Below are 72,089 nucleotides of genomic sequence, written 5' to 3' on the forward strand. Positions count from 1 at the left end.
GACCCCTTTTCGTACGCCTCACTTGCACTGCTGGCAGACACTGTGGGCTGTCACATGGGCTAAGGAGAAACAGGGAGGTTTTAAGTGCTAAGATTTATAGCAGTGTTGCCGTCTGAAAAAAAGGTGGGCTGAATATGTTGCACTGTTTTCATTGGGGTTTTGTTGCACCTAGGCAGTCAAAGTCTTTAACGTCTCTTTATGACAGCAGCTGTGCAAATGAAAAAGATTTGAAGTTGACAGCGAGGTTAAACGTCAGCTGCATACATGCATTGTATCAATGTGTAGACAGGCAGTGTACACTTAGCTGCGTCTCCGGGGTCCTCAGCATCACTCTCTTTCATTTCCTGTATGCCTCTCTGTCTGCCTGCCTATCTGTCCTTCACCACCGATTATCTCTGTACCTATTCTTCCTTTTTCGCTCCCCTTCTTCCACAAGCCTTCCTCACTCCTCTCTTCACCTCTCTGTTGTCTTCTTTTTTAAGTGCCTCCACCAGGGAGCGGACAACCCGTTTCACTTGGAGTTTATCATAAATTAAATATTGCATTGTTACCAACCAATCCTCTTACTGTAAGCAGTTTGGGAAGGCGGGCAAGCTGTCTTGAACCCTGAAAGGAGTCAGACAAGGAAAAAAAATATTGTCCTCATTTTTATTTTATTTTATTTTTTTCCACTTTGCAGGCGTCAATTTAGCCCCTTATATATCTTTAAACAGCTCCTCCTATGCCCAGAGTCAGTTAACCGTACTTTAACTCTTTGTGAGGACAGGGGAAAATGAACTGCGGCTGAATACAATTTAGATACTTGAATAATGCATGAGGACGGGTTGATTTATCTTATCAAGTGCAAGTGATGTGTCCACTTTTCAGACTGTTTAAGTGTGGCAATTTAAATGAAGTGCACCTCAACTAGTTCCCATAGTTGTGGCCTGGGGCATGGCGGTGATTCAAAAGGCTCAGTACAGAATCATGAACTTGCAGCGTTCAGAAATTTCTCATAACCTTTGTCACATTTCATTTCCTTCCTCATTTTTTACTGTTACTCAACTGTGCATATTTCCAATCAGTGGAGAGCTTATTTGAAAAACATCTGCATAATAATTAATATGCAAGAAAAAATATTTGTACGCCTATTCCAATTGACTGGCTCCATATTAGTATAAAGAAAACTAACTTAAAGGAAATACTACATTCTCTACTATACATTAACTTAACTTAATCTTTTTTTGTGGTTCTTCACACCTGTGCTTTTCTACTTTGATATGTCAAAATGTTTTCTGTGAAAAAGGCCTATTGCTGGTGAATAACTGGAAGCATGGATTAATTTTGTGTCTCCATCCTTGTTTTCAGTCCTCTGTTCTCTACTTTCAGGCATCAACTCCTTACAGCCTGGAGTCAGAGTCTCTGAGAATGGACTGCATTATGTCAGGAGGGGCGTCCCCCACTCTGGCCATCAATGCTGTAACCAACAAGGTACGACACCACCTACTCAGTTATGAAAGTTTGGTTTGATACGTCTTTAATTCACTAGCCATTAGTAAAAACAAAATACAGCAACAGAGCGGGTATAAAAGATTTATTCCACCAGACGGGTATCTCAGAGAGCAGTGCATGCTGTTTCCTTCCTTAACTAATACTCCATTCAGTTGTAGTCAGAGAAGAGACGTAACATGTGACCTGCTTGCATTGGAACTGCTAAGTTGGGAAAAAACACAGATTGCTGTTAAGTGTTTGTCTGCTTACGAGCACCAGAAACTTTTAGTTGTACATGCTTAACAACTGTTACTGTGTTGGCATGCTGATTGATTTAAAAACATGCCATGCTGAAAGCATCCAACCTAAAAGTATTACCAAAGAAGTATTTGTTTACTGTTGACTGCAGAACTGCAATGATGGAGTCGGTTATTGGTGAGTTGATTGACAAAACATTAATCGGCAGTCATTTTTCAAGCAATAATGGCAAATTTCCTGTTTCCAGCCTTTCAGATGTGAATATGTGATGCTTTATGATTGGGGTTTAAAGGCAATTGGAATACATCCCTTCCTAGAAGAAGGTAAAAATAATAAGAATTTCATCATTGGAAAAACTGCTATTTAGTGGCCGTCTAATGAATATTAATTTCTTAATGATGTGTAATGATGGTTTTTGACTTAGTCAAGAAGATGTTGCCATTTCAACTTGCTGCTGAGAAGAATGTGTCAGTTTTTTGAGGCTGTAATTAATACTTACTGGGAATAAGACGTACTTGACTGAAAGCTGTAGCAGAAGGAGTCTCTGTTTTTCTCTTTCACCATCAGTGGCTGTTTCACAGGTCCTCACTTTCACACAAAACCTTATGCAATGACACATACACACACACACACACACACACACACACACACGCTGACTAAAAAGCTGAACTGGGTGTCTGTATGAGGGTCAGAGATCAAGCGGCGACTGGGACCTCTGACTCCTGTCTGATCTGCCACACACACACACACACACTGACACACACACACACAGAATGATGATGTGTGGTACGTGACCTCTTCGTCTGACCCCGACCAAAGAGAAAATTTGTCCCACAGCAGCACCTCACATAACTCTTGATTGTTTGGTCTGGAAGTGATGTGAAGGTCTGGACTTGGGAGCTTATTCCAGTTTTCCATTCTGCTCTTTTCACACATCGTGACTCCCCATAATTTGCCAATATTAAACACTTTTGACAGTTTTATTAGATCCACAGACATAACGAGTCTTAAAAATGTGACAACAGAAAGCATGAGGTGAGCATCATTAAGAGCCAAGGAAGTCAAGTGTTTTACTGTTTCCCAGGACAGTTTGGTGTGTCATGCAGGAAGTGGGCAACAAAAAAACTGTTAATTTACCTTATGAGTGTCAGTTTGCATTAATTCTGTTTCATTAAGGGAAGACTTGACTCCTCTTAAAGGAACACGCCGACTTATTGGGACTTATTCACCGTATCCCCCAGAGTTAGAGAAGTCCATACATACCCTTCTCATCTCCATGTGTGTCGTAACTCTGTCTGACGCCCCCACCGCTAGCCTAGCTTAGTACAGATCCTGGAGGTAACCGGCTCCATCTAGCCTACTGCTCCCAATAATTGACAGAATAACACCAACATTTTCCTATTTACATGTTTGCGGGGGATACAATGAATAAGCTAAAGTCCCAATAAGTCGGCGTGTTCCTTTAAACATCACTATACATTTTTAAAACAATGAGTCAGAGCAGGGAGAGGAAGACCTTGATGGTAATGATGCTGATGTCAGTCTCAATGATATCCACCCACATCTAGACAGGTGGCGTCCTGCAGGCACAGCAGTGCTTCAGAGCTTCTTCAATAACACATTTGCTCACTAATATTCTGTTTGTATTGGAGAGAGCATGCGCTTCTGAAAAGGACATTCCTATAATATGATACTCGGAGATTAGGATAATAGAAAATATTTTCCTTGAGAGAGATCTTTATAGTCATCATTACATTCAGATATTTCTAATGTTTTTACTTGAATTCCTAAATTGAAGCTCTGCTAAGTCTAACAAAACAAAAAGTTAAACCCTTACTAGATACATCATGGGGTGTTTGGTCATTATAAGTTTTTTTTTTTTTTTTTTTTTTTTTTTGAATGCATAGATGTAAACTTCCACTGTTTTTTGTAAACCACACAATTATTTCCTTGTTACTATAGCAACACAGCAAGGAGAATTACAGGTTCACTCACATGTCGCCAAATACACCAAAACAGAAAAACGTTCTACTGAACAAAACAAGAGAAACATGATTCAACATAATCCTGAGGCATTTTTTTAAAAACACTTTGTGATCCGTCACCACAAGACGATAAACAGTGCACTTCCTCTGAAGCGCAACTTTTGTCTTCATCGCTGCCAAACTCTCAGACAATAAAGTCATTTCCGAAGTTACCCGGTGGTTTCTGGGTCACGGCATTTAATCCAAATCACATTAATCATTGTTTAAGGAAGAAAAAAAAAAAATCTTGTGCTGTTATGCCGCAGCAGGACCAATTTGCATATACCAGGACATTAATTTCAATATTTCCTCATGAGTTGTCTCCTAAGTTAATGGTGCATGGGTAACTTCTTAAGGTGGACAGTGTTCACTCTAGGATATTAGTCGGCAAAGGACAAAATGAGGGAGAGTAACAAAGTGGGCAACAAGTAACAACAAAATTATGAATCACTACTTTTGAAGTTTATATGGTGCATTGCCTCAACATTTGGCCCTGTGTAGTCTCACTTTGCCACATCTTCCTCCACAGTGCTGCCGCGGAGGGTCTGGCTAGTCCACACAGCATTACGGGATGGGAGAAAAACATGCTCTGGTTTCTTGTGCTCTGGTTTATTGGCATTTCTTTAAACCAATCACAATCGTCTTGGGCTAAGCACCGCACGAAGCAACGGCGCCTCTGCAAAATAGCCTTGGGAAGAAAGTTGTTTAGGTGGAATGTGTCCGTTCAAAAGTTGTTATAGTCGTGCAAAAGAAAACTCCGATTGGACAGATAGTCTAGCTAGCTGTCTTGATTTACCCTGCAGAGATCTGAGGAGCAGTTAACCATAGTCCTCATGAATTTAAAGAGAAAGCTGAAGGTATCTGACATCTGGCCGAAAAAAAAGACATCCGGCGGAATTTCCGGCGACACCTGAACAATCTCGGAAGTGGAACACCGTCGATATAGACTAGGCCCTGTGTGACTGCCTTTATTGTCACATTAAAATGGATCCTGTGTGTGTGTGTGTGTGTGTGTGTGTGTGTGTGTGTGTGTGTGTGTGTGTGTGTGTGTGTGTGTGTGTGTGTGTGTGTGTGTGTGTGTGTGTGTGTGTGTGTGTGTGTGTGTGTGTAGGTAGCACTGTATAACCCCGAGGCAGAAGGCAGTGAGAGTCCTAGGAGTCTGGGCAGCCTGAGCAACAGTCTTTCAGAGCAGAGTTTGGCATCCGTCAACCTTAACAACCTGAACACCGCCGTCAGCAGCGGCAGCAACGTACACAGCTACACACCAGTAAGACCTTTTCGTTATTTGTGGTGACAGTCTAATGATTGCTGCAGGATAATTTCTCTTTTCGTATGTCTGTCTGCTGCACAAGGACAACGACAACAGCTGACCTGACAAACAATTGTTTAGAGACACTTCAGCAGGGTCGGCACTTTCTCCCACTTTTCTTCTGCTTGTTTTTTTTTTTTTTTTTTTTTTTTATCTCCAACTGGCACATTTTAAACCAAACTACAAAAGATTTTTATTATATGCCTCTGTGTTCACTTGCTTCTCACATAATCTGGATGATTCAGTCACCGGTCCAGACACTCTGGATCAGTCGATACAGAAGGTGTCTGCTGCACCCTTAGCAGACTGAGGAGGTGGTAACCAGCTAACGAAATGTACGCTGGATCTGCAGTACACTGCTGAAACTCTCATTTTCTCTTTCATGTTCATACTTAGCAAGCAAATATATTTTCAGTTGGCTTTTGCAGAACACATTCAGTGTGCTTAGATGACATTATTCTGTACAATATCAGTACAGTTAAGCAGATGGCAAGAACAGACACATTCTTATGTCTTTTTAAGCTGCAAAAATCATAAATTTAAGTTGTGCTCTCTTACTATTAAATTTAACATTTCAGCTAAATAGCCCATTCTATTGCTGTTGTTTTACTTTGACATGCAGAGTCGAACATTCAAAAGGGCAATTTCACACTGTGTTTCCAATATAGAGAATTTATTTGGGCTCCCTAAACAAATCAAATTGCCCCCACCCATAAATATTGTTTTACTTATCACTTCTTCTTTTCAGAGGTGTGGAAATGCAACTGAAAGTAAAGATTGATTGAAAACTGTGTTGCTTCTTGTTGAATGTTGCATTCATGTGCGCTGATCATCTAGCTTGTGAATTGAATTTTTGCTTTGCAGCCGACTATCAATACTGTTTGCAGCCTCTCACACCCCTCAGGGTCGACCAGCACAAATACATTCTAAACCTGTGGGAAATGCTGCTATGTTTTCATAGAATTGCCTCTTATCGGGCACAACTAAAACAGCAGGAATCATCAGAGTCACCCTTTGTGTTTACAGCTCACCTTTTATTGTCTCTGATATATATATATATATATATATATATATATATATATATAAATGATGCCTGACCACTCCAGTATTAACAAATTTGAGACAAAGGGGGGAAATTGTATACAATTAAAAGCAAATTAATTCTGTTAGCCAGCAATTAAACACTTAGATTGTCCTGTCTCTGTGCCATTTACTGCACACACATGCACACACATGTGCACGCATGAACGCACACGCACGCACACACACAAACAGGTTTATTTAAATCAAGGCCGTCCCATGTCGTCTACAGTTATGGTGCCTACAGTCTTGGCCGGTGTAAAGTACACCCTAGACTTGGCAGGCAACAGATACACTGAGACATATTTGGCCAGATTTTACCCTGGCTGTTTAAATGAGTCCCCATATTTAGAAAACAAGGTCTTTTGGCTGTTTGAATTGATTAGTCTCGACAAGTGTGTGAGAGAGTGTGAGAGATGATAATAAGTTGCCTTTTTATGAAGGAGGGACTAGATTAGCCAACCTTTCTGTCAGCAACTAAACTGTCCCATCCTGCGCAATTTAGATTCAGAACAAAATATTTAATGGAACAACAAACCGTTTATCACCAGCCGATCAGATGCAGAAAACATGGCCAGATCCAGGACATAAGAAAGGCTTTTGACATAAATAATAACATTGTTATAATAACGTTTTACTTAAATTGGCAGCTGGACACTCTGGCATATAGACTGTCAAAGAAATCAATATTTTACATTCAGTCATCCCTATTTCTGGATTTATTTGCCTAAAATGCTTAAATTACAGTTTGGATGCATTTCACTGCGCACTATGAATGAATAATGAATGAATGACTATATACATATGTGTTCATAAATGCAAACATAGTACACATGTAAATACATTCACATTCATACCAAAGTAGTTGATATTCATTTACAAAAAACTTTTTACAAAACTGACAATATGTCATCTTTTAAATTTAATGTGAGTTCAATGTGTAAAACATCTTGCCATTTCTTAAAGCTGTATGAACATTTTTTCCCTCCTAATTGTCTGAAAACAAAAGTTGCCTAAAGACCTCAGACGGTCAAGTACTTTGGTCCAGAGCAAGATCACTCAACAACTAAGACCAGAATCCCTATTAAATTGGAAATGTATATTCGTGGTCCACAGAAGATAAATCATAATGATTTTTGGTGACCCCCCCTGATTATTATCAACATGTAAAAAGGCCCCTTTGGTTAACACTTTAGTCCATGACAAGGTATCTCAAAAAATTATTTTTGCTTTGTCCTTAAAATTAGTTTTGGATATTTATGGTTCCCAGAGGATAAATAGTAGTGTTTTTGGTGTGCCCATAACTTTCCTGTAGTTCCTCCATCAGTCCAAAACATGTGTACACAAGAAACATTCACATGTAAAGGGCAGTTGCATTTACAGTACATTAACCTAGCACATTTGTGCTCTCAAGAGGATGAACCTTTCCCTTTTGGACACTCTATTAGCTTTCCTCTTCTGTCATCCTCAGTCATTTACAATTTCACCTAAGTATGAGTAGATTCATGCTCCCAGGGGATAAACCTTTAGAAGCAGAAAGTTGCTTTAAATGCCGCTATTTTCATTTGTATAACCTTTTATTTCATCTATTTCATTCCATATTACTCAATGCTGCTGCAACAGTTTGATTTTCCCATTGTGGCCATTCAAGTTCCAATCAGTCTAATCTCATTATGAGGATTTTTGATAGACTTGTAGTGCATTTGATTGTTGTTTGTCAGACAAGTGTTTGTATCTTTCCCTTTAAACCAAATATAATAGAATTTTAAAGGCCAGTCATGGCCCACAAACATTTGGTCTAAAATTACAGGAGCGCTGAAAAATCCCAACTCTTCATTATTTTTCCCTTGTAACAGCTGCTCACCTTTTTACCATCAATCACTATCCGCCTCTCACCTCCCACCTGCATTAGCAAAGGTCAATGCAATCTCATCTCGTTAACCTCTCATTTCTAGAGCCCATCTTTTGTTTTCCTCCTCCCTGCATCGCCTCCTCCATCCCTCGTCCTCCTCCTCCTCCTCCTCCTCCTCCCTCGCTTCAGCCCACATCTGCGGTTTGGTCCAGGGGGATCAGGGTTAGTTCTGCCTCATTACCTGGCCCAGGTGATACCCCCTTAACTGACGGTGATTACTGGTGGCACCACCAGCAGAGATCTCAAAGACCAAGGAAGTTGATGGAGAGGCAGCCATTACTGGTTGGAGGTAGATGTGTGTGGGGGGATGTGTCATGCTAAGTTGGCTTAAATTTGCGGAGGCACACTGATCACAGCAAGTTGCTTGTGTTTGCTGGGTGGATGGTGAGGAAGATGACAGCTGGGATGAGATGATTGAGGGTAGAGGAAGACAGGCTGCATTCACAATATGAAGTACAAAATTGAATCAGTGGATTTTGTTTTTGTGTGTTTGTATGAAAAGAGATGAAGTGCCGGCAAAGAATTCCTTTAATTGCGTGAAATTGAATTTGCTATGATCATTATGGTGAATAATAATTAAAAAAAGATTTGTAGAAATAATTGATGTGACAATTTAGATTGAATGGCAGAATTGGAAAATAAATTACATTTCTTGAAACGAAATATGATCATTATTGAATGTTACTTTCCATCTATTTTACAATGCAGCTCTCCCAATTGAAATTCAAGTTTCTCAATTTAGATTTCAGCTACTAAGAACACTGTTTCCCTGTGTGACAGGTTGCAACCCGCTCCAATGCTGCCATTAGTGGCCTAGATTCAGATACCAAAACACAGCACAGTGGCGCCATGATTCTTTTTATCGATGTTTGTTGATAGCATATGTACAAAATTTAAAAATCAACACCCAAAACCCAAATGAAACACACACACACACACACACACACGCCACATGGGGAAGAGGTACAAGTATGACCAGATCATCTTAACCACAAGTCAAGGAGACTAAAAGCCATAAATGCCCAGTAGTATGCATACAAAAATAAAAAAAAGACAGGCAAAAACAACATCAGTGCATAAATACATTTATAAATACAAGTAGAATCAAATTGGGTCCAGATATTGCAAAAATGCACCGACCCCTTTTACCATTTATGCTGAAGTACTTAGTCTGCAGTTTCTCCAGGTGGATCACCAAAACAAGTTCATGTAGCCAGTTTATGAAACAAGGTGGATTTAATGTTTTCCAGTTCTTGAGAATTAGTTTTTTTTTTTTGCTAGAACCATGCCCATTAATAAAGCTGTTTAAATGTGTAGAGGGTGGATTAAAGAGTCCTCTCAGCATCCAAAGAGAGCCAAGTCTCTGTCAGGAGAGAGTCTTATGATAAACCCCGGAAAAAAATACAAATATTCTTTATCAGAATGTATAAATGGAACAGCACAGTGGTTTATAATACTGTAAGACAACATTTTACAATTGCGATTTTGGAGTAATTACAATTACACTACTTACAATAATTAATTGTAATATATATATAATTGAGCCTCGGTGTAGTTATTGTAGTCTATAACTACATTAATGTTCTGTATACCATCCGATTCCACTGTATATGTCCTTGTCCTGTCTCTAACATGAGGCAGTCCATATAAACATTTGCCACTCATTAAATCTGCATACCAAGCTGCTGCAACACTACTACTACTGTCGCAATTTACCCTGCAGAGATCTGAGGAGCAGTTAACCATAGTCCTCATAAATCCAGCAGAGTTAAAAATTTCAACACAAAGAAAGTGGAAGGAAATGGACATCGGCGAAAATACATGCATCCGGTGGAATTTCCTAAAGCACCGGAGCAATCCCGGAAGTGGAACGTCGTAGAGATAGACTAAAGCATCACTAAACTAAAATGCATATTACTGTTACTGTTGTTATTTTATTTGTCAGTATGGTACTTTAATGGATGTTGTTGCATTTTGTTTTGTTAAAACCTGAGCCTGGATCAACTTTATCGCTTGACGACCCTGTTTTTTCTCCGGTACTCCCATTGTACCAGCCCAGTGGCCTTATTGGTCTTATTGACATGAATGTTGTTGCGGCCTTTACACTTTCAGCCGCAGTGTGAAATTAGCCTTTGATGTATTTTTCTAAAACCAATACCTTCATTGATTTCCCATTTGTCTTTTTTTACCTCTCAGTCTGTCCGTCTGTTCTCTCTCCTCTCTGTCTGTCCTGAAGGGGAGTAGCCACTCAGAGCCTTCGTCCCAGTCCCTGAGCCTCCAGCAGCCCGCCCAGCCGCCGCCACCTCCCCCGCCACAGCCTCAGTACGGTTTGCCCGTCCCGGAGTCGCGGGACAAGCAGCTCTGTTTCTCGAACTTTGAGGACCTTAGCGCTTCTTTCCGCAGTCTTTACAAGTGCGTCTTTGAGCAGTCCTTCTCACAGCAAGGTGGGTGTCGACCCTCATTTTGTGTGTGGAATATTGTGCATTTGTTCATGTCCAACATCTTAATTGACACGTTTGCAGAAAAAACAAACTTGTAAACCTTTATGTCAGGCTTTATGCACATAATTAACTGTCAAGCTTAAGCTCCTAATGAAATGGAAAGATTTGAACGTTGCTCTCATAGCAGTAAAAGCATTGCAGTATTAACCTCCACCACACGCTACTCCTACTCTATTGTATTCCAATAAACAAACAATCCATTGTTCCGCATATCTGCATTTTACGGCTCGCTCAGTCAAATCAGTAAAGGCAATTAAGAGGAAGAATTCAACAGAGGGAGAGAGAAAAAACTCACAAACATCTGCAGTCGAGCACAGCAAAGGGTTCTGCAGCTCTGATAGCAGCTAATTAGATTGGTTCTAAAGTTTGTGAAGCATCTTGCTAATTGCTTCCTGAAGCTTTCAGGTCACCAGGCCCCCTTCCACTTTCGACCCCCCACCATCCTTCACCACCCTCCTATCACCTTCCCTCTCCTGCTGGCTTCTCTCCACACACATCCACGTACGTTCTGTAACCGAGGAGATTGATGCGCTCTGTTGAGCTCTGCAACTGCTGCTTGTATTCACCCTCTGACAAGGTCCCCTTCGATTTTTGGTCAGGGGTACACTCGCAGAAAAGATAAGACAATGTGAATACTAGTTGGGGGGAGGGGGGATATGACACAGACGCCTAGAAAGAAAGTGAAGATTAAGCGGATCCTTGAAAAGGTCTCTCTAAGTGTGAGGCTTAGCAGGAAACACTGTCAGCAGTCATTGTATTTGAGAATTTGAGTCACGGTGAGTCACTCAGACAGCGGAGCTCGTCGTCTCCTTTGAGAAACCACAGTTGAGTCTAAGACCACACACACCCCACTGTAAGTTACTCAGGTGGTGTCGGAATAATTTCCTGACGGATCTTCATCCTCATAAATTACAGGTCAAGGAATAGAGAAAAAAATCAACATTAATTAATATAATAGGGCTTTAGATTACAGCAACATGCAAAGCTTGGTGTAACATAAACAATTTGTTTTACAATCCAGCTTTAATCGTAAAAATGTAATACGTCTACTTTCCCTTTTGTCACATTAAAAACAAAGAGACTTAAATGGCAGTGGGCATGTTTCAATGCAATCCAAAACACATTTATTTGTCCCAGTAAGACCTTTCCGCTCTCACAACACCCATACAATACAACCAAGACAGTTAAAAACTGTGCATAGACTTCCAGTAAATCTTAAATTAATAAACGGATAAAACAATGGCTACAAAGCATTTTTCAGAAAGCATTCAGCCGACACATGGCAGTGGGAATAAAAGAATTGGAATAAAAGATTATTTTGCAAGCGTAACGACTCCCTGATGGCAGGAGTGAAAATTCTCTCACTAGGATGTGCTCGGTATGTTCATCGATTTCATTATGATTTGTTGGTCAGAAAAAGAAAAACTGTCCTTCTGTTTCGCTCTGCTGATCTTTGAAAACATCTTAACAGTACTGTTCAGACAGTCTCTGTCTTTCAGTGATAAGCAATGAAACAGCAGATAAAAGAAAAGGTCAAAAGAATCGACAAAAGGGAATAAAGTGTACTTACGGAAAGGAATTAAGTTTCTGGCGAAGGTGCACCCTCTACTAGCCACACTTAATGGTCACCTTTGTCTTTACAGCCGACCTTAATTGATTGCTGAACACTGTAACAAAGTCCTTGTGAGAATAATTTACATTTAACTCAACTTACATTACGTTAAGAAAAATGTAATTGTCGTACTATGGCCCAAACACAGGAAGAGCGCAACCATGGTCCAACTCTGTAGCTCAAGAAAAGACAACAAAGCAGCATTGGCTGAAAATTTAACAAGATAGTTGCCTACTTTCTGCAGCTGTCAGTGTCCATGATTAAAAGTAAAGGAGATAAAACACACTCTTGGAGTGAACCATTAAAAAAAACTGCCATTGACAAGAATTCTCTGCCGTCTGTCAGAAAATCTAAAATCCACAACTCTCTGTAATGGTGTGTGTGTGTGTGTGTGTGTGTGTGTGTGTGTGTGTGTGTGTGTGTGTGTGTGTGTGTGTGTGTGTGTGTGTGTGTGTGTGTGTGTGTGTGTGTGTGTGTGTGTGTGTGTGTGTGTGTGTGTATCAGAAAGAGATTGACCTGAAACCATTACATTGTACAAGGTGTACTGTGCGCCCAGTGACTATCTTAAACTAGTTAGTCTCTGAAAAGAAGAATTAAAAACTTTTTGATAAAAAAAAAAGAAAAAAGGACTTAAAATACTTGACTAGAGGTCACTCTACCTTCTTCACTATCCCTTTCTCTGTGGCTGGTGACACGCGAGTGAAAAAAAAGCTGGAAAATAACTGAGTCAAATGAAAAGAGCGACATTTACATTTTTGCTGTTTTCTTGTTTGTTGTCCTCACCTGTTATATTTAGCTTTTTTGTGTTGTTGTTTTTTCCCCGGGAGGTTTGATGGGTATGCCCGGGGATTCCAGCCAGCAGGCCCGGAACGCCTGCTCCTACCAGCACTCTCCTGGTGCGGGAAATGGCGGCGGCCACCACCATCAACACAACCACGGCCAGGCGTCGCACCACCCCCATCACCCTCAGCAGCACCTCTCCCCTCACTCCGCCCACAGTCAGCACCAGGCGCACGGTCAGCATGGCCAGCACCAACAGCACCCAGCTCATTCCCAGCAGCACCCATCTCTCTCCCTCCAGAATCACACTGGACAGACCTGCCCCACAACAGGTGAGAACTGAGCCGCAGTTTCCAGGTATAAGGTGAACACAAGAAAAACGTATGCCTTCCAATATTTTAGAAGACGTCATAATCACAGACACCACCCACCCACCCCCGAATTATTTAACAATACAAGGAAATGGTTATGGCCACCATCAATTTGAAATATTTCAACATTGTTAATGAGAAATCACATTGTTTCCATGAGTTTGGTATAGTAAATGGCTATATTACACCACCCATGGGGTTTCATTGCTATTGTTATTCACATCATATTGTACAGAGTATTAATACAAGCAGCTGAGCAGAAGATCTGCAACTGTCAGTCTCCAAGGTGTTATCACAAGTAGGAGATGTTGGGAACTTCTGATGGCTAAAAAAAAATCTCCCATCGGGGAAAGAACTTTAGAAGTGTCCACAAACTAGTGCCAAAATGTTACCGTTGCTGGCACAAAATAAAATCCAGCATCAACATTCAATGCAGCTATTGCTCTACTCTGCTGGAACCCACGAAGTGTACAGTATAGTTTACTGTTTCATATATATTGATGTTGTTCAGCACCAAACAATGATTCTACTTCTCCTGACTCCCAAAGCAACATGGGTGTAAATACAATTCACCTACAGTAATACATCCGACTAGGCCTGTCTCTGCACAGACTCATTGCATTTATATTATACTCTTTCCTCTGTAAGGTCCCAGAGCATTGGATATTATGAGGCTAGACTGATACAGGCAGGCATCTCCAAAGCTTCACCAAGGCTTTTCCTGCTCACATTCCCAGTCTTTGTATATTTTCCTTTGTGTCTTTGCAACACAGCTCTCAGGCCAAAAAAGGGACTCTTCAGACATTATTTATCTAGGTTAGTATTCCCCTCAACCAAGCAGAGGATGAATGAAAGCAATCCCTCTGTCTTTGATCTATGGCCTCAGAATGTGTTTTTGTTTAGTTTATGGCGGTGAAGGCAGTGAGAAGCATCTTCCCTCTTTTCTTATTTTTCCCAAAAGCAGTCGTGGCTGGAATGTTTCTGTGTCTATGTCACACCACCTTGTGGTTAACTGCAGAATTTTACTGAGAAAAATTCCACTTGTTAATCTGGATTAGGACTCATTGTGTGTGTGTGTGTGTGTGTGTGTGTGTGTGTGTGTGTGTGTGTGTGTGTGTGTGTGTGCACGCGCTCTCCCAGACTGGTACCCAAACCTGGACTGGCTTAAGGAGAGCTGCCGCATTGCTACCAGCTACAACTGGGCTGACGTAGACCTCTCCCCATTTCAAGGTAACACACACACGCACACCACTAAGAGTCCTGGTGTCATCAGTGTGAACAGCATCTGATATTGAGCATTGATAAAGCTGTCTGCTGCAGCCTGTTTCAACACAGTGAGAATTGATAAAATGCTTATTATGCTGATCAGTTACTTTGATTAAACCATTATGATTCCTCTCTGCGCTTTCATATACACTCGCCCTCGAGGCACAATATCATAACATCCAGTGTCGTAATAGTACTGGCCTAATAAAAGTCATTATCCTGCATCTGAGAGGTTGCCCTCTCTGTTTCTCTCTCTCTCTCTCTCTCTCTCGCTCTCTCTCTCTCTCACTCACACACACATATACACACACACACTGTCTCCCTCCCACCCAATTGTATGATGTGAATAATCCAATTAGGCCCCAGCTCAGTAACAGCCTCTTATCACGGTCAGCGCACAAAGCCGGCAGCATCCACACACGATGAATGACGACGGCTGGTCTTCTAACACACAGGCACCACTCCGACTCTCTCTCACTCTTTCTCCTCCTGCAGCGCTTGACCTCCCTTACACCGTCGTAATGCCATCCTCCACCGTCTCTGGCTCACCTCCAAAGAGCAGGGGCAAAGCCTCTCGTCTCTATCACCATCAAACACAAGCCGTATACATTATTTTTGGGGGGAATATCAGACGGCAGGTTGTGAATAGAAGCTCAGGTGTGTCTTTGTTTGAAGAAAAGGAGGTGTTATAGGTGCCATGTCTCGTTCTATGTCGCAAAACGTAAACAGGCATGTTGTCAGGGGAGTGATGGTCTGTGGCTTGTAATTAAGGTGGAACAATAGTGACAGTAAATTCATAGTGGGGGTTTTATCTTGGATGTGACTTCACAATGATATATGGTGCATGTTGCATTTGTTGGATGTATTTGAATTGAAATTAATTAGGTATGATTTTCTGAGTTTGATATTATGTTTTTCTTGCTTTTAGTGTTTCTCTGGAATTTGTCATTTCAGACAAGGAAAGACTGTAGCATTATTAAGTCTAATGTATAGGAAATGTAACCGTCAATGCAAGATATGATTCAAGGCAGAATAAGATTGGCCCCAATTCACGAATCGGCGCGTACCTTACTTTCTACTTACAACAATGTTAATGTTAGCCTGGTATTTCATCCCAGCTTGAGTGAAGGATTGTACCAGGCAGATTTCGATGGTGAAGTTGTTTTAAAACAACCAAAAGTTAGATAAAGTTAGACATTTTAATTTGATCTAACGTTGAAGCTGCTTAAGTGGAAACGTACTGTATGTGACATGTGGAACATTCCGGTCCCTCTTTGCCTCCTCCGTCTGTCTGCCAGGTCTGAAGGAGAGCATGAGGCAGGCTGAGCTCAACAACTGGTCGCTGGACGCCGCCCAGATGGCCGACCTGTGTTCCTCCATTAACCAGTTCTTTACCGCCACGGGGGTCATCCCCCCGCAGGGCGCCGCCCACCCACAACCTCAGGTCCAACACCCGACGCCACCAGGAGCACCGCAGCACCCGGCTCAGCCGCACGGAGCGATGCACCCAAAGGCCAGCCAGCACAATCAGCACGGGCAACACAACCAAAATAACCAACACATCAGCACGGGTCCGTATATAGGACATATGTTTTCCACATGTTTTACTGCACTCAGTTGTTAGTCCAGCTGTCAGAGATAATTTAAATAAATACAACATTTCCCTCTGAAATGGTATTTTAGAAAATGTCTTAGTAACCTCCCACCTCTGACAGTAGGTGTTCAGAGTCTTGCTCTCATTTCTGCAGTTGTCTGCTGTGACGGGAGTTGAATTACAGTGACTCTCCATCATTGTGCCATTGTTTGGCCATTATACTGTAGAGCCACAAGGGAATTATGGATGTTGTCAGCTTCATGGCGGTCGGAGTAAAGATATAAAGACGAGGGGATATTTCACCAGTGGGAAATCCTGCACATTCTGTAGGATTTCTCAAGCTTAGCATAATATCGCAGTAAAACTGTGCACACGATAGCAGCTTGTGTTCTGCAAAGACACATAGGCATGAAAGTCTGGATAGTAATCTGACAGGGTAGTCCTTGCCCTTTTGTCTTTTCTCCCACAGGGAACATGTACATAGACTCGAGACAGAGCATTTCCTCTCTGATGGGCCCACCGGGATACCCTCACATGCCTCCCATGAGCAACACGGCTCCCACCATGACAGGTGACTCCTCCATCGCCCTCTTAACAGGTCAGCAGGTGGAAATGCAGACTCTATGTGTGTATCTAGCAGGTTTATATCCATGAGCTGTGTGTGTGTGTGTGTTTGTGTGTGTTTGTGTGTGTGTGTTTGTGTGTGTGTGTGTGTGTGTGTGTGTGTGGGGTTGGGAGAGAGGTTTTAGAGTGATAGGGCTGCCCAAGGTCAGGAGCTGTGAGGGGTCCAGTCCACACTCTGTACTTGGGCCATGCATAACTTGAACCAGTCAACCTCCGGTTCCCAAGCCAAGTCCCCACGGACTAAGCTACTGCCGCCCCTTGATAGTAATAATATGGTACTGCTATCATATATATGGATATTAGGGGTGTGAATCTTCACTGGTCTCACAATTCATTTACGATTAACCTGTCAACAATTTGATATCACGATGCATTACAATGCATCACGACGACGATATTATATATTGCTACACATGGTTTTCATTAACAAATTCAAGCAGTCAGATATATTTTAACTCCCTTTTTTTTATTGTATCTGCTCTTAAAAAAGACACTTCCTAAATGTAACAGAGTCTGAACACAGCGGACAACAGACAAAAGGCAAAAACAAAAAAAGCAGCGACCGGAACATCAAGTAACATCAGTAGGCAATAATCGATTATGGTTTGTTACTACATCAATTAATATATATATATATATATATATATATATATATATATATATATATATATATATATATATATATATATATATATATATATATATATATATATATATATATAATAATTGTTGGGGCAGCCTCTAGCTCACCCAGTAAGAACATTCACCCCATGTTGGCTGAGTCCTGCAGCGGCGCAGGTTCGGGTCCGACCTGCTGCCCTTTGCTGCGTGTCATCCCCCATCTCTCTCCTACTTTCATGCCTATTCACTGTATATGTAATAAAGGGAAAAGCCCCAAAACATTATCTTAAAAAATTAAAGAATTGTTAAAGAATTTAGTATTGCACTTCCATAATGAGTTGAGGGACTCACAATAGACAGATTTGATGCTGCTGAGGCTGAGACATCCTGTTTTTTAGTCTCCAGTATGGGTCAAACTCCAAAAACACTGGATCATACATACAGGCCAGTAGTACTAACCATGACCAGTAAACTGATCTTCATGTACACACACTAAAGTATCAGATATTATCATAATGTGGAATCACCACCTTTCTGAGCTTTATAAAGATACTTTAGTTTGTATTGCATTGGATTACATTACAATACATTGTATCCTATATATTTATTTTGAAAGTTAAATTACGACAATGTGTCATTAAAATCACTAAAATGCTTTGCTAAATTTAATGTGGCACCACAATAGAATTGCCACTTGTTTTTAGGTGAATTAGAATTTAAGGCATGGCAAATGGAAAAAGGAGAGTCTAGCTAAACTCCGCACAGAGCCACTGCAAAATAGTTGTACAAGAGAAAACTCAGATAGTCTAGCTAGCTGTCTCAATTTACCATGCAGAGATCTGAGGAGTAGTCAACAATAGTCCTCATTAATCCACCGAATTTGAAATTCCAACACAAAGAAAGCGGAAGGAAACAGAAAAGACATGCACCCGGCAGAATTTCCTGCGGCACCGGAGCAGTCCTGGAAGTAGTACGTCAAGGAAATAGGCTACTGTGTGTGCAACAGTATCTTTTTTTGTTTTGTTATAAGGCTTCTGCTCTTCTTCCATGTTCAGGTCATCTCAGCCAGCTGAGCCAGCAACAGCAACAACACCGGCTGCCTCTGGGACACTTCCAGGTGAGACGCATGCTCACTGCAGACGACATCCAGGACGACTTTGACTGGGACTCCATTGTCTAAACTGAGCCGTTGGTGGAACAGAGGGATGAAGAGAGAGACTGGAGATGAGAGAGAGAGAGAGAGAGACATGTGATGACAGGTGATGTATGGAACTAGCTGACCTCCTTTCACTTGTGTGAAAAAAACAGAAGACAATCCAACAAGTGGATGTTGAGTCTAAAGACAATCATATTAAATGAGACTTACATTTGATTGGACCAAGCCGAGATGTAAACATATCGTCCAAAGCAAAATGACGTCTGAAGCTCTCTAAATGTTGTGTCCCCCAGTGCCAACAGGGTTACAAGTCGCCAAAATGTTTGTCAAATCGTCTGTGAATTTCTAGTGAATTTTTAGTTTTCTTTTGGTTTTCTTAAATCTTTTGTGTTTCCTGCTACAACGTGTGTCCCTTGTCTGCAAAGTTCCAGCGCCTTTGCCTGAAATGAATAGAAAACCTTGTCTTCTCTAAACTTCCTGCAGAACAACATCTTTTACACACATTCAACAAACTATTTCATCCTTTTCCTCCTCAACATCTTTGTTCACTCTAATTCTGGGCATCTGTGTGGCTGTGGCTTTTACCACTACAGTTAGAAGGAGGATTTATGAAGAAGAAAGTAATGACAGTGTACCTGTTTAACTTGAATCAGCAGTAGATGTGTGAAGCACCACCTGCTGGTTAGAACAGGCACCATCATAGTTTCCTTTAAAGAAAAATCAAAAAACAAATGCACCACAATCTGTTCTTTCTTTATGTTTGTTCTGTCACATTGGACAACAATCCTAAACCTCTATTTTATCATTTTAAATGTTGTTATTGTGTGTGTGGAACAGTCCATGGTGCCATGTTCTCAGGGCGTTACATTCATATACCATGCCAGACCAACACAAAGATATTTACATCTCTGTACACGTACGTGCGGTCACTGTGTGTTGTTCGGTGCTGTCAGTGTACACTTCCTGTTGGCGGACAGTGAGCCTTGTGGTGACTGTGGTCAAAATTTTAAAATCTTCATTTGTCAGCTTATAAGCTAACTGATAGAACATACTATGGAATAAGCTTTTCAGTAGCTCAAAGCAACAGCCACCAATTAAGATTAAAATGAGACGCTGGCTAGACTTGGACTTTGTCAACAATAATACATACTTCTCTGAGATATATTTCAATTTTATTTTCCAATTTTGGGAAAGTGCATATCAATTATGACCAGGCAGAGAAGGTCGTCCGTGATTTTAAGATGCCTCATTTAGAAGACGACGAGCAGTTTTTGCACAACACCAAACTTGATAGCATCTAGTGAATGAGAGAAATAAAAGAAAACCGTGAACATTTTATTTCTTTGTTTCAAAAGACATTTCAAAAAGATCTATCAGCAAAGGAGCAAAGAATAAACAAAGGTTTTAAATGCTCAACTTTTCTTACTGTGATGTTTAAATTTGTCTGTGTGTACAAGTGTGTATAGTCCTCTCTGAATTCCTTTAGCATTCAGCTCAAAAAATACACATAAGAAACAAGTAATTTCTTTGTATTAAGTGGGTACAAAGTGAAATATGGGACCTTAAAGTGCTCTTTCGTTTGGAAGATCTCAGTGATTGTTCGAATGGTCTAAACAAGGTCTCATTGTTAAAAAAAAAAAAAAAGAAAGACAGAAAAATACTCATTATTGCCATTAAATGCTGTATTACAGTGACCAGCATATATATCTTGTACGTGTGTGTGTTGTTGTCAATGTAAATAACGGTATGTTACTCCTATGTTTGCCCTTGAAAAACACAGACTGAAAAGAGAAAACAGCAAATGGAGAGAAAGTATTTTGTTATTTGTCCTTCAGGAGACACAGTATGTACATATTCAGTATATTGTAAATAGTTGATGAAAAAAAAATTGGCATTGGCGTTTTGTGTTTTAAATAATCTGTGTATTGGCAGTTCAACAGTTAAAATCTGTTTCAGTGTTTATTAAAATGTCATTGACCATTTTTACTGCACTTACCTCACATCTGCTGTCGTTATTTCCTCACCTGTCAGCATGTTCACATTAACAGTCTTAACATAAAACTTGAAATGATGCTGGACAAGTTGCTTTAGTGCCAGACCCTTAACAAAAAACACGCTGCTCCAGTCTTTTGGAGTTTGTAAAAATTAAAGTCTGATTATTTAGGTAAAACAAAACTAAAAGAACAGAGAGAGAGACTTCATTTTTGGCTATTGAGATAACATTTTTCTTTCTTGGCTTTGTGCTGCTTTGACCTTGGTAGCTTGTTGTCCAACAGGTGTCAGCCTAGTGCCAAGCAACAGTTTGTTTGCCTTCCATCTGCATGTAAACTCAGCAGACCACCCATGCTTGTCTGTGTGAAAGTCACACAATGTTCTAACTGTATTTACGGCTCCTTTTCACTGAGAAAACCTTTTTAAAAAAGTAGCTACTGTCTGTCAGCCACAGATGTACCCTGCCACTTTCTTGGCTCTTAACTCTGTGATTAAGGATTATTTGAGACTGCTCAAAGCTCTGTTTACATCTCGCTCCATTCATTCTGAAAGCATTTGAAATGCCTGTTGCTTTAGCTTTCTAATTGTATGAGCTGGCCAGTTATAGTTTAAAGTGCCTCTCTTGTCTTGAAAAATAAGTCAACGGTCTATTTATTGGTATTTCCAAGTGTGTGTTTGCGTTTGTGAGTGTGTGTGCGTGCTGCTGATATTGCAGGGTTTACAAACAGGAGGGCTGGCTGTGCACCAAATGGAGAGCGTCCTACACGGGGCTGGACCACGAGGGCTGAGACCACCTTACTGCCCCAATCCGGACTCCCTCCTCCCAACCCAACCTGCCCCTTGCTCCTCTACCCGCCCAGCCCACCACCAGTACCAGCACCCCTCCTCCACTCTGAGCTCAGTCACTCACACACACTCTCTTTTCTCTCTCCTGCTGTGTGCCAGTCCCTCTCTCCCCCTCGACTTCCTCTAAGTGGCCACAGCTCCTCTCTTTTCTCTTGTCCTCTTTACATCCCTCCACCACTCTATTTCCTACTCCAGCTGTCGAGAGCAACCCGGCTCTGTCTGTTCGTCTTCACCTCTACAAGTTAAACGGATCTCAGGCCGCTACTTTCACTAACTTTCCACTGAAGACTTTATTTTCATTTGTGACCTTTTTTATTTTTGGTCCTTCACCCTTCCCCTCTGGAGAGGCCGGTTGGTGTGTGTCTGGCGTGTGTGCAGCAGCGTGTGCAAGGGCTCTGGTGTCGTGCTCTGCCCCGAGGGAGCCCATAAAGGTTGTGACTGGAGGAGAAAAGTTTTCACCACAATGAATGTTCAGCTGCTGCTCCTGTTGGCCCTGGTTGGCCCTTTCTGCGCCTTCACACATGCAAGTAAGTGAACCCTCTGCCATTAGCACACTGTGTCCCCTCGCTCCTTCTGCCTCCATGTGCCCACCCCACACCACTCTTTGTCTGTTTTAATCCCTTTTGATTGAACAATAACACTCTAGAAGCCGGTTTTAAAAGGTAAAATAAACTCCATTTTGATTTGTCCATTAATTAAGTAATCAATGAAGTTCTCATGTTCAACTGGTTTGAAAGACTTTTCATATGTTTCAATGTTTTCACTGTCAACTCATCACTGAAAACTGCGTCCCATAACTGCCGGCTGTAGTCTGGCCCATTTGTTCCACCTTAGCTGAGAATCCCCCTGATGGAGAAGCTAAACTATGATCAAAGGTGCTAATTTAACCAAGGGGGCAACTGAAATGGATAGTCTGTGTTGATGTTAACATTTTTACTCCCTCTGTCTCGCTTTCTTTGTCATTTTCACACTACTCTTGAGCTTTGGAGAAAAAGTTAGATTTGCAGACACGAAGGGGAAATGTGATGTAATAGCAGGAGCTCTGCTGCCTCGTGTCTGTAAATTCTTGGCACTGGCAAAGAGAAGAAAGGTATATCCTTTGGAAGGCTCCCAAAACAGTGCTCATACACAGCGAGGGAGTAATGGGGGCTGTAAACTGTAACACACACCATACACATTTATCTGAAAGCTTAGCCACTGTCTCCTCTCACTTCTCTCATTTCTCTCTCACTGCAACTACTTTAGTACTCTTCCTCTGTTTTTTTATTGCCTCTCTTTCTCACTTTTTGCATGTTTTCCCTTTCCTTCTTTGCCTTGACCAGCAGTGTTTGCCCAGGGGAAGCGGCAAGCACGGGGGGTGTGGCTGAGGCCTTAGAGAACTGTAGGGCAGGGCAGGGCTGGTTTGCGTGCATGTATTAATAGAGAGACGCTCTATATTTAAGAGGGTCATATGGATGAGAGAGAAGCAAGCGACGAGAAGAGAGAACACCCGGTACATGATGAGCTTTAAGAGGCGCCCCACCCTCTTTTACCCGCATGTTGTTAGACCCTGCCCCTTGGCATTTACCCATCTTTGGTGGGGTATCAAACTTTACCACTTAAACCCCCTCCCACTATCCCACTTCTCCCCCCATCTCCTAACAGTCCCCCAACTCTCTGCCCCCTTCCCCTGTTCCAGCTTGATGAGTCCGGACCCTGGGGGACAGGGTTAGTGTAGGCACAGGGGGGGGCAGAGAGGGGCTGGGTCTATTTTTAAACAACAACCTTTACAGGTCGGAGGCGACATGCCTGTCCCATTTCCATGGAGGTTTACTCTGGAGAAAAAAAGTCCTTAAACTTTCAGAATGATTCTTAGCTCAGCCGTCTCAGTTTTCCAAAGAAAAAAGGGAAACCGAGAATATAGCTCCTTCCAAATGTTTCACAAATGGGGGCTTTTAACTTCCCCACTCCTGCTCACTTAACTAGCAAACCCCATGTATCCTGTAAAACCCTCCACCTCTTTTCTCACACTGCTGCCCCCCATCTCCACCCCCTCCGCTCTCCTTCTTAATGAGTTTTGTCTGCCTCTCTGGGCCTATAACATCCCCATCACATCTGGCTGCTGAAGGGAGAGGTCAGTGCCCTTTGTCCATGCCCACTTCTAGAAATGACTCCAATGTTGCGCTCCTACTCCAAATATGAGACACATGTTGGTAAAGAGGGACCATGAGGAAAGGAACACTTCTCACGTCAACTGAGTCTCATTTTGAGTAGTAGAAAAAAAAAAGCTCAGTCATACTTCCAAAATTTTCCGCAAGGAAGAAAGAAACATCTGTTTATGGAAAGGAGTCTGAGGCCGTTTTAGCCGGGACCAAGCCCAAGCACTGAGGACTCGAGACTGTAGCAGGGCTTCAGAGTATGGCCCGATCCACCCTGTGGATTTGTTTTTTTGGTGTGTCTCCTCTGTGAGTACTGACACAAATGTCTCTATCTCTAGCACCTACGTGTGCTGCAGGGTGAGACACGGTGCAAGAGAAAGTAAGAAAAAAAAATTAGAGCTGTTGCTGACTAAGGAACACTTACACAACTGGGTGGGTATTTTATGATTAGAAATACATTAAGAGGCTTGATTGATTAAATTAAGTTAAGTCTGGGGTGTTTAGTTTAGTTTGAAAGAAAAGAAGAGAGCTGGAAGGCTTAGAGTGATGCCACAGCATGATCTGTTTATTTTGTTATTTTTTACAGTGGTTGCATTTAATGTCATCCCTGTCCTGATTTATTACATTTTAGGAATTTAATCAGACCTGTTAGGCCTAAGATTAAAGGCCCACTTGATTTAGCTCTGGGCCAGTTTCGGCCCCTGGCAATAGAGTCCAGATGGGACCTGCTGCATGTCCTCCTATCTACGTTAGAAAAGCAGTTAGTGTACGCTGACTATCTGAGAATATTCCACTCCAGCCTGTCTCCTACTTAAAATCCCCAGTGTTCAGTGAAGGGCACACCCCAGTATCTCCACAGCTGACTCCAACTGGTTGAGCGGGGGGAGGTTACGCTGTGCGGCATTTTGCCAAAGTGCATTGAGATAGGCAGGGCACCTATATCTCTCACATTTCCCTCCTCTAGTCCTGCAAAAACATTCCTGGGCTCCAAAGGTGGACACTTTCACACTCCCTCACATCGTCAACACAGACCCTTTCCCTCCTACGCCGGACCGTAAATTAGTACCTCTCTCACACACACACAAACGGGGGGGGGGGCTCAGTGACAGCTGATTGTGATCGTAATGGATGGAGGCTGCTATTCCCTCCTTTCCTGTCTCACACTGCATATGGTTTTGTCCCTCCCTCACTCTTTTACTCCCACTGGAGGTTTTTATTTATGCCATGCAAGAGTGAAGCCCTGCATGGGTGCCTCCACCTCTTTCTCACATCTTTTTTGTTGCTGTATTCCTGTAGCATGTCTCTAACTTATAACTCTTTTTGCCTGCCTGCCTTTTACACTCCACCTGTCTGCCCCTCCCTGTATGTTGACATCCCATCACCAAACCTTATTTTAGGGAAATCTTGTGTCATTGAAAATAGTTGAGAAGATGTGTTTTTTAATTTCGGTGAATCAACCCTGTAATGCTCAGTCAGTGGCTGAGACAGCCATAGGTTTACATACAAATAAACATGCAGTTTGAACTCACTGGCTGCCGCATGTTAACTAGCAGGATGATTTCAGGCTGTTTAATGCTTCACATGGAAATGGTTGTGAGAGAGCACTTGTGGTCAAAATGATGTAATCGTGGGTAAAATGACCCAGGTGCACCACCGAACCTTTGGAATAATAAGGGCAACGCCACAGTTGCGTAAACCTTTCTCGGTCTAGGATTGGAAGGATGAAAAAAAAACTTGAACTGCTTCCAGTTCTTCTGTATTTTCTTTTTGCTGAGCAGTGAATGGATCTGAGTTTTCTTCGCAATGCCCTTTAGGTTCTGAGGTTTTAATGAGTTTACATGGTGCTCACATATCTAGAGATATTTCACTTGTTGGCAAAGTCCTCACCAGCTTCAGGGGTCCTGTTCTGGGTCTGATCCTGAGCTCTGACCCCTCTGAGGATTAACAGACGGTCACTAACATACATGCTAACAACTACATACAGGCCACATCTGAGCAAAGACAGAGAAAGACCATGTTCACAATGAAGGGACTCTGGGCTTTTCCCATAGAGCTCCCCTCCACCCTTCTGCACTCCCTTTCTTTCTCTCCAGGGATTCAGCCTTCTCAAAGGTTTCAGCAGCAACAAACCTATCCTTAGGGAGTGGCAGGGTCATGGAGAGGAAGGCGGACGAGAAGTTATAATAAAAAAAGAGAGGAGAGGGGATGTAGACCGCTACAGTCTTACTGTGTTACTCACTAATGCAGCTGTATTAACCCAGGGTAGTCAGCACAGTGGGGAGGAAATACTACTCAGAGCTAATTGTGGGAACTGTACACATAATGAAACAATTGTTAGAGGGGGTTGAGGGGGGCGATTACACATAGCGTACGGCCATACTCTGTGAAGCGCAGACCATTTTATCATCACTTACAGACTTTCCAAACAAACAGTCTGAGTCGTCTTTTGAAAACCCCCCTTTCAGTACTCCGCAGTGGGAACAAATGTTTTTTTTTATATTTATCCCGCCTGTTGCTAATGTACAAGATAGCCAACACAGAATAACTGCACCGGTTGTTAGACCATTCAGAGTTATTTTTACCCTTGCAAAGTATTTTCTATTATTTCAAGTATTTAGAACAATTGAAGAAAACGGAGATGGAGAAAGCATGATGTCAGACGCTAAGTTTAGAAGACTAACATTGAGGCTGGTTCCTGGTCTCTACAGTAAGAATTTTTTCAGGGAGAAGTTATTATAAGTTTTTTTTTTTTTTTTCCTTTCCAAAGAGAAGAAGCGCCAACATCTTGTCAGTGGAAAGTTAACTGTAGACCGTAATTTTGGTGCCTCACTGAAATCTACCTCCTTAATTTTGAAGCAGCGCTGTCCAGGCTTAAGCTTTCAGTTGTGGCTGGGAGGATGTTGAACGTGGGGAGATGGAGCTAGGGTTATTGGAGGGACATGATTAGGTTGACTTCATAGTCCAGACCTAGATGAAAGACACAAGGATAAATACATGTCTTTTTGCAGATGGTAAATGCAAAATGGGAGCCTCCATTTTACTGCGAGCACAGGCGGTCTTTCGAGTTCTGACAAAACTTGATTATACATATTAATCATTCAAAAAGTTACTCAAGGTTGATATTGTACAACAATTCCACATAAAGAGAGAAAAAAACAGAAGCTATAGATGCTTTCAAAATATATGTTACATACATTACATACGTTATATACATTTCCTCAAGTTGTTAAATCTCCACCATTTCATCAAAACTGAACAAAAGAAATCATCCAGCTGTGGTGCGTCTCTCACACCCTTCACATGTTCAGCGGCCGAGGGTTAACAAGCCTCACAAAGCTCACTCCACAGGAATTGAGGCAGAGGATGTGGCATGCCGGCACGCACACACAGAGCCTTAAAGACAGGATGGAGGACTGGAGGGTGGGGGAGCATTTAATGAAGCCATGGGGCGTGGTGGTCATTTTGTCATGGTAGCCATGTGCTGGTGATGACAGAAGTGTTACGAAAGAATGTGAGAAAGAGGAAATGTCATGTCATCACATCATTATGTCAGGGTGGAATCTAAATTTGTATCTTATGTTGTTTTTTTTTACATTATTGGCGTTTTTCCATTACATGGTACCTGCTCGACTCGCCTCGACTCTACTCGCCTCGACTCGCTGTGCGTCCGTTTTCCATTGCATATTTTAGTATTGCCTCAGCGTGGCTGGTCGTCATAGCGACTGCCGTGGGCGTGGCTTAGTAGCTTGCTTTTCTCATTGACATATCCCCAAGGGGGTAAGCTTCGCTACAGCACGCGAACCTCCGATGGCGCCATTTTGTTGCTACGAAGCGATCACCTCTTGTTAGCATTACACTGACCGCCATTTTTTTTTACGTCACTTGACTGCGAATAACTTCTGAAGCGTTTAAAGACTCTATTTGTCCATTGTTTATTTCTAAAGAAACACGACAATGTATAAAAGGCTCCATTACCTTGTACCTCACGTTATAGCTCCGTAGCAGACGCTTTTGTAAAAATAGGCTAACGATTGTGTCATAACCAAGTGACTTACTGTCGCACAGTAGAGGAATTACCGTATAGTACAGGAGAAGCTCGCAGGCAGTTTCGACTTAAATTAGCTGTTTAGGTTTAATTACTAATGTTAACTAGCATGTTAGTTAGCAATAATTAGCCTGTGCTTATGTTATCTCCTTACATATACCTACACTCTCCGTCTCTGTAAGATTGGGAATGATTGAGATTTCTCTTGTCACAGCTACCAGAAGACTTACAACTTTCAGACACGTTGCTCACGTCACATTTACGTTGTCTCTGTCAGTTGGAGGCTGCGCAGTAAAGCAAGAGATCACCGGAAAAGTGCTTCTAATAGCCTTCACTGGTCTCCGTCCAGAGCAACTGGTCCATGATATACTGTCTATGCATATCCCCGACGCATTTCCTGGTTCGCCGTCTCCGTAAACAACATGATATCAAAGAGATAGTTAACGTTTACTGCTCCAGATTTCCCACCGTGGTCACATATATATGACTCTAGAGTCGCTACTCGCTTTGTTTCTCTCACATATATATGAATCTAGAGTCGCTACTCGCTGCGGAGATAATCGCCGTCACTCTCTCACTTCTCCCTCGCTCACTAGCTCCCCACACACACACATACGGCGACTCGACACACACACATCACACATGTACACACCAGCGCACCAGTATAACCATCAGGCCACTTGTATGCTACGGAGAAAGCTCTGCGTGGAGCCTCCGGCAGCAAAAAAACACCGCTGGCTAAACTATTTAAAAATGCCGTCTCTCGCTAGCAATGCAGTGATCAGTGACGCTTCTTTCCGACCAATCAGCAGCCTGCAGGGTTTCATGTCACCTTCTTCGTTCGCCTCAGCTCGTTTGGAACCTCGACTGAGCAGGTACTAAAAAAAGTACCTGTTAGCAGGTACCAGGTACTTTTTTTCGTAATGGAAAACCAAAAAAGGCGAGTAGAGTCGAGGCGAGGCGAATAGGTACCATGTAATGGAAAATCGCCATTATTGTACCCAGGACTGAGCAATCATTTAATATTGTCATTTATTGTCCCTTTATATAATAAAGGGAGTGGTTGTAAAGTTCCCATATCAAGATATACCAATAATTTATTATAATGAAGTGCACAGTTGTCTTGTCTAAATGAACTATATCAAGTTAAAATGTAATGAATCACATGTCACAGGGCCAAATCTGAATTACAAAATACATTTTGAGAAGATCATAGAATTTTGTGTTCTCGGAAAACACAAAACCACACATATTAAATCAAAGCGATAAACATTAATGGCAGGGTTGGTAACTATTTCCAATATACTGTACACACATTTTGATATTGTTTAAAATGGTCTTTAAACCCCAACAGCAATACATACCTTATGGGCTCTGAAAAAGGAGCGAAAAAGCTACGTCATAAAATTTAAAATTAGATTTTGAATACTTCAGTAAATATTTTCAACATATCTATACAATTGTTGTAAATGTATACAATTACAACAAAAATGATCCACAGAAACGGCACCCTAGCAACAGATTGTATTCTTACATTTGTACCTGCATGTGAACCATCTGTAACCTCTCTCCCCAGGCCCCACAGAGATCCCTGCACATGATGATGAGATCACTGAGACTGTAGCAGACATCATCCCTGAGGCCACCGAGGCTCCAAAAGAGGACCTGACTGTCATCACTGGTCCTCCTGCAACTGAACCAGCAGCGGCCCCTGAAGAAGTCGCAACAGAAGTGCCTGAAGAAGTCGCTACAGAAGTGCATGTAGAAGTTGCTACAGAAGTTGTCACCGAGGCAGCGCTTCCTGCCTTTACTGTCAATACTGAAGAGGCTGTCGTCGAGACAGAAGCCCCTTCTGCTGCTGCTACCGCAGCAGCACCAGAACCCCTTATCACTGACGCTCCTGTAGTGGAGACTGAAGCTTCCGATGAGTCAACTGATGTAGAGGTCCAACCTGAGGTGACGGAAGCCACCGAGACGGTGGTTGTTGAAGACAACACAGCGGGTGAGGAATGTATGGGTTTGGAAGCTGGGGTAGCGTAAAGGTGGTCAGTTTCGAGTCAGGTGTTATTATTGACTAATATGATACTACAGACCCTCTGTGAGCCTAATGTGGAGGTTAGAGTGTTTGGCAGCGCCAAAACACACTACCCTCCTAACAAGGGTTTAAATGTCACGTGCAGGCCTTTAATCTTTTCCAAATATGACTCTCTTTCATCTTTCACTCCTGTCATTCTGCCTTACTCATAGATAGATGGGATTTTAATTCATTCTAAAGTGTGAAGATTATGCATTAAACTGCATATAACTTGACAACTAGTAATGTACTAGTAATCCAACTGAAGTCTGAAAAATGTTCCACCTCTTGTCTTTCTGTCCCACAGAGGGCCTGAGTTCTGGCCAGGTCGTCGGCATTGTGATTGGCGCTCTGTTGGCTGTGGTCATCCTCATCGCCGTGGTGATTGCTGTGGTGAGGAGGATGGGAAAATACTCGTAAGTACCTCATCTCTACTGGTGGATGCACAGACGCAGAGGTTGTATCCATTTGAATGCAGGCAGTTATATTGATGTTGTGCAGTGAGTCATCACTTTGGGCTTCCTCTAAATATGGAGCGAAAGAAACGGCATGAGCTTTTAGTCATCACTGACACATCCTATGATGGAATAACACTGGCAGTGATGTAATGGATTTTGGAGAGAGTTTTGTTCTGTGTGATAAGATGACCTGGCGCGCCCAACACAAACTGCGTAGCATTTCGACCATAATTAGTCTCTGCAGTTAAACATATTCAACCATCAACCTTCCATGATGAGAGTAATAGAGGTCCCGTCCAAGCGACAGTGTTCCCATGAACCACACCCTCCCCTCTGAGAATACAGTCATGAGCTGCCTGTCTTGCTAATGATGAATGTTTTTTTTTTGTGTCACAGGTCTGCCAAGAGCAAAAAACCTGCGAAAAAAGACAGCGTTATGGTTTCTGTAAATGTTTCTATTTCATCTTTTCAGCTAATCACTTTAACCCCTTTAAGCCCATCATTACCCTAATTCACAGACGTAACGTAACAGATGTCTTTTTTCCCCCAAAATCCACCGTCAAAGTTGAATGCGTGTTGCTGCTTTTTGCTGACACACAGTCCCATGGCCCAGAGTCGGAAAATTTGCCATTCATGGTGACATGTGGCTCTATTTGGTCTTGAAATGAGCTTGTTTATTTACTCAGTGTCTGTCTGTGTGGGCAACGGTCATCAAGCAGCCTGGTTTTATATCGACAGCTTGATTTGATCCCCAGAAACAGAGGGCTTGTGTTTGTCAGAAGTGGAGCAGCAACACGAAAGTCGCCATCTTCTGTTTGGTTTTCATCTCAGGAACTAATTATCAGTCTTTCTATGATTGTTGGTCTATTTTTTTTTAAAAGGTTTATTTCACAGTCTAAGGATCTTCTCTGACTTAAGTTACATGTAGTCCAAAGACTAATCTTGTCAACCTGGCTTTATAACAAAATGTCACCCTTTTTAAGGTTTTCATAAACACACCTCTTATAATAATATGTTGTTTCTTTTTTTGTATATATACCTACATATTTAATATTTTAATGAAATCTACAAACCAGCTTTTTTGACCACCCATATTGTTGTCAATGCTAAATAATTGTACACCATTTAATGACACTAAACAAAATAAGTGTACAAATGAATAAGCTTCAAAATAAATTGAACCTCAGATACAGATTTACTACTGTAGATACAAAATTCATCCTTTTTTCAACCACTGACTGACTCTCTCTTTTTTTCATCCCACAGCCCTTGAGGAGAAAGTCTGCCAAGCAGCAGGAGCGCTCAAAGTTCTGGAAATTCTGAACTACTGAACTGTGACATCTTTTGCGATCATTAAAAGAAGCGCGATACCAGAACTAAACTAATCTAACCAGGACTCTGGACTGTTGCCAAAAAAGAGGGGGAGGGAGGCTTGTGTGTTAATGTATGTTCTGTATGAGTGTGAGACAAGAGGGGTACAAGAGCAAACATCCTCACCTCCCCCCACCCCACCACCCCTCCTACCTCCCTGACCCCCACAGGAGCCGCTGATATAAAAGGTTCTGTCCTCCCCTACTCCCTCTGAGCGAACAAAACACGCTGACAGCAGGATGTCACAAAGAATTTCAGGCCTTTTTAAATGCATTTTGTTATTATAAAAGAGGGAAAGAAAGGTATGGGATTATCTTACATACTGTATATGCATAAAAAATTATCTCCTTTAAAGAATGACAAAAAAATGAAAAATTGCAAAATACTGACAAAACAAAAGGAAATCAAATACACATGGAAGGTGGGAGCAGGAAAGAAAGGAGGAGATACTGTTACAAATTCCACATGATGTACAGTATATACACAATGCAAGGGGTCTGCAGTAAATAGTATACAGCTCTCATATGTTGTAGTCAGGGGCGTAGCACAAAATTCTTGACCCTCCCCGCATCTACGGCTATTCAATCTAGTATCTTTGTGGGCCCCCTTCTCATATGAGGGCCCTGTATACTCAGTCCCCTTTTCCCCCCAGTCCAACGCCCCTGGTTGCAGTTGCATAGGCTAGTGTTTTATTATGGAATACACAGTACATACAGAAAGCCTTAGGCTATTGTTATGGCTAACAGACCTTTAAAGCACCCCTGAGCACCAGTTAAAACATTTTCTCACGTAGCTAGTATCCCTGGTCAGTGTAAAGCTTATCAGTTCAATTTTCTAAGCACAAACGGACATTTGGAAAAAGAAAAATGGGTTCCAATATCCAATTTTTCATTTTTTGGGAGAATACCATTGCAGTATTGAATAATTGGAGCTCAGATGCAATTTTGTAATTTTCTCAATTTCTGATCCTCTGAATAAAAAACAGAAAATTGGTAAAACAGGTTAAAGATCCAATTTTTTATTTGTCAAGGTGGAAAAAAAATGAAAAATTTGATATTTTACAACATTTTTCTGTTTTTCCAAATGTCCGTTTGTGCTTAGAAAATTGAACAGATAAGCGTTACGCTGACCATCCCTGATATGTTGGCCAACTGTATGAAGCACCGTGTGCAGAAGTTGTTTAGACATAACACACCCATGAGCTCTGAGGGCTAGCATGGGGCTTACAGAAAAGAAAAGGCACCCTCATTTGCAAGAGTAACGTGACATTCTGCCCACTTTAACACTGACATATAAAAACCTAATACATATCTGTGAAATTTAGCAGAAGGGTTTGTGCCACTGTCTCTGGTATTCTCTTGGTAGTTAGGGGGATTTTAACTTTTGAAGTGCATTATTAATGTGAATTGACTGTACTTTTTAACTGCCACCCATTCCAAAACAAAACAGCTTCGATGACTTCTGGCTCGTTCCTTATAAAGGCTTAAACACAGCCAGTGGTTATTAGACATAGTGATAGCATTGTCCTGACAATTTATTCATAGTACTTCTGTTAATAGTTAGATTACCAGAACAGCCATCCGGTATTTAAATTGAGCTAACCCCAGATTGCGTGCACAGGATGACATTTTATAGTTGCACTTAGTTTTAGTGCACAGTGTTCGGCAGTAATGCCTTATTTTGTTATTTTTGCAATAGTAAGTGTGCTAAATGGGTGTACAAATAATGTCTCAGCTTAGCTCCGCTTGCTTTACAAACTCGTTTAATATGTGCACTGAATGAGTGATGTAATGTTTAATGAATAGGCTTTAGACACTGCAAATGTTTGCAACGACATGTCTTTGTTTCCTCTCCTCTGCTTTGCCACATATTATCGGTTCTAGGTCTTTAATTTGTGCCATCTGATTTGTTTGAACCCTTTTATTTAATTGCAGTGTTTTTGTTCATACTGTTTCAATAAAAAACTGAAAACACTCTGAAAGCTCTCTTTTGTCTTTTGTGCATGAAATATTTTCTCAATAGCTTTTTCAAATATCTGTTCATTGTCCTAGACATTTCCTATCAATTAGATTACGTAGTTACCGTGGCAATGCCTCAAAGTCAACACATTCTCAAGCAGCACTGTAGTCAGTCTTCTTGAGCCAGGCCAAAATACTTGTGACAGTTAAAATCTCATGACATTTATTTTCTATTTGCGAGGGCAATTCACAAACATTAACACGCTTGCACAGGGGCAGCATCCAGTCCACTCTGATTGGCCCATTCAAGTAATGCTTCGAATTCAAAAACAAAAACCTTTTCAGCAGGGAGACAAACAGCACTGAATATGGAGGAACATATGGCCTCCGACCGTTGAGTCTGTTGAGCCCTCTGACAGTTAAGTGTGTTTTTTATGTCATGTTGTGGACTTTTCTTACAGTGCTGTTAAGCTGAGGCAAGGCTCCAACAGTAGACTGTGAGTCGCACAGAGATGCTCTGTGTCTGGCTCCCTCTCCTCCGTGTGGTTTTAGGCAGAGGCCCAATGCCCACCACCCCAGCCTCTGCCCCACTGGCGAGCTTCATAACTCTCTTTAGCTCACTCTCTCGCCTCAGACTGCTGGGAACAATGGAGTCTTTTGAGAGTGGCAGATGGAGAGGCTATGGGCCGTGGCTGTGAAGCTGCTTTCCAGCAGCTCCCTCTCTCCCCTTCAGCAAGGGGGGATTTCTGTGCATCGCTACAGGGTGGAGTCACTTCCTGGGTGGGCCCAGCATCGATCATGTGCCTTTACACACACACACACACACGCTTAGAAATAATCTAACAGAGACCTAAATCACTGTGCTCTCTGTGCAGATGAACACATGTTAAACCTATCATAACAGCCATGTTCCAGCTAAAAAAGTCCCAGCAGAGGCAGCTATTAAGACACACCATTAAAGTGTGTGATTCAACTGAGAGAGCCTTAGTCAGCCTTATGACATACACACACAGGTCTATGTCTCATACTTAATTATCAGACTCAAAACCGCCTGCTTATGTAGTGCCAGTGTGCAGGCATAAATATGAGCTGAGTGTGTGGAAGCTCTGCATATTCACGTGTTTGTGTGGTCCAGCATGTGCATGTCTGGGTTGCGCATGTTATGTACTGTATCTGTAAATACATACATGATATATGAGTCTATATTTGTATACATGTCAAAAAATAGAGTAATGGTTTCAGAATTTAAACCAATACACACGTTTCCTGTGCTCTTCTACAGGTGACTGAAAAAGTGTCTGAGAGGAAGGAAGAAACTGCTCAGCTCTGGCAGACAGATGGATGAGGAAATGTCTTTCCCTTTAAATAAAACCACACCGGTGAATTTAAGAATGTGTGTTTACATGTATTTTTCTCTCTACAGTAGCAACCAGAAATACCAGGTCACTTACGTATAGCTGACTCTGAGCTGCCTGTATCTTCCACACAGAAGAAACCTGTGGTCCAAAATGGTCACCATTTTTATTTGTAGGAAAACTGCTGGTGCCCACTCAGCAAATTATAAGTATATATATATATATATATATATATATATATATATATATATATATATATATATGTAAAGAAAACAGAGAGTGTATAACAATAGAGGAATGACGTTTTCCTAAATGTAGGGCTTATTAAAATAAACACCAGGCATCAGGCTAATTCTCTTACATTTGTTTTTTGGCAGATGAGGTTGTCTGTCCTACAAGCCATTTAGCCTTGTAGCTTCTCTTTGCTCAACAGATAATTGCAAGGGAAAAAGTTAAAATTGAAACAAAATCCAACATCTTTCCTGTTCATCACATTGGATGTTTTCGTACAGTCTCTTTTTATTTTTACAGGGATTTTTTTCAGTGTCAGGATGCAACAAAGAAGGGATATTAAAATAAAGTTGTGCTGTTACTTAAGGATTCATAATACAGATATTATTACAGACAAAATATGATACTGCACCTCACCCCATCCAGAAAGAAATAAAAATGAAAGGAAACAAATAATCTAAAATAATGAATACAATTCAGCTCAACATTAAATATCCATTAGTGGTAAATTCAGTTTTGGTAACTTTTGTACTTCTTACACAATGCATACTCTCCATATCAAGGGTTAATTAATCATAATTGTTATTTACATCATATAAACTTGCACTAAAACAGTGGGTGGTGGCAGTGAAGTGTTAAGTGGCTCCAGTTCTCCCTGCTGTTAAGTAGCTCTCACATCACCACTACTTAACCTTGATTAAAGAAGAAGTTGGGTTGTTCTTTTATCCATTGTAGGTATATCTATTCTTGGCGACTGCTTAAAATGCCTTTTAAGCAAACATATGGACAATCTTGCCTAAACAAATCAAGTATACACAACTGCATCGATACAATTTGTTCCAAAGAATGTCCTCCTGTTGCAACATTTTCCCCAAATTGACAAAGGACAAAATCAAAACAACTGACCGTGGATTCTTACAAATGTATACATTGTTAGCAGTATTCAGTGTGTTTGGTTAAGGAAAATCATCTTATTTGGAATATTATGTTACATCAGATACCAGAATTCCTGGGGGGAAGAAGCAGGAGCATATGGAGGATACACATACGGTACTAAAACCGCCACTGGCCTGGGCCCAGGTCCTTCTTGCTATACTATAGTGGTCATGCAGCTTACAGTTGGCTGTATAACAAACAGTTTGAAACATCAAATGCACTCAATTCTGTGCCTTTATAAAAAAACACTATCTGGGGGCGGGAAGCGACGTGAAGTGCTTTGCTCGCTGCCCACACTTGACAGCATTGCCTCATCCCGCTACCTCAGAAGAGCAAAAAAACATAATAATAATAAATAATAAAGGACCCCTCTCACCTAGGCCACGAACACTTTCAGTTACTCCCCTCAGGAAGGCGTTACAGGTCTGTCAGAACATGAACATCCAGGTTCAGAGACAGCTTTTTCGCCACAGCCATCACAACTCTAAACATTCAATTACAGAAATAGGACTTCATCATGCTGAATAATTATCTTGCCTGTTTTGCACTTTTCCAGTACTGTGATCTTTAAAAAAAAAAAAATGTGGGTGTGAGAGTATGCCGTGAGTGTATGAATGTATACTACTATGCACTAGAAGCACCTGCTCCAATTATGTGTATGTGAGGGTATGGTTTGTAGAAGGGTATCGCGTGTGCGTATGAATGTATACTTCTAGGCACCAGAAGGAGTAGCACTTACATTTCGTTGTGACAATGTTTTACAATGACAAATAAAATGATTCTGATTCTGATGTGAAGTGTTGGGCAGAATGCATTTGTGGTTTTTAGTGGATGCTTTACATCTACAGCAAGTAGTTTGATTGTTTGATTATTGTTACAGATACAAAAGAAGTATGAGTATATACAGTATTTTATACTACACTGCTTTATTTCTCCTATAGGAGACAATAAAGGTGTATTGTATCTTATCAACTATATTACAGACAAGGAACTAGTGTTAACAAGCAGCAGTTTTCTCCATGTGTCATTAGTTTGTCTGCTCTCTGCAGTATTCATCTCATGGTGTTGACATGAATCCTACAATGATTGGAGTAGCAGAGTGTAGGTCTAAGTATGTGCGAGGAGCGCCACAAGTCACGCCTGTAGAGTGCAGGGGGTTTGTGATGTCATGAGATGTCAGCCCATACTGTAGGCCTGAAGGCTTTGAGTGCCGCAGACAGCTGGGTGGATGGAGAGGGTGGGGCAGGGGTGGAGGGGTGAGGGAGGGGAATAAAGTTGGGTGACAGGCACAGTGTGTTTGTGGTCGGATACAGTATGAATGATGCAAGGAATACCTGAGTTTGCTTGTGTGTGACTGTGTGGCAGCAGAGAGTCAGAGACAGTGAACAAGGGAGAAGGATTGATGGGGTGTGTGTGGTATGTAAGTGTGTGTTTACAGTATTCTTGTACTGTACATATGGCGAGCTACTTCATGGGGGTCATGGTGCAATGTGTGTATGCAGAAGTGACAAGGGGCAGTGATTCTGGAGGGCACATGTGTGTTTATTGGACTTCGGGGGATTATTAGCATGGGTGTGGTGTGTGTGTGTGTGTGTGTGTGTGTGTGTGTGTGTGTGTGTGTGTGTGTGTGTGTTTGTGGGCTTGTTTAACTATATTCATGGGGTCCAAAAACCAGGATTCCAGTATAGTTGTGGGGTCCCGACACCTTTGTGGGGCCAAAATGCTGGACCCCACAAGTTTAAAGGGCTGTTTGAGGGTTAAGACTTGGTTGTAGGATTAGGAATATAATTAGGTTGTGGTTAGGGTGAGGGTAAGGTTTAAGGTTAGGCATTTAGTTGTGATAGTTAAGGTTAGGGTAAGGGGCTAGGCAATGCATTATGTCAATGACGGGTCCCCACAAAGATAGTGCCATAAACCTGTGTGTGGGTGTGTGTGTGTGTGTGTGTGTGTGTTTGTGTGTGTGTGTGTGTGTGTGTGTGTGTGTGTGCTGACAGTACATAAATATACAGCACAGAGGGCTACAGTTGTGTGCACGTATGTACAGTATCATGTGTTCTGCAATGTACAATTTGTATTTGTGTTCCGACATGTTCACATTTACATGTTCTTTCCTGCACATCTGGCGTCCCACGACATGAATCAGTAACATTTTATTTCTTCCCAGTGACATAATATGTTGTCTGATTACAGGCAAGGCTTTGTCTGCCTTGTGTGGAACACATCTTCTATAAGGGACCCTTATTGTTTCATGCCTAAGCCCCGCTCACTGACCCGCCTGTTACACAGACACGTTGTGGACCACCTCTCCCTCTTTGTCTCTCTTGTCCTATATGTTCATGTGGATCGTGAATGTTTCATTGTGCACAAAGTCATTGGCACGAACCGGCGCCCACTGCCACAGGATACTCTACCATGTATATAGTCTGGGCCCCACTTTGTCTCAGTTTCTCTCACAATTAGTCAGTTTCCTGTTTGCTTTTAAAATTGTCCTGAAGAACTTTTAGACCTTTTCATGTGTTTTTACATATATATTTTTGTTTTTCATTCCTTTTGTTGTGCTTTTATCTGCAGAAACACACGTAGTCGCAGTAACTAAACATCCAACTTAGATCCAAGGTACAAAACGAATGGTGTGTGCATGCATATATCATACATATCATAGTCTATATCAGTGTTTCTCAAATGGGGGTATGTGTACCCCTAGGGGTACTTAGGAGTACTGCAGGCGGTACGTGAAATGCTAATTTAAAAATATGTCATGCATAATTCATAAAATAATTATACTATAATAATGAATGAATTAAGTGAGGGATTCTAAACATTTGAAATGTAGCATTTAAATGTTTTTGTTTAAAAAAGGTTGTTGTTCAGTGAATCTATCAATGCCGGCGCTGTATTGTACCTCTTTATATATACTTTTTTTTTGTTCTACCAAAAATGTTTTGCGCTGGTCACGGGGTACTTGGCTTAAAAAAGCAATTCAAAGGGGGGGTACAATATTGAAAAACGTTTGAGAAACACTGCTCTATATCGACGACGTTTCATTTCCGGGATTGTTCAGGTGCCACCGGAAATTTTACCGGATGTCCGTTACCTTCCGCTTTCTTTGTGTTGGCATTCTAAACTGCAGTTGACTTTATGAGGACTATGGTTAACTGCTCCTCAGACCTCTGCAGGGTAAATCAAGACAGCAAGACTATCTGTCCAATCTGAGTTTTCTGTTGCACGACAAAAACAACTTTTGAAGTACTCATGTTCCACCAAAACAAGTTCCTTCCCGAGGTTATGTTGCAGCGGCACCATTGCTCCGTCTGGCGCTTAGTGACGCCCAAGTTTAAAGAAATGCCAATAAACCAGAGCATGTGGAATGTTGTGTGGACTAGCGAGACCCTCCTCCGCAGCACTGTGGAGGAAGGTCTGGCAATGCGAGACTATACATATCATAACATAGTAGGTATGTCTAAAGGCCCGACAAAAAATTCACTTGGAGAGAAAAGGAACACAAATTTAAAATGGGGGAAAGGACATTTTCAAAAATGTATACACAAGACATCCAATGTTTTATCAAAAAAGTGTCAGTTGTCTTGACCCTACTGTGGAGAACAATACCTCAGGTATCTATTATGTCCTCAAATGTCATTTTGAGCTTTTATACCTTTATGAATGTCCTCTGAATTCTTTAAAAATGTATTTCTGAGTTCAAACAAAGGTTATTTACGGTTAAACCAAGTGAAGCATCACATGTTGACCTTAAGTTTGGCAGTTAAGCAAGTTGGCTATTTGAGTGACATAGTAGAGGATGCATATCCTTTACACGTGGTAGCAACTTTACACATATTACCACTGTACCTCAGCTCAGCATGTAAAGTTAGGGAGTCTGAGGGTCACAGCTTTTGCAGAATTTTTTGTCGATGCAATAATGATACAACAAAGTACAGTTTGTTCTCTGATAAAGCTAATGAATGGCTTTTGGTTCTAGCAAAACTCACATTTACTCTATGACAGATTTTGACTGCTTAGCCATGTGTGTGAAATGGTTTCCAGGCAGTCAGCACCTGCTTATAAGTTAATTGGACATATGTGTCTGACCAGTAGACCCAATCATGAACTGCTCATCATAATTCCACAGCTGCAATTGCCATCAACTGTGAAAGTCATACTGGAGCCGTGGGCATGCCCACAGACAAGCTATAAATAAACATAAACATGATCTAGTAAATTCAAAACTAAATTAGCAATGTGTGAGAATCCTATACTGTTTAATAAAGTTTGTTCCTCAAGGTTAACATAAGTTCAACACACACCACACGGTCAGCAACTTTACTGCAAAGTTTAAGACGTTGAATATAAAATACAGAGAAGGAGAAAAGCCTGAGTAGAGAGGCCTGTTGTTTATGATCTTTTATTATGGCTCGCAGAAGTCTGGCATGTAGTTTGATAGCGAAACACCACTCAGCCCACATACAACATTACAACAAGAGACATACCATGCATGTGCCACGAGAACACCACCCATGTGCTGCACAATGTCACAAATGTACATGTGGGGTCTGGTGAACTTCTAGATCCTCTCAAAGAAGTTATTTTATGTTTATTCTGGAGGTTGAAATAATGCCATGTGAAACCAGATGGTAGCTTTCTATCTGTGTAGGTGTGAGCTTTATATGAACCAGTGCCTTGTGATTCAATTGACAATTGTTGGGGAAAACAGAGAGCTGGTCAGGGGAAGAGAACAAAATGGCTACTACTGCACATCACAAATCTTCAATTTGTCAGCTTAGTTTGGCTTCTGTTTTCTCAACAGCTGTGAAGCAGGAACTACAATGCAAATTCAGGATATTGTAATATGGCCTGGCTATAAAACATTAGAATTAATATTGCCAATGAACAAACAATTTTTTTTTTTTGTTAAAAAAGGTAAGAGGTGTACTTCTTGTAGATTAAAATAAAACCATATAGTTTTTTAGGTAAATTGTTTGCAGATAAGGTCACTTTAAAGATTATTTTTTCAGGCATTTATTTCCATAGGACAGATGTAGAGATGAAAGGGGAGAGAGAGAGAGGGGGGCCACTCTTGTTGTCTGTCATATTAGAAACAATTTTTACACTACTACTGTATTTAATACAATTGATAACAATAAAACTGTTGCACATGTTATGCTCATGCCATGCAAACAACATAGAAATATCTTTGATGTAAATTACCAAAGTTGCACTATATTAAACAGAAGTGCACTAAAGTTATTACCAACATTTTAAGACTGAGACCATTATATGGCGCACTCTACTGGCTAATTTAATATACTGCAAGGATATAATTTGTTCAGAAATAAAATTAGATATGGCTGTGGTTTTAATATAGATTTTATGTGTATATGTTGAACCACCTGACTAACAAATAATTGAAATGTATTTAGTTAATTTGAAAAAGTCAAATGTATTTTTTGAGAATGTGAATAATTTGTAGATAATCAAAATTAAAAACTCAAATGGAGGTAGGCCTATCTGGCCCTGAGTTTATATAGTTTTACAATTTGGAGTCCCCTCACAATTGAGATATAACATTCATTATGCCTAGCTAAAGAATGCATGGATATTTTTTTTATATCAAGATGTATATCTGTAATATGTTAGTCTACAGCATTCGATCTATACACGAATTTGCAAAAGCTGGCATTGATGCGCTAATGTTCTCATTTTTGTCTGAGGTGACAGGGGTTTTATTATACATCCATTGGTGACAGGCATATACTGTTCTCTTAATACATCTATGGAATAAACAGGTGACAGCTGCATTTTGCTCCGACGTTTTTTTCTCTTTCCGCTTTAACAAACCTGTTGCTGATTGGTCCAAAATTGACATTCACATCCACTGACCAATCAGAACGCCATAATTTTGTTGGTACATTGGGGAAGAAAAAAAAAAACAACACAACTGAACATAACCTGCAGGAGACGAATAAACCGTTCTACGGCAGTTTGTTTGGTTAACGCAAGTATGTACAAAAACTGTGGGGTGCGGGTTTGTATAACGGTCAGTGTTCGTAACGGTCGTGTCAAGCATTCTATCCTGTCTAAATGTAGCCTGGGTAAGCTAACGTTATAGCATTGCAGCTAGCAGTATATTGTCGATGCTTTAATGGCAATAACAGTTGATTTTTTTCACTTGGTAATTGAAGCCTTTTATCAGCACCTTGACGGTTATAAGGATTTAATTTTGTGGGCGGCTTTCTTGTATCTGGAGGACAGTGTAGGGCTATTTTAGAGAACCCATCTGACCTTTCAGTAGACGAGCTAGCAGCCTCTGTAGCATGTGACGACGTGTTGTGTGACCAGCGAGCAATGGTGCACGGACGGGGGAGCGTCATCACATCAGGTGAAGCAGATACGTATGAACGTACCCGAAATCCGAGTTGTAATGATAATATAAGACAGATAATTAATTTTGTTATATATCTATTTCATGTGAGATAAGTTTAAAATAAACCTGTTGCAGATGGATAGAAATAGAAGTTGTATATTACAAAACTGGCTCAAATTATTCAGTGTGTATAGGCCCTTGAATTTAGATTCTGCTAATATGGTATCGTGACTGAGTCCGTTTTTTATGCAACTGGAACGCACTACATGATTGTCTTAAAATAATTGAAAGATACCGTGTTAAAACATGAGCTATAAGTCTTTGTTTACATTTCCTCTCGTGCCTACGATTGCCTAAAAACTGCTGGTAATTGAATGGTTATGTAAGATAAACATAAAAAATAATCCGTGCAAACCAAGCAAACGTATAATTGAAGAAGCAGTTGATTTTGATGCTATATAAGAGCTCATGCGAGCGTAAGGAGCAGGTGGAAAAGCACGACACATGATGGGCCTGCCATTTTGTCCTTCCAAGCAGTAAATGAATGTCAAAATGCACAAACTTTACGTTATTACAGGTTTTTAAATAATAATTGAAAGGTAGCTATGAAAAAGATCATGATTGAGGTGTGTGTGGCAGTTGCCAGGTGTGAATGTGTGTAATCAGTGTAGCAGGTATGTGTAAGGCAACCATACCAGGGTAAATAAAATAAAAAAGGTAATCTCGGTGCAGATTAGCTGTATTTTGGGACGGTACTCACTGTAGGCAACAAAGTTAGGAGATGAAAAGAAAACACTTATATATATATATATATATATACATATACATATACATATACACACACATATGCTTGAGGGACACTGGCATAAATGACCAAGACAAGCCCCAAGCTTTATTCATCAGCCAAATGACTGAGCTAAAGTACACTGTGCTCAGCCACTCCCACACCACAGCTTTTCACTTTGATCATTTTGTGCTTCTTATCATTCAGTAGTTTGAGTTTAAGTGTCATGCTTTATTACGGAATGGGTTTCATAGTTTTTTGTAATTGGTGCTTTGTTGTTTTCTTTCTTCTTCCAACAGAAAGAGAATGCTGTGTGTTCATCTGTCAAACAAAACATGCCTTCAACGTTGCACTGACCATTAAAATGGTAAGATGGTGTGAAAACAATTCTTTATTACTTTTATTTAATGCCGACTTACTGGTTTGTTCTTTAAATGCTTAGGAAATTGAAGGTCTTTATGGTTAAATGTATGTACAGTGGCTTGTATACGTTTACACACCCATGCTAAAGTTGACTAAAAAGAGGAATAAAAAACATCTTTTGGAAATTGGTCTTAATGCCTAAATTAAAAAAATAGGAAAAATCCAACCTTTAAGGACACAAATTTTTTATTTTATATTAAAACATTTTTAATTATCGTAAATAAATAAATGTTCTTCCTTAAAATACAGGGGACATAAGTATACACACCCCTTCACCACATTCTGAATTGTATTACAATTGTATTGGAATAGTATTACATTGTACATATTCCTGATATTGTATAAATCCTATACATCATAACATAATGTATTTTTTAGTCAAATTTGTATTTGTTTGGATGTATTGCATCAGCCCTCAACATTATTGTAGAGTGTATATATATGTTACGATCTACAGTGGCTTGCATAAGTTTACACACCCATGCTAAAGTTGACTAAAAAGAGGAATAAAAAATCATCTTTTGGAAATTGGTCTTAATGCCTTAATTTAAAAAAGCAGGAAAAATCCAACCTTTAAGGAAACCAATTTTCTTTGTGAATGAATAATGTATTATAAAAAAATAAATGTTCTTCCTTAAAATACAGGGGGCACACACCCCTATGTTAAATTCCCATAGAGGCAGGCAGATTTTTATTTTTAATAGCCCCACATCATCACATACCCTTAACCATACCTAGAGATTGGCATGGTTTTATTTCAGTTAGCCTAATAGCTGGCATTGAGAGATGATCTTACAGAAAGTACCCCATGCCAATTGTGAGATATGGTGAATGGTATGTGATGATGTGGGGCTATTTTGATTCCAAAGGCCAAGGGAACTTTATTAGGATGCATAGTATCCTGGATCCATGAAATAACTGGCCTTTAAAAATAAAAATCTGCCTGCCTCTATGGGAATTTAACATAGGGGTGTGTATACTTATGCCCTTATCCCCTGTATTTTATGGAAGAACATTTATTTATTTATTTACGATACATTATTCATTCACAAAGAAACATTAAGTTATGATGTATAGGATTTATACAATATCATGAATATGTACAATGTAATACTATTCCAATACAATTGTAATACAATTCAGAGTGTCTGGGAGAGGGGCATTAAGTGGTGGCAATTTGCTGTTTGCCAAATTGAATGAATCAAAATACAATAATTATTACTGCTACTATCAGTAGTAATAATTGCTATACATAATAATTTAATAAAGCAGACAACTGAAACCATAGATAAAGGTTTGGATGTGGCACATAAATTGTATGTATTTGCATGATTCTTGCTATTTTAGGTTGGTATGGTTGAATTCACCTATTGTATGTCGCTTTGGATAAAAGCGTCAGTTAAATGAATGTAATGTAATATTGATTTGCATCACAGTGTAAAGTGTGAATGATTAGTGTTTGTAATGGACGTTTATGTTCATTTGATGCCATAAATAAATGGCCCTAGCTGGCCCTTCAGCTATATTATGTGTGGGTTTACCTTATGACAATATCTTCTTTATCTATTCAATAGGTGTGACAACTGTCAAAAGTCTTGTGTGACAGACTTCCTTCCGTGAGCTCAATACAACCTCCACAAAAGATGGAGGACTTGCCTCACTTGTACATCTCTGAATTTGGAGACAATGAGGATATGGAGGAGGAAGAGGAGGAGGAGGAAGAGGAGGAGGAGGAGGACAACAACTACATTTATAAAGAGGGAACTAACATGGAATCAGACATGATTAAGTCACTGTACCCAGATCTCCATAAACATCCAAACCAGGATACTGAGAGAGACTGGAACTCTTTTCCCTGCCAGCACTGTGAGAGACAATTTACCAGCAAACAAGGCTTAGAACGACACATGCACATCCACGCTTTGGCGAACAATGAGACACACGCATACAAAAGCAATAAGAGCAACACATCTTTTGGTTCAAATCTGGGTCAGCAGCAGCATGAGAAGATGAAGCCTCTGGATTCAGTAGGCTCAGTCACGCAGCTTCATACTTCATCCCCCACTAGCTCTAATACTTCCATTTTGTCGGCTGGTGACCACACTGCTCAGCCAGACAAACTGGGAATATTAGAGGGGCATCATGCTTGCAATTACTGTGAAAAGATATCCACTACACATACCAACAAGCGACAACATGAGCACAGGATCCACGAGCAGCACCAGCAAGTCACTGATTTGGAAAAAACCCAGCTGCCCCAAGAGAAAAATCTCCAGAGGACACTCTGTGAAAAATCTCAACAGGAAACAGAGCTTGGTGACAATACAGCACCTGCAACTGTTGTGGAGAATATAGTGGAACAAGCAGAACAATACATGCTGGATGTCTCCAGCAATATTTCAGAGAATCTGAGCTTTTATATTGATGGAAAGATAGTGTCAACAAGTACAGTCAGTAGCTGTGAAGCAGCTGAGGTTCATTCTGGGTCTTCGGCTATAGTTGGACTGGATGCCCTGATTCTAGACCCCACTCAAATCAGCCAGGTTTTAAATACAGATTCAGTAACAGGCAAAGACATACCTGGTCAACCACTGACCAAGAGAAGAACTGCAACACCACCTCTTTTACCACAAATTAAAACTGAACTGGAATCTGAGGCAGTTGTGTCGTCTTCCTCATCTTCACTCGTATCTTCTTTGATAGAGAATCTACATCCTCAGAATACAGAGTCTACAGTTGTGCAGAAGGAAAGAACTGTGTTTCTGTCTCCAAAGCTGAAGCAGCTCCTGGAAAAGCAGGATGGCCTTAAACCTACACTTGCCCTCATTGCAGATGGTCAGAAGCCTTGTTCACCTGTCTCTCTCGCTGCCCTGCCTGCTGGATCAGGAAGGTTTAAAAGACGGACTGGCTCTCCCCAGCAAAACCCAACATCTAAAGAAGAAACACCAGACACTGGATATTGTGATGCTGCAAGTACAGGGCAGATGGAGACCCAACATAGTTCACCTTTGCACCAAACAGCCAATGTGGAGGATGACACAACTCCACCTGTGGAGGAGCCAGCACTGACACCTATCTTGACAGAGAGCTGGCCCCCCGCGACCGGCGGTAACTCTTGTAACCAGCAGCCACTGGATCTCTCTAATACAGTCAAAAGCAATGGAGATGTAGCTGTAGCTGATGCTGTGCTGGATTTGAGTTTGCAAAAAAAGACCCTTGGTGATACTGAACCCACATTAAATTTAGTTTCACAGGCAATTTTGAAAGAAGGAAAATCATGCGTGGTGGAGACAGCCTTGATGAATATTGGAGAGCAAAATGTAAGCCTAGGGAATCTTGAGACCCCTTTAGTCACCGACTTCACCATATTTACAGGTCCAGATATGATGACCCAATTGGAGCCTATGGCAGAAGGGCTTGTTTATGGACTTGCACTTCCCTCTGATTCTCTGACTCCATCACCTGCCTCCCTCCCTCCCACCCCTGTTGCTTTGCAGCCAGCTTCACCATGCACTATAGCATTTGCTTCCCCAGCCTCACACACAGCACTCCCTACTGCTCCTTCATTAATCACAGTTTTGGCACCACCACATATTTCTAATCCTTCAAGCCAACCAATCCAGGTATTAGCCCCAAATATATCTTCGGAGCCCCTGGTAATTTGCACCGAAAATGCATTACATTTTTCCGAGTGTGATTTAACTACTGCATTTACCTCTGCAAACCCTGTTACTCTCTCCCAGTCCTTTGATCCAAATCTAAATCTACCTGGCCATGTGTTTCTCTCTGATCCACTAGCTCTTAATCCGCCTATAGCTGAGTCCACTCCTATGTCAGAAGTGCCATTCACGCCTACTGTAACTTTAACTGATTCACTCATCAACTCTTACAACATTACCAGCAACACAGTGTTGATAGAGTGCACAATAGCTCTTGAAGCCCCAGGGAGTATAGTCCCTGCTGCAGTTACCTTACAAGAAAACACTGCTGAGCCTCCCGCACCTACACAGATGGTTGTTAATCACATAGAACAGCAACAGATTGTATCAATGCCCAATCCTCAAACTGTGGACCCCACTATTGTTATGTCCTCCATCTCAGAATCAGTAACTCTATCCACCACCGCCTCAGTGATATCTGATTGTCCTACTGTGGGTGAATCAAGTCCTGACCCAGAGCCTGTTGTTAATACAGAGTCACCAACCATAAAAGAGGAGGAACCTGCTGACAGTACTGTTTCCATACCCGAAATCTCATCTAAGACCTCACCTTCTTCTGAGAAAGCTGTAGAGGACGAATCCTTAAACAACATACCAAGTGATGCACAACTGCAGACTTTCACCAAGAATTTTGTCTGCAATGTGTGCGATAATCTTTTTCATTCGATGAAAGAACTGGGCCATCACGTAGGTGACCATGCTGATGAATGGCCCTACAAATGTGAGTTCTGCGTGCTGCTCTTCAGCAAACCCTCCGCTTTGCTTGATCATCGATTAAGCCTCCACGGCGTCGGCAAGACTTACGTTTGCAGCGCATGTGCAAAAGAATTTGTCTACCTTTGTAATCTGAAACAGCATCAGGAAGAATTGCATCCTGGCCAGCAGTGTACGTACACAGAAGACGAAAAGGGAAAACTAAGACCTCAGAACTACAATAACTCAACAAAAGTCAGCACGCAGCCCTCGGTGCCCGATGCCGCAGAGGAACCCAAGAAAGTGGTGAAAAAGGAAGAAGGTGAAGTAGATGTGGCGGCTGAAGAACTGTTTACAACAATAAAAATGATGGCCTCAGATGGAGCCAAAGCCAAAGGCCCTGATGTTCGTCTTGGCATTAACCAACATTATCCCAGCTTTAAGCCCCCTCCATTTCCTTACCATAACAGATCACCTGCTGGCTCAGTGCCTTCAGCCACAAACTTCACCACCCACAACATCCCACAAACCTTTAGTACGGCTATTCGGTGCACCAAGTGTGGAAAGAGCTTTGATAACATGCCAGAGTTACACAAGCATATCCTGGCTTGTGCAAATGCCAGTGATAAAAGGCGATACACGCCCAAAAGGAATCCTATCCCACTGCGTCACTTTGCAAAAACTCAAAACGGAGTTCTGTCTACCACCAATTCTACTAACGGACTAAATGCTTCGAACAGGCCCAGCCAGTCAAACAGGTCCAAACCTAACCAAGAATCACAGGTGAATGTGAAGTTCAAGGTGTTGAACAAAAAGAAGAAAAAGTTGGTCCAAAGGGTCATGCCACAGAGGAACAAGCCAGTCCCTTCATCAAATAAAATGTCACCTGCACAGGTGGATGAGGAGATCTTTGTCTGCCCACACTGTAGCAGGGAGTTCACAATGCGTCGCAGCAGAACCAAACACATGGCAGTCTGCCCCAAGAAACCGAAAGAGGTGAAGAAAAGGAAAGAAGGAGGAATCTCCGTGACAAAGGAAAATAATAGACACCTGCATAGAGGGGTTGAAGAGAAACAACAGGCCTCGCCTCAGCATAAAACAAGACTCCAGACTTCTGGCCCTGCTAAAAGGTCCGCCATCCTACCAGTGCAAACGGTCTTTTCAAACAAAAGAAGTAAAATAATTATAAAAGAGAGCACGCAGCCAAAACAAGAGACACCCACTCTGAATGAACTTCCCATTGTTCGCACTTTCAACCCCTCTATGCGCCAGTACAGCAGAGTGCAGCATAACGTCAAAGGAATCCCCATTAAAATCACCATAGTGAAACCACAACAGGCTGCACCACAGAAGGATGAGCTGCCTCCTGCCCAGAGCCGAGAGGAGGCAACTGGAGCTGTCACCAATCGCTCTGAGCAGAGTCCTACAGCCTGAAGACTACTCAGCTACCCATTGGGGATCATCAGGTAGTTAAGGCACATTTAAGTTTACTTGCAAAATGATGATGATAACCAAGTGATGTTTTTACAAAAGAAAACCTCGCAAACAAAGAAAAGACATGCACAGTAATTCCTCATTTGTTCCAATCAAACCTGTCAAGATGATAAACCGTATAATTGTGCAATTAAAAAATGTTGGACACACCACCAATAAGATCTCAGCACTGCCATGTCCTTAAAAAAGCTAACGTTATGTATAAAGTGAAAAATTAAATAAATAAAATGTCTGAAATTACAAGCATAAATGCAACAACCAGATGATTGTAAGCAACCTCAAGTCCATATCTTTCTCAATAATGGTTTTGTTTATTTTTTTCAGGACTCTGCTGTGTTGAGCTCCTCATACACACTTGTGTCACAGTGATACTACTATAAAGGGAGGTAACTGCTAATTACACTGTAAACCCCACTGACCCAAACGGCATCATACTGTACAATAATAACTGGATTGAGGATGGATAAAACAGACAATACTGCAGTGAGTGGATGTATTTAACTACGTATTTGAATGCTTTTGTAGTAGCTTGGAGTTTTGTAGATTTCTCCTTCACTTCATACACTTTCTGTCAATGGCGTGGATTTGCACTTTGAAGTTAATCTGACTGCTACATGTCACAAATTTGAAAGGAAGTGGGAGGGATAGAGCTGGAAGGCTGCTCTCATTTCCTACTTGGGTGGGTTATTTAGAGAGGATGGCAGGTGGCAATCAGTCTCAGCATGCATTTGCACTTTTCTTTAATTGTAGTCTGTGGCCTTTTTGGTTTAAACTCTTACTGCATGCTGTGATCTTGTACTACAGTAACAATAATTTAGGATGGATTATGTTGATTCAATTAGGCCTTAAACACTTAATCTGATGTTTAGTCTGATTGACAATAACCAGTGTAATTACATAATGGAAGACGCATCAAGATCTAAACGCAAGACTACGCAATCATGGAAAAGTAACCCTCTATAGTACAGTGTAACATTGTCCACAAGCTACCTATCAAAACGCTTAAGGATATCGACACTGTTGATGAAAGTCAGTGTTTTCAGTTTTGGAAGGAATGTACCATTAGTAGATATATTGAAAATCAAAATTGTATTTAATCTGGTTGGCCCAGTTGCTTTGTATTTGTATGAAAGTTTTGAGAATAATTCCTTGAATGTGCCATCAAATGTATGTAATATGACTAAATGTGGCACAAAGACGATAAAGAATAAACCTAGTTTGCGGTTTCCCTCATATGGGATATATTTGGCACTGCAATTGCAAACAGAAGTACCATAATCTGTAAAAGTTGGATGCATCATTGACACCTTTACAATAATAAGAGTTCAACTCTAAACAGGATTGACAGAGCTAACTTCTTGAATCCTGAAACACTGAAATAGTTCCAGTAGTCCAGTAGGCTTTATTTTGTACCCATTTCACAAAATGCTTGTCAGAAATATGATTTTGTGTTTATTTTTCCCCATTCAACAACTATAACTCATCATATTAGATATTCCATCTGTTTAGGTCTTTGTCATCTGTAGCATACAGGTTTATAATCTGTCAACAGTTTATTGTGTGAAGTGTGTATAATAAATCCCAACTTGTATAAATCACAAAATGGAAATAAGATCAATTATAGGGTACATTTTCGCTGGAACCCTGTAGTGACATGAAATGATTGTGGCAAGTTGTCGCTAATCGCAAAGAGTGAGTTAATGAATTGTATCTTTGATTTCATTTTGTATAAGCTTCTAGTTTGAAGAGCCAGTGCTATACAGTGTAGTTATTTAATTACGATTAAATTGAGTTATATTAATTTGGGTAAACTAAAACTTGATGAGAGAGAGAGAGAGAGATACTTTTATTGCCTTTTCAACCCTTGCTGGTAATATCTTCTTCATTCAGATGGACTGCAATGTGTTGGATGTACAGGGTGGTTTGGAAGACTGTTATTTAACTGTGAAAAGTGCTTGTAGCATTTTGAAGTATAAATTGAGTCATGTATATTTATTAATAATTTAAAATCATGTTATCAATATCTGAACAGGTCCTCTGTATGATTTGCACTAAAGTTTTTTCAAGCGAGTGTTCAAAATAAATGGAGAATGTTAAAAGATTGTATGTGAAGTTTGTGTGAAAATTTCTTTAGTAAACAAATCATATTAATTCATTATGTAGAAGTCAGTAGATTTTCATGTTAGGAACACTCTTAACAGAAATTGATTCCAGACTTGCATGTAGCCTAATGTAGCATTATGTGCCTTACAGAACTAAAAAGTAATATAATGTCCATGTGGGGGCACACTTTCCTTACTTTAACCACTAGAGCAGTAGATTTAATAGAGAGGGGATTTTGTAATACCACTGCATCTCTTCTGCACTCCCACTTTCTGTTAGGTAATCCATTTACAGCAGCGCATTTTCTTTTTTTAAAGCATTCTCTCCACAGCCAGTATCTTAACATTTGGAATCTGGATGCAAAAAAAGTCTCAATGCAAAGCTATCCAGACTAAGACCTGTTCTGGGAAAGCGTTGAATCATTTTGTGGAGCAGCTATTAACTGCATTTATTTGTCCCATTTTTCCCATATTTACTATAATATCTACAACAAAAGGTTTAACAAATATTGCAAATGACTGGGGAACAAAGAGACAAACCAGAAGTCAGAAGATGCAATGATGATGTGCGACACCTTTTTACATTTGATTGTTGTCCCTGTACAAGGGATAAATAAGATTACCCCACTTTACTACAAACTAAATTAGTAGGTTGGTGTGGGATTGTTATCGGTCTCATGTCTGTACGTTAAGTGCAGAGCTGTGGTTAGCCTAGCTTAGCATGAAGTGAAAAAACATGCCTAGTAACACTTCTAAAGCTGACTTATTTACACATTACACAATGGTTCTAGTTCTAGTTTTCCAAAACGCATTGTGTGTGGGTACTTGAGGCTGAACAAACACGTTGAATACATTTCCTTCCTTATAAAACATTTACAAACACGACTTATTGGAACATTTAAAAACCTGCATTGTTTCCATCCATGTTTACTTTCCAGCCTGCTAGCAGTCTTCTTCTTCCCTGTGTTTCTTGGTGTGTTATCACCACCTGTAGATCAGCGGAACCGTGTAAAACTATTTTTTTTTTTTTTTTTTTTTTATTTATTCTTTATTTTACCAGGTGATGTCCCATTGAGATAGTCAAATCTCTTTTACAAGGGAGCCCTGGAGCAACAGTACACAAGTTACACAGAATCACAAAAACAGACACAGCAAACAAAAAACATTTACAGTACATGTAAAACAATTTAAAATAACATAAAAGGGCTTATTGAAAACGTGCATTGTTCAAATTTTGTTTGTTTAAGTAATTGTTTAAAATGTTTAAGTGGGATGAGAACAGAAATCTTCAAAACATTTTGGAGTAAATTCCAACACCAAGGAGCAGCATAACTAAAAGCAGTCTTGCCAAATTCTGTTGTTACACGTGGGATATTCAGAGCCAAAATGTTAGCGGAGCGGAGATTGTAAAGGTGCTGATTCCTGGTCAACAGACTAGTAAGATAACTAGGTAAAGTACCATTAATTGCTTTAAAAATAAAAAAGTGCCAGTGGAACCATCTACGCAGACCTAAAGAGCTAAAACCAGTTTCCTCATAAAGAAGACAGTGATGAGTGCGTGACTTGGCATTAGTAATGAAACGTAATGCACTATGGTAGACTGTGTCAAGTGTGTGCAGCGTGGTAGAGGCAGCATGCATGTAAATAACATCCCCATAGTCTAAGACTGGTAGGAAAGTGACACTGATCAATTTCTTCCTAGCTTGGGTAGTAAAACAGGATTTATTCCTAAAATAAAAACCAAGCTTCACTTTCAGTTTTCTCACTAATTTTTCAATATGAACCTTGAAGGTTAGCTTTTCATCAATCCACAGACCAAGATATTTATAAGATGAAACATTTTCAACGCACTTCCCATCTAGTGTGGAAATGGCTAGAGGGGTTGATGCGGGTACAGTCCGAGACTTTGTGAACTGCATCACTTTAGTTTTTCCAGCGTTTAATACCAGTCTTAGTTCAATGAAGATGGTCTGTAATAAATTAAAAGGCTGCTGTAGTGATTGATAAGCTTGAGCTAGAGTAGGTGCGGAACAATATAGTACTGTGTCGTCTGCATAGAGGTGTATTTTGCCTATATCTGCTACAGAGGCAATGGTGTTAATGTAAATAGTAAATAGAATCGGACCAAGGATAGACCCTTGAGGGACACCTCGCCGGACCCCCAGTGGGACAGAACTATGCCCATCGACAACTACAGTCTGTGTTCTGTTATCAAGATAGTTTCTGAACCAGTCTACTGCCTTAGTGCCCAAGCCAATGCCCCGGAGCCTCTTGAGGAGGATACAATGATCTACTGTGTCAAAGGCCTTTGATAAGTCAATAAACAGGGCAGCACAGCTCATCTTATGGTATAGGTCACAGATGATGTCTTCATCAGCACTATTAATAGTCCGTGTGCATACCAAAGGGGGAGCCTTTTATACATTGTCGTGTTTCTTTAGAAAAGGGAAGTTTGGGGTCCCCTGCTGGAGCTGCTCCCCCCGCGACCTGATACTGGATAAGCGGACGAAGATGGATGGATGGATGGATGGTGTTTCTTTAGAAATAAACAATGGAAAAATGGAGTCTTTAAACGCTTCAGATGTAAAGTTATACGCTGTCAAAGTGACGTCAAAATGAATGGCAGTCAATGGAATGCTAACGGGAGGTGATCGTTTTGTAGCATCAAAATGGCACCATAGGAGGTTCGAGTTCTGAAGCGAAGCTTCCATTACCTTGTACCTCACGTTATGGCTCCGTAGCAGACGTTTTTGTAAAAATAGGCTAATGACTGTGTCACATAGTAGAGGAATTATCATATAGTGCAGGAGAAGCTCGCAGGCAGTTTCGACTTACATGATCTGTTTAGATTTAATTACTAACGTTAACTAGCATGTTAGTTAGCAATAATTAGCCTGTGCCCATGTTATCTCCTTACATATACCTATGCTCTTCGTCTCTGCAAGATTGGGAATGATTGAGATTTCTCTTGGCACAGCTACCAGAAGACTTACAACTTACAACGACAGGTTGCTCACGTCACATTTACGTTGTCTCTCTCAGTTGGAGGCTGCGCAGTAATGCTCAGCGCTCACCGGAAAAGTTCTTCTAATATCCTTCACCGGTCTCCGTCCAGAGCAACGGGATGTGTTGGTCCATTCTTATATACTGTCTATGGTGCATACGCGAGAATAAACAAAACGGGCCCATTCATAAAAAAACGTCGCTCCATAGCGCTTCTAGTGGTCAAAAACTCTGCAGGGTACATTTAAGTTTTGTGCTTGAATACTAATTCAGTACTCCTATATGGCATAGAAATTAATATTTTTTTTACCAAGACAAGACATCTTTTAATGGTAGAAACCTTGACAGATCAATTCATCCCTTTTGAAATTTAACATGGACGTTGACTTTAATTTAGTAGAACTAAGAAATGAACGACCAATACTGTCAGTAGAGACCAGGTCCAAGTGCCGGCCTGGGTCGGCTTGCTCTCTCAATCAAACATTAACAGATGAAAAGTAATCTCTGCGTAAAATTGTTCATCAGTAGGCGGCACAGTGGGCATGAATTTAATTGTAATTTTGGCAGTTATGCAGAATCTTTTATTTGCTACAGGCAGACAATATAAGAGTCCAGGGGAAAGATGATGGTTATGATTTTTCAGTATTATGAAAACGCATTGGAAACAGTAGCTGTGCCGTACATCAGTCTGTGACATTGACATAGCACCGTAATTCCCCCCATCCCCTTGTGTCGTGGTTATATAGTCAACGCTGTAATAAAATGCGGAGGCACACGGGTGAAGCGAGCTGGTTCATTCTGCCGTGTGTTCTCATTGAAAGGCTTGTGGGTTTGTTCTCCCCCTGGTGAAGCTTATGTTTTCACTCTTCAGAAGCTTTTGTGACAAATCAACACAAGTGGTTTGGATCCTTTGGATTTTCCTTCTCTCTAAGACAAGTTCAAAGTTTGTAATTGAACTGAGGAAAACCAGAAGCTGTCAGAAACTCACAGGAGTCGTAGATGTGTGTAAAAAAAAAAGGCATTTTAATGCACCTCATGTCCTTTTTTAGTGATTCAAAATTCAGAAAAGTTCAATTACAGCCTCTGGGAGTAAGGGACCAGCCTTCAGGTGCTTTAAGTAGCAGTGCGGGCATGGCAGAGGATTTTTAGTGAGTGATTGTGCCAGTGTGCCTAAAAGCGACAAACCACAGCACTGAGGTACAGGATCTCCCAGAGCTCACAAGCTCAGCAATAACTTAAAACTGCCAGGCTGCATTTGTATGCTCAACACAGCTCAGTCTCTTAGCCCAGGGCCATGTTGAATTCTCACAGGAAGTTCTGATGAGGAGTGAGGACACATGATCCGAGATGATCGAAAACAAAAACATTCAGCCCAGAAGTCGGAAGAGAAACCTTTGATCTCCTTCTCGTTAATTTCGTCAGCCGTTTTTTGACAACTTATTTAAGACTGAGTTCAAAGAAAAGACGAACCTGTCTCTGGTATTATGAAGGTAAGCCCCTCCAAGCAGCACTGGGTGGAAGCAATAATGCAAACAGAATACTGGGATAAAGTACTTTTGTACAAGTTATCTTCTTCCATCTCTGCATGCTGTTCAGGAGCCGAACAGACATGGTAATGAGGACATTAATAAAGGATGTGGATCCATTTTTAATGATCCACTGGCCCCTTTAGTTAGAAACTGATTTTCGTGTCCATGGTTTTGAGTTTTCTGTACAGAATCTGTTTTGCTTTGAGCGGAACTCGCGTATGTGCTTTTTTTTTTTTTTTTTTTTTGCCTGCACAAGCAAATTGCTGGATAAGAACTGCAAACACATGACTGTTTGTGTGTGAGTGAGAGATAGAGATGCAGGATCCGTCTTCTCTGTCTATATTTGGAGGATAATACTTAGGTAGGGAAGTAAGGGGGGGAAAAGAGGGAGAAATAACTAAAACTTTGTTATCCTGAAGGAAATTTGGGTTGGAGTCATTAAACACAAACAGTAGATCACAGAGGAGAGAAGAAAAGGTAACACCAAATCAAAATCCAGCGACGTGTATGAGACCTTCATGTGGCTTCAATTGTCACAATGTGTGCATGCTGGTAAGCCAATCAACAAAATCATGGTTGTGTCATTTCATTTTTAGTTTGTATCTACTGTATATTTAGCTTTTATTTTTGAGGAATTGCAAGTCCTGTTTTCACTCTCTGTGACTTCCAAGCTCTTAAATGACTGCTAGTGAATGAACAGACCTCAGGCCACATATGAGAGTATGCTGGTATTTGCTTGCAGCACATATTCAACAGTCAAGCTTACCAAATTTTGTTTTCTGCCTGAGTCACATCTTGTCATGCTTATCTGTTGTGTATCTTGTCCATTTCCCAACATGTATGCCTGTCAACTCACTGTAGAGGAGTCAGATTGGATTAAAAAGAGGGGAGATAAAGGAGAGAGAGGAAACCACAGCCAGAAACTACAAGCTGCAGCTACAGTGTTAGAGCTGGCCATACACATACACACACACGTACACACATGCACACACAGTCATCTCTATTCTCACTTTCGTCAGGGGAGAGAGTCTGTCTTCTCTCTGCAGCAGGCTTCTCCTTCTCATCGCTCTCTCTCTCCCTCCCTCTCTCCCTCTCTTGCTTTGTTCATGCTGTGTTTTCTGTGCTCTCTGTCTGAAGCAGCGCAACACTGGAGCACTAATGAGCAGGCTGAAAGCAACCCAACACAGATCTCCCAACAGCTTAGGAGCAGCAGCAACTCTGACGGCATCTGAGGCTGCGAGAAACAGGACTGATCTGCAGTCAGTGGGGAGGCAGTAAGCCATAGGAGAGGTCGTGAAGTAGGCAAATTATCAGCTGAGAGAGTGAGAGGAGAGGACTGCTCCAGTGCAACAGCCAACCTTCTCCACACTCGGAGGCTGACCCACGGTGCACTTTCTCTTCCTGAAGACGAAGGACCTTTCCCCACCCGGAGGAGTTCAGCCATGGAGGAGATGCTCACCTGCAGCCGCAGCCCTTTCTCCCAGGTGTTTGGGCGTCAGGGTCAGCTCATGCAAGCCAGTGAGTGTAAACAGCCACCTAAAGTCTGCAAAATATCAAAGTTTTATTTACCTTGCTTGATCCTGATTTAAGTTTAACTTGATTGCATGAAGTGTTTCAATAATGGGTGCACCCACTGTTCTTTTGTATTTATTGCTAAACAGATATACTGAGTGTTTAAAGTAGACTGATAATGATATAGAAATTAAAATCCAGCAATATTGGTATGCAAAAGTAATACATTTAGGGAGGCAACAATTGAGGATGCTTGTTCCAGTTTCACCCAAAACCATTAGGTAATAAACTAAATGTATGTCACTTTTCTTTTAAAGCAGCTTCTGGTGCAATTTATCATTCAGTTCTCTCAATAATTGTAGTCATGGTTCCCTTTTATCCTTTATAAGGTTTTAATTTGTTTAGTCTGTCTTCTGAATCACTGCAAAAAGATACAATTTTCATAGACTTCATGCAACATGGCCTTCTCAAAACTTTGGGTTTTACATTTTTCAGATGAAAAATGAAATTGTGATTTTTACATCAATACTGAATATCGTTTCTAGTGCAATGCAGTTTGACACAGCGATGTGTTAATGTTAAATAGACTGTGATGCTCCACTACGCACAATAGAGATGTAAAAAATGTGTGCACTGTGTTATAGAGAAGTGCATTTGTTTGTCCACCCGCTCGACAAATCATCAGTATGCAATGCTGATTCCCAGTAAACTGCAAATTTGCATATTTTATTCAATTTCAATAATTTACACTAACTTAAACAAATGCTTCTGCATTAAATGCTGCACCAACACTACACATTCATTTTTGTAAATGTAGTCTTTGCAAATGTCTGGGAGTGAATTAGCAATGAAAAATAATTGATGTTTGCATACTTTAATGAGGTTTTTTATTATTATCAATATTTGAAGGGGTTTTCTGCAGTATGTGTGTCAGACACCCACAGCTCCCGTTTAAACTCAGCTTATGTGGTATATGCATTATTTGTAATTTGTATGTGTGACTTGTGTCAGTGTGAATTGTATGCATGAGCTTTGAGGTCCTGTGGCTTTTTCTTTTCAGGATCAAACCTCACAGCATGACACAATCTGCCTCGGGTGTTCTGTTACAAGGTGTCACTTAATTCCTAAAACAGAAAATGGCACCTTTTGGCCATGGCTGACCTGATGTGAAGCATAGTGAGTTGTGATTTTTCACAGGTTTGCTGCAGATTTATAAAATTGTATAAACTTGTTTATATCTGCTGCTGGGCATGTTCATTCACTGTGGTACAGAAATGGATTTTCATTTCTTCAGTTCAATTGCCATATGAGGCAAGACCTTGAACTTTTGTTCGCATTGACTTGAGCTGTAACTTGTCTGATTAGATTTTTTCCCTTCATCAATAATCAATGGTTTGCTTTTAGACACTTTAAGATGGCCTGTCCCTGGCCTTCCTCGGCATTGGAAAAGCAATATTTCTTTCAGTGACATATTGTACAACAGAAACGTTTTTGAATGTTTGTTTTTTTTCATAGAGCTGCACCTTTGTGAGGTGTTCTGTTGTAGGTCAATGGTTGCTGTTTGTTGGAGTCTTTAGTTGTATGAATGAATGATGAATTAGATTGGTTTCCTGATTTGAACGACTGAAATAATTACTCACATCACATTCAGACGAAGTGGAGAACGCAGTAGGCACACACCGATAGTCAATGGAAAAACATGAAATGTTTGTAAGCACGTCAAAGCTTTCTTTTTGCAATTTGTTTTTGGACTATCACACACTGAAAATACACTCACACTCAATATTCAGTCTTTGTTGCACATTTACTTTACATATGCCCAAGGGGGGTTGGTTGTGTTCCTACTCTGTTGCTTTCCATTCAAGCAAAACATAAAGACAACCTGAAGTCAAACTGTGGTGCTCATTCACAGTCACTCCCCTCCAGTGCTGATTACTGAATTAAACCTAAATGTCTCTCTCTGGTTGTGAAAATGACAGTATCATTGCATGTGTTGTGCTGAATTACAGTCAGTCTTGCGCTCCCCAAGTTATCTATGCTCTTTGAAGCTTGTGCTGCATGTCTGCGACTTTGGATGTGTGAGAGAGTGAAGGGAAAGGGAAGGGAAGGGAAGGGGGAGATGGAAGGAGAGAAGAGGGAGAGGAAGGCAGGGGATGGGGGCTAGAAAGTGAGCGAGCTGCAAATTGTGTGAATAAGAGATGGGTGTTTTTTTTCTTCTATTTTTAGCAACAACCTTACATACTGTTATACAGCTGCTGGAAGACTAATCCACGGTAGCGCTGGCGAGCAATATCTGAACAGTAATTATAGAGGATTTTTTTTGTTATCTTTGGCTGTCACCCATCATTGGATCCAAAGTCCCTCAGTTATATGCAAAGGCCTGCCTGAATTGCAGAAAAAAAAAAAAAAAAAAAACATTACATGAGTGTTGCACATGCCCAAAGACTTGAATATTAACAACCTTCTGGTGGTAGCCTGGCAGAATCAACACTTGACAGATTTTTTTTCTCTCATGAATCACATTCACGTGGCAGTGCCAGGTGCATAATCCTGCTACAATTCTCTTACTCCCCACTGGTGGTGTGATTTGTTCTGTTTTCTGTGTTGTGATGAGTTGTCAAAAATCCCTCAGCAGCCAATGCTCCTGTTTTTGGTGGGAAGAGTGACAACTTAGTTCCCTTGCTTTGAAATAGTTAAGTATTCTGGGAAAATGTATTTCTTGAAGAAAAAAAAAAAAAAAAAAAAAAGCTTTCAAGGTGAGTCCATTCTAGGTAGAGCATAATTCCTACCTATTACCTCTTGTGTATGATTGTAAATTCTACATATTTTGTTTGATTTAATCTTTATTTGTCAGGGACAGTGCATATTAATAAACTTTATATGCCAGAATTAGCCAGATGTTACAATAGGCTTCCTTAAAAACAATGATAGGCATTCTAACTTGAGCATGACATTAGACATTATACATAGCATATATTCCTGTCAGTCTGAAAATAAATCAGCATATAAAATGATTAATCTCCCACACAAATTTGGACTATTTTTGCTTTCCTCTGTTATGTACTTTGTTATGTTTAAATCTGCAATTACACTTTAGTAAATGGCTTCTTATAGTTTTCAATAATGTGTTAAGAGGTACATACCTTTGCTTATTATTTGAACCCATGTAAAGAACAGAGCATCTGAAAAATGTGTGGAAAAAAAGGATCTGATTATAACATACTTTATTATACCTTTTAATGTGTCTCTTTCTTAGGATAGACTGTAGGGTCTGGACTGGATGGGGTTGAGGTTGGGATGAGTGGGTTGGATGAGGGTGAGGTGGGAATGATTGGTTTGATTATTACTATATTACTATGTTATACCATTTATACTACACTTTTGTACAACCAAGATTTAAACAACTTGTTGTTCGGAATTGTCTTTTTATTGGCAAAAATCAATAAAATGTGTTAAAACAGATAAAAAAGGATCTGATGATTACTTGCTGATCATTGATTATGAGGAGAGTAAATATTTTTCAGTTTGGCAGTCAAAGTTGGAGACCGTTTCCTTTCTTACCTATCACTTTACCCTTGAATATCCCGTTAATACCTCAATAAACCGTTGGTAAATCCCTGCTCAGGAGAGGTGAACGTGATTTGAAGTTTTAATATGTGGCCACAGCAGGTGTAGAACATATTTTGGTCTTCTTTGAAGTGATTAATTCCTCTCCTGCTTCCACTTGCGTTATGGCTCCAGCACACTCACACAGATTCCTCACACCTCCTTACCCGGTGGGCTTTCCTGCAGTAAGAGATTAGCTTCATGCTCCTGGTGTTGCTAATCATGTAGAAGTAGTCACGTTGCAAGAGGTTTGCCGGTACAGTCAGTGTGTGAGGTCAGCAAGGTAACATAATTTATTTTTTTTTCTCATGTGGTGAGTCACGGATTTGGGATGATTTCGAGATATTCGTTTGTTTATTTGTTTTGTTTTCTCTTAAGGGAAATTGTTGATCGGTGAGGATGGAAAGCCATTCTAACTGTGTCTCTACAAGACTTGGGCATTGATCTTATCATTCACACACCATCTGCTGTCATTTGGATGTGCATTCAAATAATGTTAATTAAAATAAATGAAGCCATGGGAGATTATCACTCAGCTGGATTTAAAATGATCTCCCACAATCTAAGTCAGTGAAGGAAAAAGTGTCTCATCACACACATAGAAAATAATTCCTGCACTGACAGAGGCCACAATCATGACACCTGAATAATGACAAAAACATGCGGTGCGGTACTTCGGGGCACATTTTTCTGCATAATCAGGGTTACCGCATTTTCCTGGTAGTTTTTTGGTATGTTTGGGTAATATGTGTTTTTAGTTTTTAGTTATTGTGCGTGTTGTAGAAATTAAGGGATACATGCACAAGAGTGCATTTTGCTGCATGTTGTGGTGATTAGCACTTACCCTGTTAGCAGTAAGCAAATTTGTGCTGGGGTATATTACTTATTTCACCTTGTACAGTACTGTATTGAGGTTTGGATATACCTAAGGAATATTTGATACTTACATAAAACTGAATATACTATAGAAAATAGTATATTTGTTAATATTTAATCTATTTAAACTGTGTTAACATGTGGCCAGGATAGCTCAGTCGGTAGAGCGGGCGCACATATACAGAGGTTTATGCCTTGACGCAGAAGGTCCAGGGTTTGGGTCCGACCAGGGACGATTTCCTGCATACCTTCCCCCTTCTCTCTCTCCCTTTCGTTGCTTTCCTATCATTAAAGGCGGAAATGCCCAAAATATAAGCGTGTGAAGAGGTGTGAAGTGTTAACATCACACCAAGTGCACAGTCTACAAAGAGCATGAATAATGTTGCGCCTTGTGCTCACAAACATACAGCAAGTTAGTAAGAATATGGTGTTTCTCTGCAGTATTTTGGCTTATTGCAGCATAATATTGTGACTGTAAAGCACAGACTATTTTGGGAATGCATTTTCACCTCGGTGGATCTGTGGTCTGGATTAACAGTAAATGTATGACCCCCAAATGTAACTAAATAACAAAACCAGAGGAAAAGAAAGAAATTATAATTATGTAACACGCCCTATGTACTTTATGTCTAGACCTGTTATTGACAGTTCAATCACAGATGAATGCCGGCCATTCGTCTGCACCAGCGGACCTATAGTCTTTCTCACATGAGTTATAAACAATGGTATTGCCATCTGTGAAGCTAAATCACATCAGAATCACATGTGAAATATAGGATTGCCGCTGTGTGCACCCAGCCAAGACTATGAACTATGAAAACTAATTTTTTTGGAATTGCTTGTACGTAGGTGATGAAACTTCTCTCAAATGTTTCCTCAGTGGCAGCAAAACATTTTGTGTCAAGTTGTTCTGGGAATCGTTTTATAGCAGACACCTACCGAGTTTTCAAAACTCCTTACAGAGGAAAACTGCTGTCATTTGAGTTTAAGTGGGGGACTATGGGACACCTGGCGCACTCTGAAAACATGTACAATGCACCCCCCTCCTACCCTACTAGAACTGGACATCTCCAACTTCCATTAACCTTCAGATAAATGAGCACGCAGCCAGAGGAGCCTGATTGAAAACACAGTGAGGGTCACTCAGCAGGCATTGTCTCTGCACCTCCTCTGCCTCATCCCACTTGTCCTCTCTTCTAGCCTCTACTGAACCACTTCTCTAATATAAACTTCATTCTGAATACAGATTACTTGTGTTTAAAATTGTTGTCTCCTCCAGAGCATTTACAAGAGATATAGGACCAGTAAGCCGGGTAATAAAAACACTTCGGCCTACTGATTTTATCGACAGTGCAATATAACCCATAAAAAGATAACACATTTGATACTGTAAAAGTGTGGTACTGCAGAGAGTGCTATAGTAAAATCATAACACACCTTCAAGGACATTGCAGTAGATGGTAGCTGTGCTTCGGAGCTTCACACAGATGTCACAATTCATGAAAATAAAGGCTTTCTGTAACATTGTACTTTTCTCTGCTGACTGCTCCACTCGATACCATCTACTTTGATGTGTTAATAAATTTTTTTAACAGCAAATCAATAGGCATAAATACACAATATTCACTGCATCTTAAGCTGTTTAAATCTGGGATGAATGTGGAATGTTTTAAAGGAACATTTTGCCATCATTATTGCTGTTTTTCAATTGTCAATGGTAGGCTACAAGTATTAGAGGATTCATATATTTTTTAAATACATCAAATAAAGGCCAAGAAATGTATTTTTTACAGCTGAATTTCAGGTGGCTTTAATAGGTCTTACTATACAATACCGAACTATTCACTGTGAATGTTGTTTTCTGTCACTTGTGGTGTTGGTCATGTTAATATACATCTGCATGTCAACAAGATAAAGCACTGCAGTAATGTATTTTTGCTACATTTGTGTCGGATTAGATTGCTGCCTGACAAATGTAAAAAAAAAAATATTGTAATGTACTATTACAATACAAAACAACTGAACAATGGCCACGTTTTGTGTCTGGGGATCATCCGAAAAATAATGGCAGAAAACAAAAAGGGCAAAGTGTGAATAGGCCTATATTATTTTCTTTATTTAGAGATGGATAAGTTAATGGTCAGTTCACCCAAATTCCAAAAGACGTCACTGTGAAAATCTGTTTTTGGAACTACTTTCTACAAAATAAATAGTCCCTACAGTTTTCCTGTAGAATCGTCATCATAGTATAATCCCAAATAACAGGAATATTTTGTCTGGAAAGAAATTGTTGCTGTTGAAATAAGTAAGTGGCTACAAATTATCTTTTAGTATTGTGAACACCACATATAAATTCAATTCACCTTCACTGTATTCTTTCCCTGTGATGTATTGCATTTTTTTTTTGTGTTTTGGTATTTCAAACATCCTGCTTTTACACCCGCCGCCACATGTTGGCGCTGTCGCACACACGGATTACTGAGCTGCGAGTCCCCGGTGTTTTCGGACAATTTTCAAGTAGTGTGCATCGAACCCAAGTTAGTGGAAACAGGCTATGTAATTGATATATTCATTGTAAACTACAACAACACGGGAGAATGGGGAAAAAAAGTACGTAAACAGTGAGGCAGCGAGAGAGTGACTGCAACTTTGACGCTAGCTAGCCCTGCTAGCATCAGGAATCAATTAACCTGCATCTGCTCCAGCCATGTTAACGTTAGCCAATTAGTTAGTGAGCACCCATGAGTCTGGTCTTCAGTAACGTTATAGAGGAAAAAACACACAAACAAACACCTGATTTAAGGTAAGACAGCTTGCTCTACTACTAGTGTTATTGGTTTCAATTAACAGTGCAGCAGTTTGTGGAGCTCAATGATCGAGGCAGTCTGATTTTTACATGGAGATTGATTTATCAGTCACCAACAAGTCAATAGTGAATGATTCACAGGTGTGTACAGAGCTTTGTGCACCTGTTTTAATTTCACTGATTAAATGACATGGAGGCTAATGTAAATCCTGCATTGATGCATGCAGCTGTATGAGTGAAGCTTTGCCTGTACGCAGCCCTGTGTGTTTTTGCACTAGCGTTAGGCCTACACCAGAAATGTATGTCCTCTGTGTGAAGTCATCTGTGTTCTTAGTACGTGGTCAATGGAAACCTCATCTCTAATAGACACTGAGATGAAGTGGGGAGTAGAGAAGCATGAGTTCGTCTATTCCTCTGTGTGTGTGTGTGTGTGTGTGTGTGTGTGTGTGTGTGTGTGTGTGTGTGTGTGTGTGTGTGTGTGTTTTCACTATTGTCTATAGATGTGTGTGAAAACAGACTTTTCACACGTTTAAATTGCTGGACAAATAAACTATTCCCATTTCCCCCTATTATATAATGAAGCACTTCTGGTTATTATATAAGGACATAAAACATTAAGCAGATCTACATCTTGTTAAGAAATAAATTATAATATGAAGTAATATTATGAACCCAGAGGGCTAATTTAAACTACACTATCTGTTAAAAGGAGCTGTTTGCTGAAATAAATAATTTTGATAAATATGATGTGAGCAGGCAAGTTACCTTTTGTCCAGGCTTTTGAGTAAGAACATGAATGACTGATTGGATGTATGTGTTATTCCTGCAGTACACCCTTGTTACATTTTGCTGCTGATAAAAGCGGCTTTCGCATTGTCCCATACCTAACTGCACAGGCAAGTGCTAGGGTACATGTTGTCATTTTTAACTGACCCTTACAAACCATCCAAAAGTATGGGTCTTTTTCATGGGTGAGATTTGGACTTGTCACAGCAGCAGGAAAAGCACAGGTTATGGCATGGCAAATTTCTGCCCCTTAAAAGGATTTTTTTGTCCAATTTTACAGATTTGTGTTCTCTCAAATTGCCCTCTCTTGGTGGCAGATCATTCTATAAATTGGGTTATAGAGTTTTTAGTAAAAAAAAAACTAAACTTTCTGCTCTCAGGTGGTTACACATTTGACAAAAACTGGTGCAGTTTTTCCAGAATGTTCAAGAGTGAAGCCTGAAGGCACAGAGTGCACTGGTAGTGTTGCGTCAGATTTTCCCATCCCACTAACAATAGAATTATGGGATTCAGATTAAAACTTAACAAGTGTCAGTTTAGGGGCAAATATTTTCTCTTCTGGCTCATCTGCAAGACAATTGTAATCCTCCTCAGTAATCACTCAAAGTTCATTGTGTTTGCAGTTGTGATGGTTTTGCATCGTGTTCTGTATTCTTTGGTATTCAGATGACACGTGTTTCCTTTCCTGTGTTTTTTCTTTCTGTTGGCTGCATTTATCTGCAGCGGCAGGTGGATGATGCGTCAGCAGCAGCATGTGATTTTTCTGCCAATCACGTCAATGCAAGTCTCTAATCCTTCACTTTCCTGCTTCTAAATCCTCACTTCAGGCGTCTGTGCTCTCCCATCTAGACAATCCATCTCCGCCAAGCTTTCCTCTGTGAGACGAGAGATCATTGAAGAGTGATAAAAGCTTAGACTTTAATCCCAAACACATACAGGATTATAAGTGTTGCACATTTTGAAGTAAAGCAATAGCGCCTGCTGTGAATTTGAGAACACGAGGTTGGAACTTTTTTAGTTCACTTGTAAGTAATAGCCTAGTTATTAATAAAATATCCAACCACACCGAGTAGTAGGGGTGTTGAAATAAATCATTGCATCGCGATGCGGACCTAGACGATTCTGCAGCGATGCAGTGACAAACCATAATCGATTATTGCCTACTGATTTTACTTGTTGATTTTCCAGTCACTGCTTTTTTTGTTTTTGCCTTTTGTCTGTTGTGTTCAGACTCCGCTACATTCAGGAAGTGTCTTTTTTTTTAGAAGCCAATACAATAAAAAGGGGAGTTCATGTATACCCGACTACTTGAATTAGTTGATGAAAACCATGTGTAGCAGTAATAACATTGAGGAGGTGACGCATTCGGGATATTGAATCGATTTGAATCGTTGACAGGATAATCACAATCGAATCGTGAGACCAGTGAGGATTCACACCCTTACTGAGTAGTTGTCGAATTCATTTTGATGATAACAACTAACTGGGCTAACTTGGGCACATCATGCCATAACTTCCTTTTCAGTTCCTTTTTACATGTAAAATATTTTTGCTACAATTTCAGCCAGTAAAACAAAGAATTCTGAGATTTCCAAAAGTTAATTCAGAGCATGGTGAATTAAACTTCACAAATGAAAATTGTAATGCATGCACTCACAAATTACGTTATAATATTGTGTAGGATTCTCGTAGGGTACAGATTTGATCATTGGCAAATTATCAAATATGTTTTATCAATATTAATAAAGTTATGAATATGGTTATTAATAACTTTATCAAATCGACAAACAATCAAAAACGGGGCACCACCCTGCAAGTCAGGGACCAATAATCAAACTGTGGAACAGTCTCATTCTGTGGTAATCCTTTAAAAAGGAATTAAAGGAAGGGGTGAATCCAAACACGGACCTGATTGACCAGCAATTATTACAACAAGTACACAAATAATCACAAGCAACTGCTAATTAAGCATAATAAGATTTATTAACGTCACAATTATCGGTAGCTAATCAATAATCCTTCACTAATAAACTCATATACCTTTTTACAATATCACAACCAAAAACAAAGCAAAACAAAGCAGCATGTGTCATGGACACGTCTGTGGGTGTGTGTGTGTGTGTGTGTGTGTGTGTGTGTGTGTGTGTGTGAGGAGGGGCATGTCGACCTGTTTTTCTAACACAAAGCTACCCAAAATGGCTACTCCTGTGAGCTGCACAAAACTATTTGGCCTCAAGAGGGCGGTAGTGGTGCTGCGTGCACGAGGAGGGGCTGAAGAAGCCGGGGTTGCTAGGCAACGCGCACGCTTAGTCGGTATGGTAGCTAGTTCCTGTGTTAGCTCTGTCCGAACGTAAGCATGCCACGTGTGAAGCTAGCCTGCAGCGTTAGCTCGGGAGCTACGCGGCTAGCCTGTGGGTGTGTGTGTGTGTGTGTTAGAGAGAGAAGAAAGAAGAAGAATAAAGGAAAAAAAAGGGGGCACTCTGATCTTGAGTTATCGATAATGACCCAGTTCCCCTCAGCCACTCAGGTCTGGGCTAACGTGTGGTTTAGGACAGACTGAGACTTTTGACTTACTGAGGGAAACTTTTGTCATTATAACTAATTCAGTGACTAACAGCTGATTTTCACGATTCTATCGCAGACAGTAACTAAACTCCTGAAAGGAGTGATTTAAGCAGGTAGCGATTACAGTTATATCCAGCTACTTAACACAACATAAATCAACGAGTATAGTGATCAATTTATACATTCACAGCACAGATTAATAATCACATATGGACCAGTACATGATTAAATCAGATCACATTAATGGCAACAATGGTAGCGAACCCCTTTTGCTCATTAATAAACACACTACTTATCTCTGCCCAGACGTAAGCCTTCTTACGGTGTGTTCAGTCCGTTTGTTTCTGTCCAGAAATGAAACGGAACGGGTCCCTGGCGCTCGTCAGCGGCCACGGAGAAACTTCCTTCCAAAAAAGCAGCAAGGGGCAAGTTTAGTCGACTTTGAGAAGAAAAACGTTGTTTCCTTCTCACTGCAGATATGAAAACACTGGTGTGTTTTCAAGGATCCACCGAAATAAAATCCACATTCTCCAGAAAATGGAAGTTTAGCACAAGCACTTGCGCGCCTCCTTTCAGCAACTGAGTTGCAAGTGAAGACGGGGGAGTTTCCTAGGGTCAGGTTATTTATAGGTTAAAACCCACCTGCTGTGTTTATGGTCCCGCTGAACCAATAGGAAGACTCAAAACTCTTGAAAGGGTGAAAACTACACTTTTGTAGTCATTTGACTTCCTGCCAGTTGTGAGGAGTTTCCCTTCTGGCTGGCATTTCGCATAGAGGTGTGAATTATCCCGGCTTTGGGGTTTACATGGAGGCCAAGATTCCTTTGTCTTGGTCACATGTTCCTTTGTCTCTGAGCACATGTGTGTCCTGTATCCAGAGGTCAGTTTAATCTGAGGCCTTTTGGTTAAAATCAGATTTAACCAAACTCTTGGTACCCAACAATTGAATTCACCACGGTACACAAATCGTTACGAAATGAATGATGAAACCCTGATGATGGAAAGTGGCTGAAATGCTTTTGCCTCTTGCTGTGCATTCAATAGGCATACCAGTTCAATATTTTGGTAGTGCAGCCATAAAGTTATCTTTTTTGATCCTCAATGTCACACATTGTCTCCTAGAACAGGGGTCTTCAACGTTTTTTAAGCCAAGGACCCCTAACCTGAAAGAGAGACTAGCATGGAACCCTACTACATATATTGTACTGAGTTGCATATTAAACTAGGCCTAACATAAAATGTAGTGTAACCTTTTATGATGCCCTCCAATACTAAGCTACTATTTACATATTCATATATCATCATGTTTAATGTCAAACATACATGTGGAAGGCACAGTGAATCCTTAAGCTTAACTGTATATGGATGGCTATCATAGTGGCTACCTTACCTATAGGCCAGTAAACGTATCATCAGTGCTGTTGAGGTTGTTGCTGTTTTTTTTACGAATAGGCCGATTTATCTTTTCCAATAATATGTTAGATTCATGTTAATGTATATTGTCCGTGCTATTTTAATTTTGGGAGGAAAAAACTTTCCAAAATGTATTAAATAATAATTTGGCGGGTCCCCTGGAATGACTCTGAGGACCCCCTGTTGAGGATCAGGTCACTTAAGCTTGACGAGAACAATGAGAAAGAAGCTTGGAGTCCAGTTCTCATTAATCACTGAGAACAGCATCGTGAATGGAGGAATGATGCTTATCAAATGTTATGTTCTTATGTAAACATTTATTTAAAACACAATCCTCAATCAGGGCTAATTGAATAGTTTTTTTTTAATCATGTATCAGTTGCAGGTTATCGAACAAATGGATAAAACAAATCGTATAATATATCATCTAACCAAGGCCAGAGGAGTATGTTTCATTCTCCGGATGTGTGAAGAGGCTTACAATCTCCCCTTCCACTGTAATTATCAGAGGCCCCGCTGCCTAAGGGAGTAATCTCACTCTGGCTGAGGTGTTAGGATGGCACAGCAGCGGGTTACAGAAGCACACAGAGCTGTTAGACTGAACTGACCCCAAAGATCAGTCAGGTCTCAACAGTTAGTGAACTGAGCAGTGTTGACTCAACTGCAAAGAAGTTAAACTTAGCAACAGTTTAGAAATGTTATTCCTCTAATGGGAATGTGTTAAAAAATTATTTTAACTTAAAATACAAAGAAATAGTCAGCTCTCCTGTCTCAATTAGTGATCAGGTAGTGGAGTGCGTTTAATCGCATAAATATTTATGGACCGCTCTGGGAGATGGGTCAATCGTAAGCGGGATGGATAAGCACATCAGAAGCTGTGACTAGACTAGTTAAATGATAGACAGACAGATTATTTTAAGAGAATGGAAGAATGAAGGGGTGCCGTCGATCCAGGAGAGGGCTTGTGAGATGGCTAGTAAGGGTGTGAATTAGCAGACTGATCTCATAAAGTGGCGTATGTATGACACGCCAATTCGTATGCCGTTTTTGCGTGTTATCAAGACTCATAATCGCTTTTTAGCGTGTTTATCAACAGCGTTTTTTTTTTTTTTAAAGCCTTCCCCAATGTGTCTTTCCTAAACCCAACCGTTTATTGTTTTCCTAAGCGTGTGACGTTGGTCACCGTCATGTTTTTTTTTTTTTTTTTTTTTTACTAAAGCCTATCCCAATGTTCTTTTCCTAAACCCAACTTTTTTTTTTTTTTTTTTTTTAACACACATGACATTCTTGCGATAGTACGTCACGTTCTTGCGATAACATGCTACGTACAGCGTAGACATACACGTTGAAAGCTCAAAATGCGTACAGATAACACACCATTTGGCTTTAGGAAAATGGCGTGTATGTTTACGCAAAGTCATGATGCCATGTTGGAATTATGGGTGTGTGATATATCGACTATATCATATCTTAATTTTTGTCTGGGTGGGTGGTGATAATGAAGGGGGGGCGGGGGCTTCATGTTGCGAGTTGTAAAGAATTTATGGACCGACCTTCTTGGACGAAAAATTTGGGTCTCATGTCGACGTGGTGTGTAAGAAAGCTAACCAGCACTTATATTTATTTATTTCGTAAGCTCTGAAATTTTAGCGTTGATGTGAATGTTTTATTAAATCACTTTTTACTTTTACCTTTGTGAGTTGGTACGGTTTACTGAACCAAAAAGATAAAAACCGACTTCAGGGGATAGTGAAAGTGTGTGGAAAAATTGCAGGCACTACTCTGACTGATCTTTCCACTTTTTTAAAGCGAGAGTTTTTAAGAAGGCGGTGTCAATAAGACGTCTTCTATTTGTACAGAAACCAAAGCATATTTTCCAAAATGTTGATGTTTTCCTTTTCAAGGGGCATTCCACCCAAATTATAAAAACATTTTCTTCACTTATTATCATGCACTTACTTTTGATGTGTCCAGGTTTTAAGGTGTCACTCTTCCAATAAAATGAAGATTTCTCACGCCCACAGCCTTGATTAAATTACATTTAAAGAAATCGCCAGCAGCGTCTTTTGAGAATAAACCATACACCTAGCTGTGAAGAGTTCTTCAGTGATTAAGATCTATGACCTATGAGTTAGTCTTTACTAGAGCCCAAATCACACACTAGCATCAACGATGTCACTAGGCAATTTTAATTTGATATCAGATATAGGCTATTGGTGTATTGGTGTAGGTCACTTTGCCAGACCTTCCTCCAAAGTGTGCCGAAAGAGGGTCTGGCTACTCCACACAGCATTCGGGATGGAAGGTTTAATGGCATTTCTTTAAACCAATCAGAATCGTCATGGGCGGTGCTAAGCTCCGCACAAAACCGCTGCAAAATAGTTGTGCGAGAGAGAACTCAGATTGGACAGCTGTCCCAATTTACCATGCAGAGA

The 72,089-nt window shown here is 40.6% G+C and overlaps 4 protein-coding genes across 8 annotated transcripts in view; all 4 read left to right on the forward strand.

Moving 5' to 3' along the window:
- The window catches only part of LOC114558400 (forkhead box protein J3), a 61,769-nt gene extending 41,191 nt beyond the window's left edge, over positions 1-20,578 (forward strand). The window contains exons 6-13 of one of the 2 annotated variants that reach the window (XM_028582383.1): positions 1,369-1,470; positions 4,864-5,019; positions 10,290-10,497; positions 12,994-13,278; positions 14,458-14,547; positions 15,882-16,154; positions 16,647-16,775; positions 18,478-20,578. In XM_028582383.1, the coding sequence (XP_028438184.1) occupies positions 1,369-1,470; positions 4,864-5,019; positions 10,290-10,497; positions 12,994-13,278; positions 14,458-14,547; positions 15,882-16,154; positions 16,647-16,775; positions 18,478-18,602 (1,368 nt within the window). In that variant the 3' untranslated portion in view covers positions 18,603-20,578. The remainder of the gene's footprint in view (positions 1-1,368; positions 1,471-4,863; positions 5,020-10,289; positions 10,498-12,993; positions 13,279-14,457; positions 14,548-15,881; positions 16,155-16,646; positions 16,776-18,477) is intronic. The other variant, XM_028582384.1, reaches the window with a different exon arrangement.
- An 821-nt stretch (positions 20,579-21,399) lies between these two features.
- Positions 21,400-31,493, forward strand: pdpn (podoplanin). The gene is made up of 4 exons (XM_028582385.1): positions 21,400-21,943; positions 29,176-29,601; positions 29,981-30,089; positions 31,398-31,493. Exons 1-4 carry the CDS (start codon positions 21,880-21,882, stop codon positions 31,402-31,404), a joined length of 606 nt encoding a protein of 201 aa, XP_028438186.1. The 5' UTR covers positions 21,400-21,879; the 3' UTR covers positions 31,405-31,493.
- A 10,378-nt stretch (positions 31,494-41,871) lies between these two features.
- prdm2a (PR domain containing 2, with ZNF domain a) lies at positions 41,872-51,051 on the forward strand. Of its 3 annotated transcripts, none has more exons than XM_028583342.1 (4): positions 41,872-41,978; positions 43,427-43,494; positions 45,125-49,428; positions 49,781-51,051. In XM_028583342.1, exon 3 carries the CDS (start codon positions 45,194-45,196, stop codon positions 49,394-49,396), a length of 4,203 nt encoding a protein of 1,400 aa, XP_028439143.1. In that variant the 5' UTR covers positions 41,872-41,978; positions 43,427-43,494; positions 45,125-45,193; the 3' UTR covers positions 49,397-49,428; positions 49,781-51,051. The 3 variants fall into 3 exon arrangements, with proteins under 3 accessions (XP_028439143.1, XP_028439145.1, XP_028439144.1); XM_028583344.1 differs by lacking the exon at positions 41,872-41,978 and adding an exon at positions 41,986-42,071; XM_028583343.1 differs by lacking the exon at positions 41,872-41,978 and adding an exon at positions 42,079-42,358.
- Positions 51,052-64,541: 13,490 nt separating this feature from the next.
- Positions 64,542-72,089, forward strand: part of kazna (kazrin, periplakin interacting protein a) — a 200,682-nt gene continuing 193,134 nt past the window's right edge. For both annotated transcript variants that reach the window (XM_028582160.1, XM_028582161.1), the window contains exon 1: positions 64,542-64,887. The gene's annotated coding sequence lies outside the window, so the exon portion shown is untranslated. The remainder of the gene's footprint in view (positions 64,888-72,089) is intronic.

The sequence above is a fragment of the Perca flavescens genome, chromosome 7 (genome assembly GCF_004354835.1).
Source record: "Perca flavescens isolate YP-PL-M2 chromosome 7, PFLA_1.0, whole genome shotgun sequence".
NCBI classification, from domain to species: domain Eukaryota; kingdom Metazoa; phylum Chordata; class Actinopteri; order Perciformes; family Percidae; genus Perca; species Perca flavescens.

Bases quoted from the DNA above. Each gene is read 5' to 3' on its own strand.
- pdpn (XM_028582385.1), top strand. From the start codon at position 21,880: ATGAATGTTCAGCTGCTGCTCCTGTTGGCCCTGGTTGGCCCTTTCTGC. The intron at 21,944-29,175 runs GTAAGTGAACCC...CTCTCTCCCCAG, and splicing joins CTGCGCCTTCACACATGCAA to GCCCCACAGAGATCCCTGCA. The intron at 29,602-29,980 runs GTGAGGAATGTA...TCTGTCCCACAG, and splicing joins TGTTGAAGACAACACAGCGG to AGGGCCTGAGTTCTGGCCAG.
- prdm2a (XM_028583342.1), top strand. From the start codon at position 45,194: ATGGAGGACTTGCCTCACTTGTACATCTCTGAATTTGGAGACAATGAG.